This window comes from Maylandia zebra, linkage group LG8 (genome assembly GCF_041146795.1).
Source record: "Maylandia zebra isolate NMK-2024a linkage group LG8, Mzebra_GT3a, whole genome shotgun sequence".
In the NCBI taxonomy this organism is placed as follows: Eukaryota; Metazoa; Chordata; class Actinopteri; order Cichliformes; family Cichlidae; genus Maylandia; species Maylandia zebra.
The window spans coordinates 20,336,353-20,406,204 of NC_135174.1; the positions used below are offsets into that span (position 1 = coordinate 20,336,353).

Here is a 69,852-nt window from a genome sequence, read left to right on the forward strand (position 1 = left end):
TGTGTGGTTCAGTTTTGTCATGAAACCGTCAGCAGGGGTCACTATTTTAAAAGCTTTTGTAGACAAATAACACAGGTCAGTGGATTGAGATCAATGATAGAAACGGTTAATAGCTCTGACACAAACAAACTGAACAATCACTTTAATTTTTCTCAATACTTTGAAACATTGACTTCTAATTACTTATCCATCTTCTAAACCTTAAGCATACTTTTCTGCACTGAGAGACTCCAAAGTCAAGGCAGAGAGACATTTCACTGGATCAATCAGACCCTTTGCTCCTTATTGTCACCTTTGCCCTGCCTTGCACCCATTTAGCATCATAGTGCGAGCCATTTTATTTGCTGAAATCCAAATAAACCTACCTGAGACTGGAGAATTGAGACTAGAGTTTATCAGGTCAGCTTTTTGGACTTGAAATTCTGTGTAAGTAACTATTATTATTTCTGTCATTATTGTAATGTATATTTTCATGCAGTTCACAAAGGATCTTCTTTTGATTTGGCCATTGTAAATCTCAAGTCTGCTTTTAAAAGACAACCAGTTTGCAGCCAATGGTACATAGTAAAACTTTTCATGGTGACGAAACTTGAATGCTTGGTTGTCATAAATAGGTGTACCTTTGGTTGGGTGTTGTCTGGAATGCAGACTCAAAGTACACTGAAAAGGTACTTTATTAAGGTGAAGCCAAAGATCCAAAAGGCCATTATACAAACAGAATCCAGAAATTCAACCAGTGGCAGCTCAAGTAGCTAAAAGTAGTATAATGTAACAAAAATCTAAAGCAAGAAGTGGGCTTAAATACATACAAAGTGATCAATGGAAGTGGACAAAGCAGGATAATGAGAAACACCTGATTCTGATCAAAGATAATGAGGCAGGAAGGTATTTAATTACAGCTCATTTTAGCTGCACTTCTTGTCACACTGAACTTGGTAAGAATGGATTTGACCAATGAAATGAGCTACCAAAAATAAAATATTAATGAATTCATAAAAAAAATATGAAGCTAAATTCTGGTTGTTTTTTAAAAAAAAAAAAAAGGAAAAAAAAGTTATAATTACATCCATCTGCAGTTATTTTTTTTCATGCCTTCTAGTTTGTAAACGTGAATAATGTGCTTTGTCTGCCTACTTTTTGAACTTAGACTGTAAATGTCTTTTGTACACAGGTATTTCTTGGGGAAAATAAATCTTGATCTCAGTGATACAACCTGTTTAAATAAAGAACGTAATGATAATTTCTGTGTGTAGCCTATACTATGTCATCACTAGACTAATATGCTATAGTTGGTTTATCCAGAAGCTCCTCGAATTTCTGACTTCCAAATAGCCTCCGAGATCTTAACCCTGACGTAATATATATCGAAAATATCCACTCAGCAAGTATTGTTAAAAGATTGCAATCTTTATATTAACAACACAAACAAACGGAGGCGTCTCTTGGTAGAAAAGTTATTTGGGACAAAGTTGTAAGGTAGGACTGAAATATAACCTTTAACGCTTAAAAGAAAACTTCTCATATAAAAATCCTCTGACAAATCGCTTTGAATTGTCACTGCAACAAAGTCCGGTTTTCTAAGGCGCTCACCTGTCCAAAGCCACACCCATCGTTAGCCACCTGACAAGGAGCAGGAAGCAAAGACACAACGCAGGCACTCTGTGGGCCTAACGGGGACGCAATCTACAGACTTCAAAAATGATCATTAAAAATCACATCCTAATAACTGTTTTTGTTTTTTCCTTTATTTCTGGGATCGATAACAAAGGTAAGACTCCTCTGAGCTTGACTAAATGCGTAGGCTGTCGATGTTAAAGGACATACAACGAAAACTTGGAATTTTTCATTCTTAAAAAAAAAAAGGGGGGGGGGGGGGGGGAGTCCAGAAAAAAAAGCTGTGTGTGATTAATCAGGACATATTTAGCTCCTGAAAGTACAGCAAAATAAGCTTAAATGTTGTTCTGGTCATTTTAATTTGGGTGTATTCTTAAATGTCTCTTTTCCTGAAGACTAGCATTATATAATCATGGAGTGACTTCTCTATTTTTATAGTATCTTGTTGAATTTACATTGCAGATGCTTTCCAGGGGTTTACATCAAAGCTTTCCAAGTATTCCATTGTAAATCCTCAAGCGATTCATAGAGGGTCTAGGAGCATCAACAGACAACATCATTTAAAAGATGTGAGTACCTGATACCTGACTGAATTATCTTTTCAGCTGATGGTTTAATATGAACTTTTTTTTTAAATGCTCTTTACATATTAAGAAATATGGAGATGAGACAGTGTCATATGCAGTCAACATAAACAACCAAAAGCATGTCATTCATCTAAAAAAGAACAGGTATGTGAATTTGGTTGTAGTGACATTATAAGCTTATATTAATGCTGCAGACAAATATATATACATCTTTTCTTTTCAGAGACTTCTTACACCCAAATTTTGTTCAATATTCACGTGACGCTGCCGGGAACTACAACACATCGTATCCGAAAGAACATGTACGTTGAAACACACCTTAAGTTATAAGGCTGGTCTTGAGCATTAACTCTAAAACCTGTTTTCATTTTGTTGTTTTTTTCAGGTACATTGTTATTACCATGGGGAGGTGGAAGGCTATAAGGATTCAATGGTAGCGCTGAGCACGTGCTCTGGTCTCAGGTTTGACTATCCCTATTTAAAACAATTCAAATTATTTTCCAGTTATTCTGGTTATTGGGAAATGCTCTCGATAAGGGCCAATGATTTGCTTTAACCTTTTTGAGGAATAGTATCTAAGTTTCCTGAGCTCATAGTACCTGCTACAGGATTGCCATGCCAAGCCCCTGAATAGAATTAGAGCATTTGTCACTTAGAATGTCTTGAATGCTTTTCTGTAGGGGTGTGATCTTCTTTGAAAATAAGGCCTTTGGCCTGGAGCCTGTGCCACAGTCCACCACCAATGACCACCTTCTCTACCTTTTGGAGGACGTTCAGACCGAGCCCATCACCTGTGGAGTCGTTACTGAGGCTACTTCAGTGCCGAGCCACGAACCCTTTGAGCCTGGCCAATCCCTGACTTCTCTGCTGCGGGTTAAATGCTCATTTGTTACTTCAACATATATTTGCAGTGTTAAAAGGTTATGCAACATGAAAATCATTGGGGTTTTTGTTGCTTTAACAGAGAAAACGCAATTTACCACAGACCAGTTATGTGGAGTTGGTGCTGGTTGTGGATAATCTCAGGGTGAGTGTGTAAATATATATGTAGATAGATATATATGTGTCTATGAACTCACTGATATGGAAATAATGACTAGGCTTTTGTAAACTGATGCAGTAAATGAATATATTACTCCTGGTGTCACCAGGCATATAATAGTTTTTAAAATAACTTTTCCCACAAAATCTGGAGTGCTTATATTGTAAAATATAGTGCCAAAGCTATTGAGCAGCATGTTAATGTAAATGCCATTAAATACAAATTAATTGTGTTGACAGTATACTTTTAAGAAAAACAATGCAACAGCAGTGAGAGAGGAGATGGTGCAAATGGCTAATCTACTGGACGGGGTGAGATTTTAAGTAGTTTGTAAAAGAAAACGTGCCTAATTAAACTAGATTCTGTACTAAAACACTGGTATTTTTTTTCCTCTTTGCTGTAGTACTACAAGCAGCTGAACATCCGAGTTGTCCTGGTGGGCCTGGAGATTTTTAAGGATAGTAATCCTTTTAGTGTGGACGGCAGTGCAGGAAATGTGTTGGGAAATTTTGTTCAGTGGAGGAAGACTTTTCTGATACCCAAAATCAGGCATGACATTGGACAACTCATTGTGTAAGTAACACGTGGTCTTTGTCCTTTGGTTTATTTATTTATTCTGAGCAAGATGTTGTATCAATAATGCTTAATATCAGAATATCAACTGCTCTCTGACACATTTACCCCTTTTTCCATATTTGTTAGTGGTCAGTCTGGGGCATATCCAGGAGGTGTATTAGGTATGGCCTTTGTGGGCACAGTCTGCTCTGCCTCAAGTTCTGGAGGAATCAATGTGGTTAGTTCATCTCTGTTAACTTCTAACACCAGCTGACACACAGAAACTGATACCAATCATACATTATTCATAAAAACTGCAGCTTATTCTCGCAGGCTTTGAATACATTCTACTCTAGTCAAACAAGTTATACTTGAATGCACTCCACCACCGTGACAATGCATCTTTCTTTGTATTATTACAAAGTCTTTTTGGAAACTGCTTTTCTTATTAGTCCAACAACATAATGTATAACATGTATCAATTGCTATTACTATTGCAGTTGAGAAAGTGATTACATCAATAAATTGATTTCTAATATTAATAGAAATCTATATGTACTATATAATATTATATTTTTTGTAGATATATTTGATATATGCTTTTAAGTTCATTTACATTTTTTTTCTTCTGGCTATACACGAATAATGATTTATCATATCATTGATTTAAACTCTCATTTCAAATTCAGGAGCTGCAAATTGGGCATAAATTTTGTTAAAATGTCACCATTTAATGTCCTGTGTTTGTTTTTTACAGTTTAGCAACAACAATTTGGCTTTTGTCTCCACTGTGGTGGCTCATGAGATGGGTCATAACCTGGGCATGAATCATGACTCTGCGAACTGCGCCTGTAATGGAAAAAGCTGCATCATGTCAGGAGGTGCCAGGTAATACAGTTTTCACTAATGTTCAAAAAATGTTTAATTTATTGTTTTTTCCGCAGAAGTCTTTTTTTTTTAACCTTCCTTACAATTCCAATTCTGAAAATTTGGGACGATATGTCAAATTTAAGGAAACAATGAATCCAATCACTAGTAAAGGTCTAGCTGTATGCGAACGTTATCTGAAAACGCCGTCACTAGCTCATTCCAAATGAACTGAACCAAAGTGAAAAACTGTTCTGTGGTTGTACGAATCAAAATTTGAAATTCTTTTTCGGAAACCTGGGTGCTGAACTGAAGAGGAGCGTTAGTGCCTATGGAAATGGCAGCTTTAACATCTGGAATGGCACCATCAGTGCTGAAAGATATATAAAGGTTTTAGATCAGTATAGATATTTAGAATTTGACAACAGAAACCTTTCACTATAGTAGGGTTTTTAAAAACATCTATATGAGGCCTGTCCAACTGTATATTTCTATAAATGATTTATCCTGTTATTTTGCAGTGGTGCCACAAATTTTAGCCAGTGCAGTGAAGCAGATTTTGAAGCACTGATTTTAAGAGGAGGAGGCCTGTGTCTGAGAAATCAGCCCGCTGCATCAAATGTGATTAGCAATCCTGAGTGTGGCAACGGCCTACTGGAACAAGGGGAGCAGTGTGATTGTGGCAAACCACAGGTAGAGTACTACTGTCAAATATAGTACTGTGCAGAAGTCTTGAACCAACCCTCATTTCTTTATATTTTGCTTCCATTTATTTATTGAACAATAGTTTTTCAGACTTTCTAAGAGTTCATCTAAAGGTCATTTCTTTTATTATTCTTTTATTATTATATTTTTTAAGCTACTTCACTTAAATGTTTGAATATTCAGGAAATACCAAAAATAGCGTAGTTTAGCAATCATAAATTGTATTTTTGCACCATCAAGGTGATTGCCAAAGAGCCATTAGCCAAAAAACATGGCATGTTTGGTATGGTGTGCAAATCTTTGAGGAAACTGGACAGATGGGGGGGGGGGGGGGAGGGAGAAGTGACTGACCTGAAAATCTATTTGCAGCAAATGAAAAAAACAAAAACACTGTAGTTCCATGTATGTTTGCAAATTTCAGTAAATCACTGCAATTATTTTCCAGTTTCCTTGCAAACTATAATGAAATAAAGGGTTGCTTAAGTCTTTTGCTCAGTACTGTAAAGTCAAACACACTGAAAATAATACTTTATAACAAGCATTAACAATAGGTAATCATGTAAAGGTTTTTCTTACATGCCTTATAAATTTGAATTAACAGTACCATCTGTTAAATTGCATCAAGTCTTAAGAGGGAATATTAGATATCATATCATATCAGGATGTCTAAATATGGGAACGGACATTTACAAAGTAAATACAATGTGCAAAGAATTGCAACCTTTTTTGTAAATTAATTTCACTTATTGCGGCACAATTACCCAATTACACTTCTGCTTCATGCCTCTGAGAGTGAAAATGCTCTGGCGGTGTTGAAGTTTTGTATCTTTTGTTTAAATAATTAATAACTGTCTTTTTTTCATCTGTTTCATACAGGAATGTACGAATAAGTGCTGCAATGCTGCCACATGTACATTTACCCACGGATCTGCATGTGCTCACGGAGCATGTTGTGAAAACTGTCAGGTCTGAAATGTGTTGGATTTAGCTTTATGGTTGATTATTGTGCTTTTTGCACCAAGAAAAAACATTTGGAAATGTGGGTGAGTTAACTTTTTTCTCTCTTCTGTTTTTTAGCTGAAAGTTGCAGGAACGCCATGCAGAAATTCTGTCAATACCTGTGATCTTCCTGAATATTGTAATGGAAGAAATGAATCCTGTCCGAATGACTTTTATCTCATGGATGGTCTGCCCTGTGAAAACAATGCTGCGTATTGCTATGAAGGACGCTGCCAGACATATGATTATCAGTGCGGACATCTGTTTGCACCAGGTACATCTAATAATAATTCATTACTTTTTTCATGCTTTTAGTTTTCAGTAATGTGGTTACGATCACTAGGCAAGACTTCTCAGACTTTTCTTGTTCTTTTTTCTGGATATTATTTCTCTTTTTGGCAGATAATGCAATAAAAGCAGCAGATATTTGTTTCCAAGTTGCAAATATTCAGGGAGATCAGTTTGGTAACTGTGGATCCAACAGCAATGGAAACTACATCAAATGTACTTTAGCGTAAGTACTCTCTAATGATGTCATTAATTCATCATCTCATGAATTTAAGGATTTTAGATAACGTGTTGAAAAAGTACTGCGCTAGTCATGTTGAACATCGACTTTGTTTTTATAAAGTTGGTCAAATCTGAGAAGAATTCCCATCTTAATCCCATCCCCTCAGACTTTGCTCTTTTTGTACAATGATGTATAGCTATATCTAATGATATCTAATGAAAACATGGACAATTTTACTCTTATAATTTGGCACTTTCTAAGTCCTCTTATTTTCCATTTTTTGATCCCCTGTTGGAGTTCACTTTTCAAAGATGTTTGGTTGAAATAAGCACCTTCCTAACTATGGTTTGATACTTAAATCTAGCCATGATTTCTTATGGAACAACATTATTTGTGAACAAACTTGTTTTCTTTTACTTGCCAAATGTTAAATGTGAGATTATATTTACTCATTGAACAAAAACATGAGAAACCAGAAGTGTAGATTATACTTGTTTTTAAAATAAAAGTGTGGTTCTTGGGTTTTAACTTCAACCTATTGCTGATAAGTATGATGTCATGAATCTCCTCTCTCATCGTGAGCATGTGAAGCTTTGCTGGTACACTAAATTCAGCATGTATTCGATTAAGCATATGTGAATGTGTTTGAAAAAAAAGTAGCATTACTTTATCTGATGGCAGTAACTGAGTGATAAGATACAATTGTAGCATTTCAGTTAATGATTAGATTTACCTTTTTTTCATCCAGTGTTTAAGTCATTTGCAACTGTGATTCATTTTCTTAATTTAACTCTGTTACACAGAAATACCATGTGTGGAAAGGTGCAGTGCACCAACGTGAATGTGAATAACCCTCCTCCTGGTGCCACAGTCACTATCAAAATAGTTGCTGGGAAGACTTGTGTTAATGCAGACTTCAACCTTGGCACAGATGTGCTGGACCCAGCCTATGTTAACCCTGGCAGCCCCTGTGCTACAGGAAAGGTGAGCAAACTATTTTAATGACAAAGTAAAGAAATGTAACAACTAATGCAAATACGGTATCACTTTTTTTTACAAAAATACTGTCAACATCATAAGGAAAAACTGCTAATGACTCAATCTAACTGCAGCAGTAAGTAACATTACTTTTCTTTTAGACCTGTGTGAACTTTCAGTGTGTGAATGCCTCTGCTCTCCTGCCCAACTTGATCTGTGATGCAAAAACCACCTGTAATGGCCGAGGGGTAAAGTTTCTTCTTTTTTTTTTTTGTCTTTCTTTACTCAGATTCCAGCCACTTAGGACCTGCTGGATATTTACTCTTTAATGTTTATTTCAGGTTTGTAACAACCTAGGTCACTGCCACTGTGAAAATGGCTGGGGCCCACCCTACTGTGACAGGTCAGGGTGGGGTGGCAGCATAGACAGCGGCCCTGCTCAAATAGGTACGTCTTAATTCACCGGTTATGACTTATGACAAATAAGTCCCCTAATACCACATGTGTGGCAATATGACCATCTGAATTCAGCATTAGATACACAGTCATCTGTTATCCCCTCATTAGTGGAGACATTATTGCCGTAGCATTTGTTGTTGTATCATCTGTATGGGAAAATTTTCATTTTTACCAACGACATGCAGGGTATGTCTGCTGAATCAAAAACAATGTGATAGTTCACTATTAATTTTCATCTAATAAAAAGCAGAACTTTTAGAAAGTTCCCTCCTGGTGCAATTAAATTTTCACTATTGTTCCTAATTCACATCTGAACTTAATAAAGAACAAACATCTCTTTTTTGCACAAGACTACTCCCTCAGAAACGGCCTGCTGATCTTCTTCCTCTTGGTGGTTCCTCTTCTGGTTCTTCTCATTTTGGTGCTCCTTTACATCTTTAGGAGAGAGTCCTTAGAGCCTTGCCTCAAAAGGTAAACTTCAACTCAAATTAAGTGTACATACTAATAGTTTTGTTTTTCATATGGTGTTGTACATTTTGATTTTTTTTTTCTTTTTCAGGTTACGTAAGACTCAGACCAAAAACACAAATGCAGGCTCAAACAGCAATGCTCAAACGGGTGCCAGACCCATACCTCCACCTGAGCGTCCCACCAACCGGGTAAATATATTTATCCACTTATCTTCATAGTTATGGTAAAAAGAAAGTACACTCTCTGTCGATCCAAGGCTTTTACGTCTTAGGGCATGTTACAAATGTCCTTAACAGGTTCTAAAATGATTTAAATGCAAGAGGAAGAAGTTGACCAAACTTTGCAAAGCAAATTTGTAACATTCTGAAAAATAAAGGAGCCAAGTCAAAGAATGGCCCAGTCAAAGTCCAGACTTAAACCAGGACTTTAAGAGAGCTGTGCATGCAAAGCTCAATTAACAGAAGCAACATTGTCCACAGTCACGTGAGACTTATAGAGAAAATGATTACATGAAGTTATTGCTGTTTAAAGTGATTTTAGATGCTGTTGGATCACAGGGTGTAGTTCATTTTTCACACAGTTTCTGCATTTTGGCTGACATCATGCAATATGTCATATCCTTGTGCGTAAAACCTTAAAACTTAAAGAGTGTGTACTTGTGTGAAGGACGTGAAGTGCAATGTTTGTTTATTTTCTAGTGAAAATGCAAATCCCTAAACAGGAAAGGTAACTCTGTTAGATGTTTAGTGTTGCTCATTGTTGTGTTTGCCTTGTTCTTATTCTAGCCTGCATTTCCAGCAGCTGCCTCAACTCCAGTTTCTGGGTATGAACGGACTTACTTTTTTACTTAACTAAATCCATACTTCCCTCATAGATAAATGGAAACTGAAGCTGTCAGTACACAAACAAACATGTGTGATTGGTTTCTGACTTTAAACATAATCTGTCAGTTTCAAGTACGGAGAAACGAACTACTGGGATGATGAAAACAGTCATGACCCCCCTGAACAACCACCTCCTGTACAAGGCCCTGGAGTACCCAGACCAATCCAACCGAAACATCTACCAAGCTAATTGCTTTCATACAGTATCATTTAAATTATTTTCTGAAGTTATGAATTTGCTACAGATCAAAACTGTATGAAGAGACTATTTTAAAATACTAATTAAAGGCACGCTGTTTGTAAGATTGACTGTTATTATGTGGTAGTGGATGAGGCTGGTAAATGTTTACTGACTGTTTTATTAGGTCTTTTTACTATTTGGGGATACATGCAAATAAAATTCAAAAAGAGTTTTATATTTTACATCATCGTGCTTTTAAAAAAATAAATATTATTGATGTTTCTTGCAGTTAAATGCAATTGTTATAATGTGTGCGATGTAATAATGAAGGGTATCAAAAATGGACTTTGATTGTTTCGTTGTAACTGAGTAAAAAATTCTTGTGGCTTTTAAATTATTTCTACACTAAGAATAGAAACAGAAACACTGTGTGTAGAATCATAGAGTCAAAATGGCAAAAAAATAAATAAAATGTAAAACTAAATAAAGCTTCAGCATCCAGCCCATTTTGGCCACTTAAGATGTGTTGATAGAACTGCAATTTATTTATTTTGAAATTTCTGTTGCCCTCAATACTATGCCTCTTTTTTACTCTTTTGTTTTTGTTTTTTAAATAAAGGGTATATAAAAGTGGCTTTGCCAATAACAACTTCTTGAGGCTTCTACCTTGTGACAGGAATGTGACTCAAAACTAACTTGAAATCATTTCATCACATCAGATATTTTTGACATATTTTGAAAGATGATAGAATATTATTTCAAACATGCAAATATAATTGAAATAACAAGAGAGAAAAAACAAAACTTAAAAATCATCAAGTTTTCATATATATTTCTACATAATGTGTGTGCTTGAAAAGGAGTAGGATGAAGTTTACACTTTTCCTGTTCCTACCCCCTTATTTCAAATTTCATTGCTTACAAATCCATCTCCAGAATTCAACATTATTTGATCCATATATGTTTAACTATGTACAAGTCTAACACATTGAACATACACAAATAAAACCATTTTCAGCACATAAACCAAAACAACAACAAACTACATTTTTACATAAACTAATCACCCTGTGTTTAACACTTGCTTAATGTGTGAATTTTTGCATTGATTTACTTTTCTTGATTTCATCGATTTCATTGATAAAAAGTGGATTTGAAGGTTCTCTTGAAGTAGCTTCATTTGTTATCCTTATTGCTCTTTTTCTGCAGAATGTATATTGGATGGGTGTGTGTTTTGTACTTGTTTCCCCACACAACCACACAGTATGTCATGTACCGCAGTATGATAGAACAATACAGAGTATATAATGATGTTTGATTTATGAGATCCTTAACCTTGCCAGAGACTTCGATATTTTGCCTTTGATATAAGTAATGTCTGGAATCCAGGATAGTTTGTGATGTATTATCACACCAAGGAATTTTATTTCAGGTACTGTTATTTATTGTCAGTTTACTATTAGTAGAATATGTGCATTTCCCAAATATTATGAATTTTGCTTTACTCAGGTTCAATGTTAATTTATTATGGTCAAACCAGGTCTTCAGATTATTTAATTCATATTCTAGTTCATTCAGAAGTTGTTCCAAGTTACTTCCACAGCACAGTAAGTTTGTATTATATTATATAATATTATTTTCAAAGATGTTGAAATTGCACATATCTCATTAATGTACAATATGAAAAGCAGCAGCCCCAAAACTGATCCCCAAGGATCAGTTTTGGAGCACAACGGATTTCAATTCTGACTTTATGGCATTTATTTGGGTAAATTGTTTACGGTTTTTAAGGTAACTGTTAGCCCATGATAATGCCACCCCTCTGACCCCATATGTAGTTTGTTATGTAAAAGGTTGCGATGAACTGTATCAAATGCTTTCTTTAAATCTAAAAAAAACTCAGACAGCATATTCTTTGTTTTCAATAGCAGTTGTTACTGTATCTATAAACTCCATTAAGGCATGCATTGTGGTCATTTTAGGTCTAAATCCATACTTGCTTTATATATAGTACATTGTTTTTTTTGTGATAAAGTCATATAATCTATTGTAAAATATTTTTTCAGTATCTTAGAGAACTGCAGTTGTAGAGAGATGGGCCGATAGTTTGCTATCTCCAGCTTTATACATTGGATCTAACTTTGCGATTTTCATCTTATCTGAAAATAATCCACTTTGTAATGACAGATTACAAATGTAGGTAAATGGTTTCACAATACATCCAATAATATCTTTAATTAAGTCCATATCAATGCCATCACAGTCATTTGGTTTCTTGGAGTTAAAGGATGTAACTACATCCATAATTTCCTCTTCATCTACTCCCCTCATAAACATTGAGTTTGCTACATTGATAGTTTTAGGAGGGTGCCCAGATTTTACAATTTCTTTAGCCAAGCTAGGACCAACATCAAGAAAAAAGTCATTAAAACAATTTGCGATTCGTTTTATGTCACTAGTCGTTGTATTTTGTATTTGAAAGTTATTTGGATATTCCAATCCTTTAGATCCTTTATTTACAATATTATTTAGTACTGTACAACACAAGGTTGGTCAAGACGTTTACAATATTATGTGCTTTTATTTTGAAGGACGTCGGTAGGAAATGGCACGCGGAAGAATATGAGGAAGTTAATATCCAACATGGCTGCAAACAGAGTACAATTGTACGTAGTAGAGGCTAGGTTGCGAAGCTGCTCTTTCGTAGCCCATGGCAACTGAGGAGGCCGTGAGTGTCAGCAGGGCTTCGGCCTGTCTGTGTGTCCTCTGCGGGCTACCCGCTGCTGGGAAGTCCACCCTGGCCCGCCGGATTCTCAGTACCGCCGCACAGCATGGATGGAGAGCCACTGTGGTGCCATACGATGACCTGATCCCAGAGCAAGCTTTTCGAACCAAAGTGGTCGAGGATGGTGTTAACCTGCAAGAAATGGTAAGGACATGATTCAAATGTAATGTGAACCAACCATCCTGCGTAATATTATCTATAGTAGGGCATTATGACTATTAGAGAACGCAATCAAAATAGTACAGCTTTACATTAAATAACATAGTTTGGTGCTAATTAACAGAAAAGGTAAAAAATAAAAATAAAAAATTTAGCTCTTTGACAGCACTAAGTTAGGTCAATGTACCCATCCATGTAAGTAAATTGCATGTGTTCAGTGCTTGAAGATTAGAGGTTAGATTTGTTTTGGGGTCTTTTGGCTAATTCAGGTAACTCTCACTACACTTTTCCATCAAATGTTTTACCCTTTCCCAGTTTAGGAAAGGGTAAAACATTGACATAGATAAAACATCAGATAGTTTAGGCCATGGTAAATTTTAGCACTTGCATCATAGGATATTTGAGGATAAGTATTTTGTCCAAGGACACTTCATCATATACAGTCCAGGAGCTGGGGATTGACCCAACATTAGTAAACAACCTGCTGTAAGTCTTGAGCCAACATAAACAACAAGCTTCTTAATTTCCCTGTAATGTTACCTTCTGCTACACGATATGTGACTGTATTAATTATTCAAAGTACTTTTATTCTGCAGCAGATTGTTTTTAAAATCCATATTGTCTCCATACATCATAAGTAGCTTGAGTATGTCCTAGTAATTTTAGAACTGATTCTCCTCTCTAGCACACTGAATGGAAGTCACACAGACAAGCTGTGTTGTACTGTATTGAGCAGTTCTTGCAGAAGTCAGAAATACTGCCAGAGGCACCAAGCAGCTCTGGGATCAGTGTTGCTGCCTGGGAACAGTGCACTCAAGGTCTGATGGGGCCTAAAGGTCTGAAGCCACCTCTCGTCTTCCTACTGGACGACAACTTCTACTATCCAAGTATGAGATATGAAGTTTGTCAGCTTGCAAGGAAGTGTAAGACCCCTCTTATCAACTGAATATGCCACTTAACGTATGCGGCTCTTCAAATATTAGGTTAACGTCTTCTGATGTTGCAGATTCGCTGGGTTTCTGCCAGGTCTACCTACAGTGTGATTTAGAATCATGCATCAGCAGAAACCAGAGCAGGTCTCAGCCCGTTCCCACTGAGGTGATACTGGAGATGGTGAAGCGGTTGGAGTCTCCGAATCCTCAGAAGAACTCATGGGAGATTAACAGCATTACACTTAACAGCACAGGAACTGTGTCCAAATCTGACATGTAAGGCAGCAGAAAGAGCAGCCATAAAGATTAATTACCAAAGTCAATTCATAAGTCAGGCTTTAATTTGTTGCCTCTGTGTTCTCCTATGTGGCTTATCCTCAGCCAGAGGGTGATGGAGTTGATCTCCTCTGCACTAAATAACCCACTAAGCCTGGGAGAAGACAACAAAGAACAAAAGGTGCGTCACTGTAGAGTAAACTTGAGACACATGCTAGTGATGTAGCTACAGAAGCAGATCATTTCTATCATTTCTAAAGGTTTAACGTATGAAATAACGCATCGTCAAGAGTCCTCAAATCAACAGTACCTAATCAGAGGGGGCCAACCTCAAGCATGACCCCCCCTTTAAAACAGCCCACAGACCCTAAGGAGTGAGACTGTTTATAAGTGGGTTGTCAGTTGAGTAAAATAGATTTTTGTCTATCTCAGTGGTAAAGAAAGTGACCCAGAGCCTCTTCCATGTAACTCTGAAAGTTTTAACCGTCAGCTATCTTGGAACATCATTACACCAAGCTACCGTTAAGGGGATGGATGAGGGATGGGAAAGGAGACAGAGAAGGAAAAAAATGAAGGGGAGGGGTTAAGATATAACAATTATTACCATCATCATCAACATGCAATAATAATAACAATGACTCATTATTAACACATACTGTTTAAAAAAAAAAAAACTCACTCATGATCATAAACAACAGTACTAGCAGGTAGTCTTGTCTTGATATTACATAGTAATAACAGGTCCCTTAATACTACATATTATAAGTGGAAAATTAGAAATATATTAAAAGGACGGTTTTGCACTGAGATAAGAATGCATCATTAGTAGTGGAAATACAAGAAGCCAGAGAAATACCATCATGCATAACTGATTTTTTTTTTAATCTATGTTGCTGTTTTCATATATACATTGGTATTGGCTTAAGACATGCACCTGCACATATATCATCATCTATTTTGCAGGATGCTGATCGTCTGAAATGTGCCAATAGTGTTGTCCACCAGGCTGACCAGGCCTGTCGACGCCTCATCTCTGAAGCCATGAAGACTGCCAGAGGTCAGCTTTGGATAATATTTATTATTTCAAGTTTACCAGAGCATGCTGCCACTTGAAGCCTAGCTAAATGATCAACTCGTCTTTCCCTAATTTTAGAGAATAAAGTACGTCCTGAACGCATGAGGTCTTTGGCTGCTCAGCTGAGTGAATCCAAAGCAACGTTTCTTCATAACCTGGGGAAACATTTCCTCCATGAAGTGCCATTTATCCAAGGAGAAGAAATCAACGTAGAGCATGCAGCGAAGAGAGCAGCTGAAATTTTTAATGATGACTTGAAAGAAATCTTGTCTAGAATCATGAATGACAAATAAGCTTGACTGAATAGCCAATGTACTGTATTTTATTAAATGTAAGAATTTAAAAATGCTTTTTTAAAATTATTTTTCTGCTACTAAGTGAAACACTCGTAAATGGTTGTAATGTAATAACTTGGTTATTACAACTGTGAATGAAATGTTTATTTTTAAAAATAAATTCTCCTCAACTGATTTCAGATGTCTACGTGACTTCTCTCCTGATATGGTACAGTGGTGTAATTAAGAGTATCATTATTACATTTTCTCCCCATACTAACATTATCATGTACAAACAAGTTAATGTGTCCAAGATTTGCACAAACGAAAAGCCACTAACATTAGTTCACATTACATGTAACATAATGAGGGTTATATGGGATCTATAGAGCTTAGAAAGAAAAGCGTCTGGACTTCTTTAAGTTTCTTGAAGATGTTTCACCTCTCATCCAAGAAGCTTCTTCAGTTCTAGGGTCAAATGGTGGAGAGTCCCAGATTTTAAGCCCTGTGGGAGTGTCCCTCCAAGAGGGACAATGGACCCCCTTTTGATCCTCTACCTAATCATACGAGCCAAGGTGTGAAAACGGGTGTAGGTCACAATCAGCCATGGTTTCATGTAAGCTCATTGTGAAACCCTATCATGTGATTTCCTGAGGTCAGATGGCCCAGAATGTGAATGGGCGTTGCGGCGTCTGGGAAGGGAACTCAAACTGGATTATAGATGGCAGACAGCTGGCATCATAAACCACCCCAGGTTATATGGGATCTTTAATATGGCTCAGCATTGGCTAATATACAGACAGTAAGTGGCTACAATTAATTTTAAAGTTGTATGTACACAAAGTTACTTGAGACAGTATATAAATATTTTTTAAAAAGGGATATAATACAACTGTAAAAAACAAAACAAAAAAAAACCTACTAATTGTAGTCTCTGAGGTTACATATAAATAAATATTAGAACTACAACTCCCACTGAGGAATGTGTCTGGCTAATTTAACCATGATTGAGACTTTGGTGTATAATTATTAGGCATACAAGCAATTTACAAATGGTGGTGAGAATGGCACCTCCACTGTGAATACAAAGCTGGTTGAGCTTGAAATGTTTGGTGCTTAATACTGCTTTGGTGTTGTATTTTTTTTTAAAAAGCCCCACACCCAACAGCCACAACATTAAAACCACCCTCATAATATTGAATTGGGCCCCACCTTCCTGCTGGAAAACAGAGATCTAAGCATTCACAGTGTGGACACAGCACCTTTGGGATGTTGGAAGCAGGGTGATTCACTGTGGGGCTTGTTATGGGTGTGCTAATATGTGCCACGTGAGTGCTACACATTGTGCCACATGCAAAATCTTCCCATCTGAACACTGGCAAATGAACTGGTACTTGTATAGCTGCAAGACTTCATTCACCCAATCACACCACACATTCACACAGCACTTTGTAACATTCTCACGTACACTCCAACTGATACTTTGGGGGCAGTTTGAGGGTTCAGTAGCTTACCCAAGGATACTTTGAGGATCAACCAACCAACCTTCCAGTTAGTAGACAGGCCACAGAAGCCCATTTCATTGCACTGTAACTAGATAATCACTGTTATTCATTTTGCCTGTCAGTGGTTTCAATGTTCTGGCTGATCAGTGTATATAGCTGCCTTTATAAATGTGATTACTCATCAGGCTGAATGAAATCCTAATGACTCACTCCAAAGTGATGAAACACTGCAAATCCCATCCCAGTCTAATGCCAAACCCAACAAGTTGCATGAGCAAAGGAGTACAGATATCACAAGGCATTAACTAACTCTCACAACAAACTATGATGTGTTGTAAAGTGTCATTTGTGGTTTTGTACGTTCACAACTAATACGACAAGCCCAAAGTAGGGATCAAGGTAGAAAAGCAGTAAGGCAACAGTATAGTGCAGATGTAGAAGTGTAAAATGAAAAAACAACTTAAAACATGAAATGTTAAACAGTCTCACTATGTTTAGTTGCTAAATATAACCAATATAATAAAAACAAGGGCTCCATATAAGTCTGTGCTGTCAGGAATCACTTTTTATGTTGGCCACGGGCAAAATGGCAGGCAAAATCGTATTTGTCTGCGCATTTATGCCCACAGCTGTTGCACTGGAATGGATGTTCATAGCCGTGGCAGCCCATGTGAATAGTGTAGAGGATATTGTCAGAAAAGTGAATATCACAATGTTGGCAATTATACACGACCTGCTGGTCCGGTATAGTCAGGGCAGGGGCGGGTGTGCCCGACTGGCTGTTGCTAACACACGCAGTCAGAGCGTTCATGTTGTTCTCAAAGCCAAGGCTCAGAGCAGGACTACAGTTCTCGTGGCGTGAGGTGGGAGATTCTTTTTTAAGTGATGATATCTGCACTCCATTTGAGCACATTGCAACCTGTTCACTGGAGACATTATGTATTAGGATGGGCTTCTCATCTTTTATTGACTCCCTGTCTGGGGACACGGGAGTCTGAGACTCAGGGTGGAGCTCAGCCAACTGACCGGCTAGTGTAGACACCTGGTCGAGTGGGTTTTTAAAAGTCAAACCATTAGCACTCCTGTTGCGACTTTCCTTCTCATCTACCCTGGGAGCGTTCTTATACTCGCTGCTGTTTAAATGGTGGATTTTGTGAGACAAGTCAGTCAGAAAATCCGATTTTGGCATCATCACAGAGGCCGGGTTGAGATTGATCAGGAGGCGCCGCCCGAACCCCAGCGAAGCTGTCCTCTTCTGCAAAGCGCTCAGCATTCTCTTGTTGGAGAAAGGAGAGCGTGCCACCCTGGTGGGCAAAAGCTTGTGGCGGCGTCGCCGATGGTGTGACAGGTTGCTGCGGTCACTGCATCGGAAGGCGCAGAGGTCACACTTGTAGGGCTTCTCTCCTGTGTGTGAGCGCATGTGGGCTTCCAAGTGACGCTCATACGCAGATGCAAATGGGCACAGCTGACAGCGGTGAGGCTTTTCTCCTGGGCAAGGAAATAATTGCAGTTATAACTCTGATATTAACCAGCATATTTTACTGTGATGTCTATTAGACAAGGTTTAGACAAGGTGAAGCTTTTCAGTATTTCACTTTATCAGCTGTATATTGGGAATATTTACATGGTGGGAACGCTGACCTGTGTGGATGCGGATATGCTCTATTAAGCGAGCCATGCCCTTGTTTGCATAGCTGCAGTAGCTGCATTTATACTTTCCATCGCAGGTCCTCTCCAGGCCATCCATCTGCACATCTGACCCATCCTCCACAGACAGTCTCACCTCCACAGACGGGGGGTCCAGACCATTTTGCTCGCACCTTGGGGCAACTACAAACAAACACAGCATGACTTCAACATATGATTTTTCTTAGAAAACACGTAAATCAGTTGTTTGTATATTAGTGTGCTTCCTTCTCACCGGCTTGAAACGACTCCGCTGTCTCTTTTTCACCACACACGGAGCCTGAAATCATGTTGACATGCTGGGTTTGCTGGGTCAGGTATTCTTGAAATTCCTTTACAAAATCCACGGGCTCGGTCTTTATCTCCTCCATGTTCCTTCTCGTGTGCTGAGCCTGAAGAAAAAGATTCAAATGTGATGGCGATGTACTACAAGTCTGCTTTGGTATTCTGACAGCAGCTAACCTACTGCTGCTAGCGTTCTTAATGACTAGCCTACTGCTTTTAGCAGCAGCGCTAACATTACCTAGATTTAAGCTCTTGTATTTTAAATTTTAACACCCAAATTAAGCACAATCGTTACTGTGGTCCATATTTTGCCGTAACAACTCTAACAAACGCTTTTTCTTCGAGCTAACAGCAGAGTTGGGACAGTTTATCATCTCATGCTGTTACCTGGCGAACATGCGATCGCTTCCGTTTTTTCTGATATGTTAGCGGCCACCCAAACGCAACTGTTGCCTTCTCTATTATCGGAAAAACATAGCCTATGTTTATTTTCGTATGGGGCTGTCGTTCTCTTTCTCCCTCTCACTCTATCTATAATATATAACTGGTTGTCATTAATATATATTTATATATATATATATTTATTATATTTTTTAATATGTATAAATCTGACTGCGTGAACCACACGGATCACACACAGAGATCTGAATACGCGCACATGGGTTTCAGTACGCACAAACAGATGGAAACACACGCACATTCTCACAAGTCTTCAACAATGGCCCTATATTTTTGCACAGGACACATATATGACACTGACATAAGTTTGTATATTTCGTTTGATTTCTTAATTTAATAAGTACATACAAAAAGTTAAAAATTCACAACATTAACAGGACAGACAGTGAAGCACTTGCCATTTATGTTTTTTTTCTCCACTCCTGCTCATAACGATAATCCCACAAGGACATGTTAATGATTAATGTATTGCCATTAAAGTCTCCTACATAGTGTAACTTCTCGTGTCTGACTCTTACAGGAGGTCACTGAAGGCAGAAATAGAAATGAGCCCTCTGGTGGACGTACGCTGCTGAACGTTTCATAACAAACATCATGGCTATCCCGTTGGTCAGGATTTTCTCAAAGGTTATACAGAATATTTAGGTCATTATTATTTGCATTTGAAGAGTTTCTGCGCTCATTTGAATATCTTTTCTACGGTATAACCCTTTTTTATCATTGAATTTTGTAACCTCTCTGGCTCTTGCCTACGTGACGTTTTTAGCTAACTGATGCTAATATTTGCTAAAGCTCAAACTAGTTTCATCCCAAAATAGTTTCAACACTCAATCCTCAAACAGTGGTCAACCGTGCCCGAGATTACTGCGTAATGCTCAGTCACACTGTGTGTTCATTACTAATTATTTTCTAAGCGATGTTACATATTTCTACTGCTGTTTGTTTTTCAGTCTTTCAAACAACTCTCTCGTCCATGGGGGGCATGCCAGGCAGGATGGAGGAGCACTTCCTCCAGATCTGTCCCAGATGTGGCTTCACACCATCCCGCCGAGGTGGTCTCCTCTTTCCCTCCACTTCAGACATACACAGAGGAGGAAGGCATGATGAGGGAAGCAGGTAAGCAGGACCTCTTGTTTCATGTTGTAGTGCACAGCTGGAGACAGGGTTTCTTAAAACGCTAAATATCTGCATTGCTGCTTGACAGTGAAAAAATATGCACAGGAGCGCATCTTCCCACTTGTGTCACAAATGGATGAGAATTCGCAGATGGATAAGGAAGTGATCAAATCCCTCTTTGAACAAGGTGTACGTAACTAATTTAATCGTGAATTAACGTATATGTCATTAAAAGTACGCCAGTGTGTCATTTTTTTCCCTTCTAGTGACTCATTTGATTTTTGCAGCTCATGGGCATTGAGATCGACCCCGAATATGGCGGGACTGGCTCCTCGTTTTTCTCCTCTATTCTGGTCATCGAGGAGCTGGCGAAGGTGGATCCCTCTGTGGCTGTACTATGTGACATCCAGAACACTCTGATCAACACGCTGTTTGTCAAACTCGGTACCCCAGCTCAGAAAGAGAAGTACCTCAATCGACTGTCAACAGACATGGTAAGCAGCTTGATAATCTGGAAGAAATAAAAACAGTGTACATCAATTCAATGTTAATGTTGTCAAGTGCAACTGATTAATGTTTTCTGATCATGCTTTCAATTCTGTTTAGTTTTATTTATTTATTTAGTGCTCACAGCAGCAGTTGAGTAAAGGAGTGGACATGGTCAGCAACAAGACTATTTAATTGAAGTGTTTAAATGATGCTTAATTGCTACTAAGGGGCCTAAAGGGTAATATGAAAATATCTCAGACAGTGATTTTACATTTTAATATTGCCAAGTTTATGTGAGCCCTTATAAATTGTGGTCTCAGTTTTCTGTTCTTAGTTTATACAAGAGAAACCTGGTGTGGTCTTCTGCTGCTCCAGCTCATCTGCTTCAAGAGCACTGAAAGATGCTCTTCTCCAGGACTTGGCCATAACCAATAGTGATTAATTGCCTTTTATCATGAAATAAGCATGGCCTTCCACTGAATAAGACACCTTCGATATGCATTTATGTGTCCCTTTACTGTCACGAATTCTGGCTTTTGAGCTTGTACACTGTTGGTCTTTCTCCTCATTAGTCCAAAGATTTGCTATTTGATTCCAAAAATCATCAAAAAAAAGGAAACATTCTTTGTTTTATCATTCATCATGTGATTTGTGTTCTTTGTACTGGTTTAATCTGCTGTTAAGTCAAAGAGCTTTATTTATATATATACATATATATATGCCGTTCTTTTTTGGAAACCGTATGTGTAATTTCTCTATATTTGTTCCTTGTTTATTTGTATTTTATATTAGTATTTTTGTATTATTTATACCAGATTGGAAGCTTCTGTCTCTCTGAAGCAGAGTCGGGAAGCGATGCTTTTGCTCTGAAGACGCGTGCTGAAAAGCACAAGGACTATTATGTAATCAATGGATCCAAGATGTGGATCAGTAATGCAGAGCATGCTGGTGTTTTCCTGGTAATGGCCAATGTGGATCTCTCTGCTGTGAGTAACTGCTGATGTTTCTATTCTCAGAGTGTGCAGTATTTCTTTTTGAGCCTAGATTTTTAAGGCCCCTCTCAACAGTCGCTTCTGAGCTTATAAGCTAATAACAATATATTGATTGCGTTTTTTTCTTTATCTTGGAAATTACCAAGACATGCTGGATTTTTTTTTATCAAATTCATTTAACAAAAACATCAAGTGAAACTATACTTTATAATACCCACCCTCTATAGGTTCTATTGATGCTTTGTGGTGATTAAATGCGTTCCCCTGTGACAGAAAGGTAAATATAAAGTCATCTTTGTTTGGCAGGGATACAGAGGCATCACCTGCTTCATCGTGGACCGGGACACCGAGGGGCTAGAAATTGGCAAGAAGGAGAACAAGCTTGGACTGCGGGCCTCCTCCACCTGCCCGCTCAACTTTGACAATGTCAAGGTGCGACCATACATCATGTACGTTACCAGAGAAATGCCTGGCAAGTGCGTTAGATAGATTTTTTTTAAACTCTGCTCTCTGTTCTAGGTGCCAGAGAAGAACATTTTAGGAGAGATCGGTCATGGCTATAAGTATGCCATCGGGATGTTGAATGAGGGTAGGATTGGAATAGCAGCACAGGTAAATTAAAACACAAAATCTGCTCTGTTAAAATTTCAAATTCAGCAGGGCGGTGTTCTAACTCTGTGTGTGTTTCAGATGCTTGGATTGGCACAGGGTTGCTTTGATCACACTGTTCCTTACACCAGACAGAGGGTGCAGTTTGGAAAACGTATCTTTGACTTCCAGGTCACGATCCATATTTGGACTTTGGATTTTTTACAACACCTTGTGGTGATAAGGCTTGGTTCAATAAATTCTGATGCTGCTTTTGGTGCTCCTTATATTCCAGGGGATGCAGCACCAAATTGCCCATGTAGCAACACAGATTGAAGCCGCTCGGCTGTTGACGTACAACGCTGCTCGTCTGAAAGAAGCCGGAAGAACTTTCATTAAAGAGGCCTGCATGGCTAAATACTTCAGCGCAGAGGTGAGCTTACTGTTTTTGTGGTAGTACACTATAGGACAGAATAAGGATATTTTTGGACCTGTTTAGGTATGTTGCCATAACGTTATTTGTGTCATGATTTCATACAACCAATGGTAGAAGAAGTAAAAGTTGTTGCTGAGACTCTCCTGAAGCCATGGCAGTTTTTAGGTTCTGTTACATCCTATCATTTCTGTGATATCTCTGCTGCTGTCTCAGCTAGTAATTATTTTTACAAGTTCAACTCAAAAAGTCTTTTTATTTTCTCTGTCTCTTTTTATAATTTACTTTCTTCAGGTTGCCACCCTTACCACATCAAAGTGCATCGAGTGGATGGGAGGAGTAGGCTTCACTAAAGACTACCCTATTGAAAAATACTACAGAGACTGTAAAATTGGTGAGCCTAACTCGACAAACGTGCTTGGACTCTGGATCACTCTGCAAATATTGGCTTGTGTTTGTATGCTGTTAGTGAGATTGCTGCTTAAATAAGGTGTACTTAGTGTAACTGTGGCTGGAGTCCTACTGTGAAAAGAACGAAACTTGTGAGTGCTACAGGAGGGTCAGGTGTAGATGTTCGTGATTGGAGCAGAGTGGGGCGGAGAGAGAAGGCCCGATAGCAGTGGCTGTAATCGGACTCTGCTGGAATTCTCCAGTCTGACCCCTCAGAGTGCCATTATACCAGCACACAGCCAAGGAAGCTGCCATTTCAAAATGTTACTTTTCCTTTCATCACTGCCACTTTGGCTCCCGAGCTCTCTGGCTGGAGCACCGGCAGACCTAGCTCCACGCTAAGCCTCCTTGTCTCCTGCTAGTGAAAGCGGCGGATGCATGTAGTGTGCAGAGGAGTTTGACAAAATGGACTTTGTTGTGTATGGCAGGAATCTGTGCTAATGCTTTGTTTTCTCTCTTTGTGCAGGTACCATTTATGAGGGCACGACGAATATCCAGCTGTCCACTATGGCCAAGTTCATTGATAAGGAGTACAATGTTTGAAACTCTATGAGCAAAGCCTAAACGATTGTACTCTGCGATGTTACACTCCGCATTTTTCCCCCCAGTGATTATAATGGGATTGATCCAGACCATACTACTATAGATTAGTTCTCGTGCAGCAGCTCATAGTTACTGGTGTTTTGGTTACGTTTCTTCAGGTTTAGAGATAAAGCTGCTCTGGTTTAATGATGTTTATTTTGCTTTTTGTATTCAGTGAGCTTTCCATCGATTCAAATACAATGAGTAACAAACTGTATATCATTTTAAGACCTTTACAACCTTCACCCCACATTTGTTCTAGGATTATTATTAATGTAACAGTAACATAAATGATCCATACATTTGCAATGTGGGAGTTAGTTGTTGAAAGCTGATGATTAGGATTATGTTTTGGTGCCTTCGGAAGATTTGCGATTACTGAGATCAGTGATGTAAAGGTGTGTGTTCTCTCTGTATGATTCTACATCCTTTTAGGAAGTCATCTGTAAAGAATGATCTGTCAGTACTATTAAATGTGAAGTATGCTGTAGTGCAGTGTATGGTTGTTTGTATTTGCTGAGGAGTCCAGGTTAATACCAAGTTCTCTCACTAGATGGCAGCATTTTCCCGAGTGACAGCCGCTCACAGAAGCGGCAGTCAATTATCATGTCTTTTAACAGCTTGTCACCTCTAATGATATTTTATATCAATTTAATTATGCCGGTGCTTCAGATGAAAAGAGCTCGCCTTGCATAATTGACTCATTGATAATTTTGTGGGTGTGACTGATTAAATTTGCACAGGCTACATGTGCTGTGCAAAATAAGGTCTATTGTTTGAACAGCTTTTAAACTTTTAGCCAAGACTTCTTACAAATAATTATGTGGTGATATTTTTTATTACTTTTAAATAATGGAGAGGGAAAAATTAAAACAGACACGGATACTATTTGATGATTTTCATTAGTCACACCGTTTCCTAATACAGAAACTTAATGTTTTTGTAGCAGATAATTTTATATTAAAATTTGCTTTTGCTTCTTATTTCATGTATTTGTATAATACATTTGAAGAGTGAAAGGGACTGAAATGTATTTGCCCTCATAAAAAATTTAGGATTATGTGTGTGTTTCTAAACGATCAGTATAATTCTTGACACCACCACTGTATCTGTAACAAAAGCTTTGAATTTAAATATGAATTGAGTGTTATTTACTGCTGGGACTTTGCTGATAGAAGTTAGAATCAAACGTGCTAGGCTGCAGTGTAATTGCATACAAACACCTGTTCTTTAAACCTAAATTTCTGTCTTTTTTTAATCACATAAAGATAGAACAGAAAATCAAGCCTGCATTTACATCACTGATTGAGTGTACTTTGTTTGCCCCTCTGATCCACTCTGACTCGTGGACCCTCCCCCCCTCTCTTTAATGAACATAATCTGATGAAAACACAGCTATTTGCTTTTCACTTTGCATCGGCAAAATGCTGCTCAGCTAGCCTCTTTCTCCGCCCCCATCTTTAACACAGCTATGAGACCTCTAATTATGCAAGGATTCAAGTAGCTTTTCACAAAACACAGTGTTGTCCTCTAGAGCTGGAGAGCGCTCCACGAGCTAAAAGGACAGGCTGCATATTTGCAGGTTGAGCAAATTCAATTTGTTTGATTAGTTCTCTGCATTTGCTTCAACTTTGGTTTAAATGGTGCATCTTAAATGTTTTTAGTGTCTCTTTTTTTCTTTGCGTATGCCTATACCAAATAGACACGCAAAATGTTGATATCTCTTCCGTTTTTGGAGATATATGCTCTTAGTCTAAATAGAGATCAGAAAAGCAGTGTACTTATAAATTCATTTTCTTTCCTGGTCTTTCTTTCGTTCATCATACGCACAAATAAAATGTGACCAAACAGCTCTTATACATGTCTCTTCAGGTACACAATTGAAATTTGCTTAATTCAAGTACTAGCACTGTTGTATGTGTGACAGAAACAGGCCTATTGTCATCCTCGCGCATTAGATCACCTGCTGCCCCTGTGGGTTTGTCTGCTTTGGTACTAAGCTGATGTGAAAAGACTTTATCACGATGGTTAAACATTCAATTTGATGTCTGCCTGTAGCGCTTCCTGGCTAATAAAATTACACCGAAGTCAATGCGCTCCGGTGCAGGTGAAACGAACAGCTTTCCTGCCGAACACACGCGCGTCAGGACGCAACAGAATAGTGGCACGCCGAAATCGTGCGTCATAGTGTTCAGCGTCCGCGTTTAATGACAAAAATCATTAAATGACTAAATATTTAACAATTTTCTGAATCTTTTTGTGCGTTAAGAACAATACTTCGCCATTTTGTTATTGTATATCGTAGCTTACATTCGTGCGTAAACCCTATGCGTAATTTGTTTAATAAGGCTAAGTTGCTTGATTTCGCTGGACCATTTAATCAATGGACCATTTATTCAATTTACTGACAGGTAATTGTGGCTCGCGCACACCCCTCATAACCCTGATACATTTTCCTCTTTTATCTAATTGGTTGACAAGTGGGTGCGTACTGCTGAGCCCGAAGCCAAAACTCTCGCGCGGCCTTTTTCTTTGGAGTCCATTCTTGTCAGACCCCCACGCGGTTTCATCTCAAATCCCATTTGCTATTGTACCTGTCCAATAGCAGCGACCGAGCACGCTTTAACTCGGATGGCATTTTTATTTCATCACTACGGTCGGGAGCAAGTCTGACTCAGTGATCTCTGCGCTGTCACGCTGATCATTCTCGTGGGGGGGAAGCTGGGCACAGCTTTACGCGACTTTCTGAGTTTTCCCTCCATCTTATGCGAACTATTTTAGCTCGGACTTTAACGCCAGAGAATCCTTTAGATCTGTTTAATATCTTTTTTCAGCTTTTGATGGTGATCCCTGTCGGACAGTAAACGGTGATGGCAGACTCTGATACTCAAGAGGCTCGCCAACCTGCAAAAGACTCGCCGTTCTCCATAAAGAACCTGCTGAATATTGAAGACAAACCCACGAAGCCAAAAAGCATCCTCAGCTCGCACAAGGGGGTTTTGGAAGGCAGTTTCTTTTCTCGGCTCGGTGATTTGTCTGTTCCTCGATTTGAGCTGCCAGCACAGAGAATTGGACTATCCGCGCAATATCTGGAAAGAGCATCTACCTGGTGGTACCCCTACACGCTTGGAGCACATTTTAGGACTGGAGGTAAATTATTGTTTTGCTTTAGACGAGGGACGTATAGTGTTTTAATATTAATTCACGTTCTTCTATCGGGAAAAGCTGTGGTGTATTCAACATCGTGAATGGATACGTAAATATTAATAAAAACGTTTTAAATACTTTAAACTCTAAATTAAACTTAATGTATCCCAACAATAAACCAATTACATAAAGGGGAAAATAGAATAGAGGTAGGATAGCTTTCACTGCAGAATTGTTTGTCGTTGAAGAATAGGTTTTAACAAAATAAAATGTTTTTCAACAGGGTCTGAGAAGGTCAGCTTAAGAGAAGCATCACAGGCACCGGACAGGCGCTCTCCGGATCTCCAGAAAAGTGATCAAGATGCCAAAGATGAAAGCGCCGACGATGACATCGCCCTGGATGAAAGTGACTCGGAGGAGCCAAAGAAAGAAACAGACCAGGAGGACGACTGGAGGAGAAAAAACGACGAGCTGGACTCCGAGAAGAAGCCCTGTCGGAAGAAGAAGACGCGCACCGTGTTTTCCAGAAGTCAGGTCTTTCAGCTGGAGTCCACTTTCGACATTAAGCGCTACCTGAGCAGCTCAGAGAGGGCAGGCCTAGCCGCGTCTCTGCACTTAACCGAGACACAGGTGAAAATCTGGTTCCAGAACCGGAGGAATAAGTGGAAAAGGCAGTTGGCCGCCGAGCTGGAGGCGGCCAACCTGAGCCATGCGGCGGCACAGAGGATTGTGCGGGTTCCCATACTCTACCACGAGAATGGAGCCCCAGAAACGAGCGGGGGCCCTGCTACAAACTCACCGGGCGGCCAGGCACTCCTGGCTTTCCCCCACCACATGTACTATTCTCACCCAGTCCCACTGCTGAGACCCGTTTAACATTTGTGTCATAAAGCATTGTACATTTGTTTTTAAATGAGAGTGATTAACTGAAAAAAAATTGTTTTGTATATTTTGTAGATTGAACGGACACAGTTATTATTATTATTATTATTATTATTATTATTATTATTATTATTATTATTATTATTATTATTATTATTTGTAATCATGCTTTCTTCTACTAAAGTGTCCTTGAGCAAGACAGGGTCCCTTTTACAGCTCCCACGCGTGTGGGGAACAAAAGTAATGGATTTTCTGGTTATTTTCTTTTTTCTTTTTAATTATTATGATCCATTTTGGGTGCATATATTTGAACGTATTAAGTTGAACAGGGTTGGCTGTCTATATGTAATTTACAGAGATTTGTGTCAGTGTTTGAATGTGGAATTAAATATTTTAATATTTTTCAATATTGTGCAATACTGTTGGCTTTAAATTAGGCTGCCAGCCTTTGTCTCCCATAGGCCTATAGCTCACTTGGTAATAGTCAGGACAATCATGTCATTCTTAAAAGACCCCCCCCCCCCCCCCCCCCCCCCCCCCCCACCACCACCAAAAAAACAACTGCAGATGATACAGGCATTTGTCTTTTTGACGCAGTGGTTGGCGTAATTTTACAGCCATGAAAAAGCCAAAAAAGCCTCTGTTTTTTGTGTATGGTTTTCTTCTGATGTTGTTATTGAAATTCTGTATATTATATGGTCTCGCACTCAGTAAAAATTAATTCAAGCAAGAAATGTTTCCTTTTATATAGCCTTGGTGTGTGCAACACGAATGTTTATTCATGTCATGTCGTTCTTGGTTTCTAACATTTGTGAGGGGTATGTTCTTAAGGGTTCTTAAGCTTCCTCTAATGCTGATCCGTGTTTTATTTTCGAGCCTATCGAAAATAAAACACGGATCAGCATTAGAGTGGCAACAATATTTATACCGATCACTTAGAAAAATAAACAACTGCATTCTAAATAATAGGAACGTTGGATGAACCAAATGTTGGGTTTCTGTGAAGCATTTAGGCCTCAGCGTCAGCTCTTTTCATCATATAATTTTTGCTTTATATAATTAAGAAAAAGTATTGCGGAAAACATGTCCTATAATTAGAAGAAGAAAACTGTCACATATCCACACAAATTAGAATGTACTAGCCTAAATTACAAAATGAATCTGAAAGATTGAGAGCCGGCCTTCTTAATTTTTCATAAAGTCATCACGTTACTATATGCTTTATTTTATTATTCTTTTTTATTATTTTCCTTATTGAATAGCGCTTGAGAGCAGCTTAAACTAAAATATACCATTACATGTGCCTCAATATGGTTGATTTATGGTGGTTAATTTATGTGGTAAACTCCTAGTCAAACTTCAAAAAGCAAAAGCAAAAAGCCAAAAACAAAAAAATGGACAACAAAAAAAGGCGCATTGTACAGGTGCCTGTTTCAAAATGTGCTCACTTTTCTCTCAGCTTTTCTGATACCTGTTTATTTAACATATGAGCTATACAACTTCATGATTTTAGAGTAAAACCACAGATAAATGCTTGCATAGATAGATAGATAGATAGATAGATAGATAGATAGATAGATAGATAGATAGATAGATAGATAGATAGATAGATAGATAGATAGATAGATAGATAGATAGATAGATAGATATCAGGCCTATTCATCTTAGAAAGTAGGCTCTAGGAAGAAATACGGCGTAAGACAGAAAAGGGACCCATGTCACGTGTTCTGTATTGAGACAACGGAAATAACCATAGAAATCAGCTCAGCCAATGAAATCGCAGGCGCGAACTTGAACATTTCTTTCAACCAATCAGCGCCTTGTGGACCGTCGGTAGCGAGCTATCCTCACGCAGCCACATTGTGTTCTCGTATATTCATATATTTTTATAGTTAACTAAAAAGGTATAATAATCGCTCTTGGCAAATAAACCAACTGATCACGTCCGAACGACATCTGACTGAAGCGGTAAGTGAAGTGAAACTACTAACATTTGTGCTCGTTGCTTTTGCCCTTTCGAGCTAGCATTAGCTAACACCAGTGGCAAGAGTAGTAGTGGGCTTGGTGTAATTCCTGGATTTAACTGAACAATGAGTCCAGTCAGTGTGGAACAAAAAGTAATGCGGTTATAAAGTCACAAGTAGCGCAGTCATTCAACTGACAGAAAGGCATATAAACATGTATTTTAGTTTATATGGTTGCTAGCTACTATTTGGGGCGGGTATTCTGTCGGTGGGCTGCATTGAAAACAAGCAACAAAGCCTTTAACCAACTGCTGTTAGGCTGTGTTTGCGACCAGGGAATTTATGTAGCTTTATAATGTGTATGAAAACGCATGTTTGGTTTTCACTGAAGCCACTAATAACTTCTAAGTAATAGTAACCCTTTATAAGGGAGTCACTGAAAGACGTGGAAATTCAAAATTTCAAATCTGAAGTGTCATTGGAGCACGTTGTGTTGCAAATCACAATCAGTATAATGACTTCTCCCCATCTTAGGTAAACATGTTTCCAAAAAGTGTGTCTATAAAATAAAGTACTGGAAAAACTTAGAGATTTTAGGGAAACATTTTTATCTTGAATAATACTGGCATTTGTCACAACGATAACAGCAGTCCTGTTCTGTCACAGGCCTTATGATACTTGAAGCTTCTGTAAGGTGACATAATTTCCAATAAGACATTGTAACTAAATATTTATCATTTTCAGCAACAATTTAAGTTTTTTCGCTGCATGTGTATCCACCTGGATCTAGGGTTTATATACGGCATGGTACTTAAAAAAAAGTTCCAACTACACAAATGCAAAATAAAAGAGAGAACATAAATATCCAGCCATCTTTGAAGGTGCGCATTAACAGTGAAGCCTAAAATGAATCTAAAACGGTGATGCAGAAATTGTAAAAAATGGTATAACTAGTGGTGGTACCACTTATTTTCTCTTACATGTAATTCAGTCCAAAATAAATTAATCGCATATATTGAAATACTAAGTCAATTTTAGCAGTAACAAGACTCACGGTAAAAAATACATGGATGTATGCTTATAAAATGAACTAAATATAGCATCTGTGGTTCTGTTTATAGCCTGAAAATGTCAAGTGGAATACATTTGTCACTGAATCACTTTATGTTATTACACAAACTTGTGGCAAGGTTCAATATACAATTGACATCTGCTGTCCTACGTTTATAATAGTTTTTTATTTTGTTTGTTTTTCATAACACAAGTATGGCTTGCTAGATACATCCGGTGTATGTCTAAAATGGACTTGACATCCCTTGTACCAGTTTCAGGTGAACAGGTCATATATATATATATATATATATATATATATATATATATATATATATATATATATATATATATATATATATATATATATATATATATATATGACCTGATCTTTGCTGACTCACTGGGAGGAATCCATGGCTCTACAATTTCAATATGAAGCATTGGGGTGCTAATTTTGGCTATTAAGTTACCAAATATAGCTCCTTGCCCAATAAAGTGTTAAAAATTTCTGTACAGACATTTTTTTCCAAATGAATGAGGAAATGAATAAAATATGTGTTTTGACAGTGTCATAGATGTTCATAGTGGAGCAGTATTTAAAACTGGGCAGTTAGATCGAAATTAACAGCCCAGTTTATAATGTTTGACCTCTGTTGTGTCCTGTTGTGATTCCAGTCTAAATGTCAGTTAGGTTGCATTAAAACACCTTGCAGGGTTGATTACTATTAAAGTTGAAATCGCCTGCTCATTTTTCTCTGCTGCAGATGACAGGCTCAAACGAGTACAAGCTCAATCAGGGACCAGAGGATGGCATCTCTGCTGTCAAGTTCAGTCCCAGCACAGCCCAGTTTCTCCTGGTTTCCTCTTGGGACTGCACTGTCCGTCTCTATGACGTGGGAGGCAACACCATGCGAATGAAGTACCAGCACACGGCTCCAGTTCTGGATTGTGCATTTTATGTAGGTCACATATTTTCTGCTTAGGTTTCTTCTTGTTATGTTATAGCCTTGAAGTCTGGTGTGCTCAAATGATAAACCTTTAACTTTCAGGATCCAACACATTCTTGGAGTGGAGGTTTAGATGCACAGTTAAAAATGCATGATTTGAACACAGACCAAGGTATGTTACTAATCTGGTAGGTGGATTAAAAACTTCCAGTAGTAAAACATATTTGTTGGAATGCTTTCATCTATATTCTGCTGGTTTCTTCTCTTTAAACAGACACAATTGTTGGAACACATGATGCTGCCATTCGTTGTGTAGAGTACTGCCCAGAAGTTAATGTCATGGTAACAGGTAGCTGGGATAGATCAGTTCGACTGTGGGACCCACGAACGCCCTGCAACGCTGGCACCTTTACTCAGCCAGACAAGGTAAAGCAGTAGAGCCACCACTGAGCTTAACCATATTGTTTATAAGATTGTTATATACATGTTTTCAGATCTAAATCACTAGAATTGCTATTAAAGTTTAAAAAAGAAAACATGACATTTTTGGAGATTCATCCTTTTTCAAAGCAACAAAGTATTTTGGATTCTCAGGAGGGCATTACAGGTTTAGCAGTTGTTATTGAGAATGAGTTGATAAGACTATTAATGAAAACAGGAAAATTTTTTGATGGATTTTATTTACATTTTATTTTGGCTTTACTCCTAATACTGGTACACAGTGATGTAGCTATTAATATATTTTCTAGAAAGCTCCCTACATTAGACATTGTAATTGTATTCATTTACTTTCCCATAATGGTTAACAAAGAAAAAGATGTTAAGTTTAATATGTTTGCATGTGGTTAAGTAATGTTGTATGCATATACATTTCATATGATTTTTGGCACTGCTAGTGATGTCGCCATCTTGTCTCATAACTTGTCTTTGTCAAAGGTGTATACCCTCTCTGTGGCTGGAGATAGGCTGATTGTTGGCACAGCAGGACGACGAGTACTGGTGTGGGATTTGAGAAACATGGGATATGTGCAGCAAAGAAGAGAGTCCAGTCTGAAGTATCAGACGCGCTGCATTAGAGCCTTCCCCAACAAACAGGTAGACTATAAAATATGAAGACTGTTAAAACCTGGCTGATAATTTGTTCTTAATAGAACCTGATAATATAGAGTCAAATTTTAACCTCATATTTTCTGTCTTGGCTCCAGGGGTATGTCTTGAGTTCAATTGAGGGACGTGTAGCTGTAGAGTACCTGGACCCAAGCCAGGAAGTTCAGAAGAAGAAATACGCTTTCAAGTGCCACAGGCTGAAGGAAGAAGGAATCGAGCATGTTTATCCTGTCAATGCCATCTCATTTCACAGTGTTCATAACACCTTTGCCACAGGTAAGATTGGCTAGTTAGTACTTGACAAAAGCAGGTATTTGTTTATTCTTAGATCTGTCTTAGCTTATATATGTATATACAAAAAGAGTCAGCTACAGAAAATATCTTAGATTTTTCTCTGACCTTCACCTCTTAACTGCCAAGGTTGCATCCAGAACTCTTGTTAATATAGATCCATATCTCAGCAATAACAAGGCCGAAAACTTTTTGAGGTTGACCTTGAACCTCTCCTTTTACCAGGTGGCTCAGATGGCTTTGTGAACATCTGGGATCCATTCAACAAGAAGCGTTTGTGTCAGTTCCATCGGTATCCAACCAGTATTGCATCACTGGCCTTTAATAATGATGGCACCATGCTTGCAATCGCCGCTTCCTACATGTTTGAGAAAGGAGACATCAGCCACCCAGAGGATGCCATCTTTATCCGCCAGGTCACAGATGCCGAGACAAAGCCCAAGTGAGTCTTCCTCTTGTCTGCTGTGCAAAGTACTGCTCAGAATGGCAGTTTCATACCGCTGAATCTCTGAGCAGTGCTGTTTACAATGTGCAGGTCGAGCTGCAGCATATGCTGATCTTTATCTCTGTCCATCCACTTTTCAATATCCGATAGTGAAAGATAGATGAGAACTTGAAGTCCTCCTTTCACTTTGTACATCTGTGGCTGTTATAAATATCTACTCAGTGACCAAATAAACATAAACCTTCTATATAGCATGAGGCAGTCCATTAAAGTGGGCCTGTTATAAATACTACCCCTGTTTTGTCAAAGTCAAAAGAATTGAGGTGTTCTTTTGACTTGTTTTTCAATCCAGACCTAAAGTATTTTAAAAGGAATTCTTAATATTTCCCTCTATATCTAATTTGAAATAAATCATAGATTTTATTAGAGTTCATTTTCAGCTTTATTTGAGTAAGCTGAATAGGTACTGGCAGGTAAACATCCATAATAGTCTATAAACATCACAACATACTTTTCAAATACCAGATTGTCTCTTTCACCGTCAGCCATACTTGTCCCTAGAACCTGGTTGCAGAGCTCAACAGTTTCTTGTCGTGTGTTTGGTAACCACGACCTGGCATTTTGAGGCTTATCTTTGTGGTGTATATCATAGCCATGACTATACTGGGACTCTGGCCAAAAATCCAAATCTCTTTAAGGTTATCTTTTCCTTCACCTCAGGATGCCTTAAATGTGCTTTTTTTTTCATTGGAGCTTTTAGATGTAGAAAGACTGATTGTAATCTCAATAAGCAGATGTTAAAAGTAATTTTAAAGTACCGACTTAATTAAAAGGTGAGTGGCTTTTGTCGAGAACTTCGAAAAGAAGCAATGATACAAAACTGTAGTTACCAAATGGGATATGACTTGTCTCCATGTATCAATTCAGTGATTGCTCAAGTTAATTGAATCTCTTCTTGTGTTTTTTGGTTTACAGGTCAACCTAAGTGCACAGAGGAAGACTTCCCTCTGCCTTTGAAGCCTTTATCACATTGGATTTATCTGCTGGCATCCAGTGTACCATTACTATATCGTTTCCTGTCATTTCTTTCCATTCCCAAACCGCATTTGTAATTTAAGTAACAGTTGTTACATTTTCTGCTCGTTTCTGGTCTGTGTTAAATATTTCATTCTTTTATGTATTTGTCTTGTTCTTTCTCGACTAAAATCATTTTTGTATATACTGTACCTTTTTGACTTTTCTTTCCCCTTGGTCTTTTTGGTATTTTGACATTTTAACAAGGCACAGTTGCAGCTGTTCGTGGATCAGTCTTTCAGTGCTCACAGTTTGATACTTGGAATTTAATAAATGTTCAAATATGACCATCATGAAGTTAATTTATACTTTGTCACATACTACCTGCATGAACAACAGCTGGAGAAATGCTAGGAATGTGTCAAGGCAATAAGGATTGTTCTCTTGATGATGTGTTGAGGGAAAGTGATGATCCACTCATCTTGCTGTGGGCTCCACTTGCCCCCAGACAGTGACCTCTGCTGATAGACATCAGAGGTCTTTGGCCTAAACAAGATCCAGGTTTATTACTGGGGAAAATTGGGAGAAAAAAACAACTAAACTTGATGACCCAGCCTATTTAATCATCCTTTTTTTCATCATCCATTTTTAAGTGTGTGTGTATATACATCTCTCTCCCTCTCTGTCTCTCTCTCTCTCCCCAGATATAGATATATCCCTTAGTAGTGGATTTATGGTAACTTCCAACCTATAAACAATGAGCTAATTCTGCTGTTTTAGCAGATGACAGCAGTGATGTTTCAGAGGGCTAAAACTTTTTAAAAGTGTATTATTATCACTGAATTTATCTATAGACTGTGCCAGTTGTTACACTGATGACAGAATTAGATGCAACACAGGCTTTTGTAATGCAGTATTTGGTAATATACGACTGGCACAGTGCAGCTCTGGAAAAATATAAGCGATGTCTTTTTCCCGCAGATTTTCAATGGCATCTAATGCAGTTTCTGAAACCTTTCAGCCTAAGCATGAGAGAAGATATAGATGTCAGTTATTCTATTTAAGAGATCCTATTTTTTCCCAAATGGTTTTTATCTGCTTCTGCAGTATCCTGGAAATGATTAGTCCACTTTGGTGAAATGATGTAACTAATTCCTGTGATTGTCGATAATGAGTCTGTCTTTGACGTTAGATTAGGACTGCAGCTTAATATGAAATGGCATTCATGGAAATAGAGGGAGAATGGGCAGGGGTTTGTTATTGTGGGTGTAGTGAATTACCTTGTTTCCTGCCATTTTTGGCTTCTACTAAATTGCGAAATTTAGTGTGTTCATTAAACCCATATTGGATAGGTGTTACACAGGAAAAAGTAATTTAGCAGTCTATTTGAAAGGTGCATTAAGGCAGTTAGTATTTTTCCAACCCTTTTATTAAAAGATGTATTAAGCTCTATAATTTAACAAATTGTTGCAGATAGCTGGATTATCTATCAGCATGTTCTTCCAAATGTCTTTTTTTTTTTTTATTTCCTCTAGCAAATGTTCAGATAACCACATCTGTGGTTGTGTGGCTGGGCTCTGATTTCCAACCACTGAAGTGTTGCAGACACTTTGGCTCTACATGAAACCGTTACATGACAATTAAAATGGGTGATTGTCCTCCAACAGCCTGTCAGGTGCATTTAACCCAACCACAAAGGGCTCTTATGTTCACTCAAGAGGGCGCAGATGACCTTCAGCAGACACCTTATCTCTCAAGACTGGTTTCTAATATTATATCAAGCTGATGATAGCCCTGCGTCGTTCGTGAGCTGGGGAAAAATGGGGAAATCACATGATGCATCAGGAAAATATTGACCACATTCTGGTTTGTCTTACGTTTCATTGTTACTTACTGTAGACCACAAAGACACAAAGTGACACCATGCTATAATGCAGTTTCTTCAAGCTTTTAATTGTGAAATCACAATTTTAAATGATAAAAATTAAACTATGGTAATTTTTAATGAGCATAAATTATATTTCATGCTGGAAGAAAACTGATTACAAGATTTCATAACCATATCAGCACACCTACTATGGTTCAGTGTTCGAGGTTTTACTGACACCCTAACAAAGCCTCCTTTAATACTTTACAGTGCTATGAAAAATGTTTGCCCTCTTCCTGGGCAAACATTTTTTCAGTTATTTTTGCATATTTGTTACACAAATTATCAAACAAATTTTAAAATTACAATAGAGTGATAGTCTGGAGCTGCTTTGATCCTGAAGGAGAATGTCTGGTCATCAGTTTGTGCCCTAAAGCGCAAGCACACCTGGGTTTATGCAGCAGGACAAAGATCCAAAACACACCGGTAAACTCACCTCTGCTCAAAAAACCAAAATGAAGGTTTTGGAGTGGCCTAGTCAAAGTCTAGCCCTAAAACTGAGATGCTTTGGTGTGACCTTAAACAGAAGGTTCACGCTCGAAAACCCTTCAATGGGCTGAATCAAAAAAAAATTGTCAGTAGGTCAGAATTCTTCCACAGTGATGTGAAAGGCTCATTGTCAGTTATCACAAATGCTTGATTGCAGTTTTTGCTGCCAAGAGAGGCACAAGCAGTTATTAGTTTTATGGGGCAATTACTTTTTGGCATGGGTGAGGTAGCTTTGGATAGGTCTTTCCCCTTAATAAATGAAACCATCATTTCAAAATAGCATTTTGCATTCACTCTAGTTATCTTTGTCTAATATTACAATTTATTTGATGATCTCAAACATGTGAAAAACATGCAAAAAAAAAATATGGATGGGGAAAGTACTTTTTCATAGCACTATGCCACCAGTGAGGTTAAAAAGTATTTTATTTTGTAATTTTTCTAAAATATCATTCATACATTTAATTTAATAAAGAAATGTAATCCAATTTTATAATTTTAAAGACCTTATTTTTATAAGGTCTCTAAATATTTTTAAATGATTTAAATAAAGATTTGGACTGCACTGTATTTAACCTAATCTCCAGCGCAAAGCTTATGAGCCAAAATGGAATGTCAAACCAAATATCTGTGACCCCCCCTTGTCATGCCCAGAGATTTTTAATTTACTATAGTCCAGCTCCCAGAGGAGTGCCCCTGTCCCCTGTCAGCCCTGTAAAAGAGATGGATAGCTGTGAGTGTGACACCTAGCAGTGGGTTACATGGCCTTAAGCTTTATCGCCTAATTACGCTCTAATGTAACTACAATGCTCTTGAGAAGATGTTGTCTCGCCCACCAAAGTTCCTTTAAAAGCCTCCCTGGGGCAGGGGCAGATAGGAGCGAGGCAGGCCACAGCCATGCCCGAGTGAAAGGGTTGGGTTTCGTTCCCCCGAAGTTTGGATGAAGTGGACACAGCATGCTAAATCTGGGGAGGACAAGACCATGATCTTTACTTTGGAGACTGTAGAAACTGAAAGAAATTATACCAGTGTAACAAACTTGTATAAAAACTCAATTGATGCTGTTTTAAATTACTGAGCCACTAATGTGTTAATCACACTACCACATCTTATTAGGTTTTACATTTAGACTAACTTCACTATAAAGGGCATCGCATAATAAATGTATTTCTGTGTTTTACACAAACAGCGTAAACAAACTTAAGCATTAATATGTGGAACGTTCGGCTACCAGGTTATCAGTTACACTTGTGTGTATCTTCCATCAATGTAAACTGTCCAAGGCCTCATAAATGGACCATTTGACCACTTATTCTTTAGAAGAGTGGTTAGCAGATGCAGATGGCACATTCAGTGGTAGAAAGTAGCTGTGACTTTTTCATAAAGTAATAAAATGCAGATTTTTTTATAGTTACCTTTGTCAAATATGAACATTTATTTGAAGATTTAAAACATTTAAGTGTGAGAAATATGGAAAAAACTAAGAAATCATGAAAGGGACAAATACTTTATCAAATGTCAAATATAAATCTGGTTTGTCCGGCATCTGGTTTTGAGCAAACACATTTACGTTTGGTGCTAATTAGCAAACGTTAGCATGCAATCAATGTAAATTGGGATACTGTTGTGCATAATAGCATTCCTGGTAATGTTTTATCACTAGCATGGTTTTGTATTTTGTCTGGCGTGTTTTTAGCAATCTATGCCTAAATGAAAGTTCAATCTAAATAATTAAGGTTGGTGATTCAGTGGCAATGCTTTATTGCTCCTGATCATAAAGAACACCTTTTCCATGTACAGGGTGTCATATGTTACCATGACTGGGTTGTTACCCTCCAGGGCGTGAAACCACAAGCACTTAGACATAACTGATCTGTCCTGTAGAGAGACACCCAAGTTCTCTGTCTCACACAACAGACTCCAGAACCTTTTGCATTGTACAGATGATTTGCGGTCAGTTCTGGAGTGACAAGCAGTCTTACTTTAAATACAGGGAGGGCACATCCCCGGGGAACCTTTGAAAAACAGTAAGTAGGTATCCCCATTTAAACTGAAATCAGATTGCAGGTCTTTTCAGGCAAACCTCTTTGTGCACTCTCCATACCTATGAACTCTCTGTGCTGTTTAATGGGTTCATGGCCACAGGGCAGGGGTTACAGTTTGTCCTTCCTGCAATTAGCATTCACGGTTAGCTTAGCAGAACTAATGCACCAAATCTTTGAGGCTCAAGTTTCCTCTGTGCCTCTGGGTGAGTGTGGCCAAGATTTAACTTACTCCTTGTATCCATTTCAACCTGCTTTATTAGAGGTTATTGGCAAAATCCCTTGCAGAATACAATTTCAAGACAGCCATTATCAGACAATTAAGTGTTAGTGTCAAATAGAAGAAGGCACAGCTAAACTTGGGCTTACCATGCAATCATACAGCATAGCTTAAGGTTAAATACTTGCATTTATATTAACACTCAGGTCACAATGGGTGAAAGGAAAAGCCACAGTAGCCAGTGGCCTTCATTTTCAGTTCAAATCAATATAGTCCATTTCCTTTTCACTATCAATCTATATTTGCTTCTTATTTATTTGTCTAAATCCTGCATTATAAGAAAATGAAAACCCTTAGGACTATTATTGCTTTTTGTGTTTGTATATGCCCTGTGACATTTGGGTCAAGACACTGATCACAGGAACATGTATACCAATGCTATTGTCATTGTGGGCCATGAGGATCTCATGGGTCTAGAGTAACATAACTACTTAAATGAAGCTGCTTGGAGCTGTTTTCTGGTATTAGCTTTCTTTGTATTCAGTAATATTGACTAGTTTATACAAGGACCTGTGGACGTTTATGTAGGTTGACCATAGTATTGTTTAAAAACTACAAGTTATACTACGATATTTGGCAGTACTGATGCTAAATAATATGCACTCAAATGCCACTTTGTTAGTTACACCTGTTCAATTGTTCAACTGCTCATTATGTCAAAAATCTAATCAGCCAATCCCATGGCAATGACTCAGTGCATTAGGCATGTGAACATGGCCAAACAACCTGCTGAAGTTGAAAACAAGCATCATTAGGGAAAAACTATGATTTAAGAAACTTTGAACATGGCATGGTTGTTGGTGCCAGATGGCCTGGTCTGAGTATTTCAGAAACAGTTGATCTACTGAGATCTTTCCCCTAAACCATCTCCAGGGAATGCCTTGTTGATGCCATAGGTTAGAGGTATGAAGTATGAAGAAGTATGCAGAAGAGCATCTCTGAACCCAAAGCATGTTATACCTTGAAGCAGCAACCAAATGGAAACCGAGGCTAAAATACACACGGGTTCACCAAATTGGACAACATAACATTAGAAAAAAGTTCTGGTTGAATCATCTCAGAGTTATTTCTTAAACATGAAGAGAGAGCACCGGGATGTGGTGGAACGAAAGATTCGCATCACAGATGTGCAGCCAACAAACCTGCAGCAACTGTTGATGTGATCATACTGCAACATCCCAGATCCCAAGCAGTTCAGTGACAAAAACTGAAGGGAATTTGAACTGTTACTACATCTTTGTTTAAACACAACGACCTATTTTAAACATGTTCTTTGTCCAAAGTTAGCGTCGGTAATTGTTATAGAGAAATACATTTGATTGCCCCTCTGTTTAAGCTCCAACCTGTTACCTAAGCAAGGGGGGAAAAATCGATGTTATTGAATATAAAATACATTTGTCATTTTCTAAGTGCATTTTGTCTGAGTGATTAGTGATTGTGGTGCATTATGCTGCCTAATCAATGAGACTGTTAAGGTTCAAAATATTGGGGATGGAGACAAGAGAAAAAACCACAATAACAACACTGGTCCGGCCGGGTTGAGTCAAACGATGATTTTAATGAACACACGCGTGGGAGATGGACACTGATGCAGACAGCCTCAAAATCTCAAAATGGTGGAGCATTGCTCAAACTTTTATAGCCTCTGGTGCCTCCACCTTATCATACAAAGCCTAAACATTCACATGCTTTCTCTCACACAGCGCCTAAGCTACGACCTTGGCTCCCTGTTTATCTGCTCCTGCTGAAATAGGGCAGAAAACTCCAGCACACTCTGTTCTCTTCTACTCAGACAAATTAGATTTCTTATAACTCAGCAGTATAATGCATCATAAAACAATATCATTCATTCACAACAAGTCAGCAGTTTAATGTAATGCAAATCAGTTTAACTAATGCAATAGTTATCAGCTTCTTCTGATTCAGGAGAATAATGCAAACTAAAACTACATAATAATTCACAATCTTTAATTAGGGGTATAACATGGCATAAAATAATATTATAATCTAACAATTCCCCCTGATGAGGTCATTAGAATAATGACCTCACAAACACCCTGTAGCCCAGTGTGGCCGGGTTCATCTCTTCTCACTCCTGAGGTCCTTTGTCCCCCTGACGGGCAAACCATATGTAAGATGACCTCTGTGTTTGCGCAAGTCAGGTGCAAGACAAACTATTACTACAAGGATAGCAGGTCCAGATGACACTCCCCTGTTCTCCCACAGCTTTATTTGGTGTTCCCTTATACCATTCAGACGTAGACTAGAACCTCTGTCCGAAGAGCTCTTAACCTTTATTTTATTGCTGCAGCTACCAGTGTCGTCCAGTTGCGTGATCCTCTGTTCTTCTTACTTCAACCTCAGGGGTTAGACAACCCTTCAGTCGTGACACAGATCAGGGGATTATTCTGCCCCTATTTCAAACAACGATCTGTGTATCCTCGGGTCCTGTGTCTCCCGTGTATCCTCCAGAAAAGAACAGGAAGGCGTCCCCCTTTTGCCCAAGAGCCTCTCGAACCTCGTTGGTCTGGTGTTTCCGGATTTCCATCAACCCCTTCATGGTTATTGCTGTATTTATGGGATTCATCCTTTTGAAGTGGCTAGCTGGAGCCCAAACGCCATGACCCTTGGACCCAGTTGGTGTCTCGGCAGTCACTGTATCTGTCTCTGCTGCGAAGGACCCTCGTATCTCTGTGGCCTCGTCTGGTGTCTGTTCCTTTCTCTGTAAGAGACAGAAAACCAAAACACCTCTCTTCCTAACCCTAATAATCTAATGTTGTTATCTACTGACCTTCTAGTGATTCAAAATTGGTCTAAAACATTCAGAATGTCCCAGGGACTTATTCTAATCATATCTTATGTGTGTGTAAGCGTGTTTGCATTTAGCCCTCTGCACTCAAGGCGTTTCCTACACTTTATCAGTCCGGACAGTCACGCCGAACGAAGCTTCTGACCTTCAAAAGGCCGAGTGCCAACTCGTTATAAGCACATTTGCAAGGTGTGTCTGAAAATTATTGAAACCCCTCTTTTTAACAAAAGACAAAGAAATTAACAAATCTTCTAAGCGCTATTCAGTTCATTTCAATGAGTTATGATTAAACATGAAAGTGATAGTTTATGCTTTTTCACTGATTCTCTAAAAGGTCCGTCTTCTCGGACCGCTATTAGCTTAAGCTTTACCATTCCTAAATTATTAAAGACACAAATGAAGTTATAAATTGTTCAAATAATCCTTGTTTGATGTTAAAGCTCAACCTTCCCCCCCTTTTTTGACACATTCCAATGTGTCAAATCAACGGAGCTAGAACATTAAAAAAAAGTTAGGCAGCTACAAAGTTTCCCAGACTCTTAAGGTGATCCGCGTGTAACGTTCTGACTCAGGTATTTAATATTTTAATAAATGTCGTTTAATTAACTGCCACTATTTAAACTAACCTTAAAGACATAATTGAAGAAAAGATCACAAAGAATAACATGATATCAATGTTATGTAAGCGCGTGCGGCCTTCTATGCTCGAAGCCTTTCCCCTCAATAGATCAGTCAGACATTCGCGCTGACTGTAGCTTTTAACCCTTATTAACTTGAGCACAACTCTACAATGAGCAACAAATCGCGATATGTATAAAAATGATCATGGTTACACCTGCAATGAAAAATTATATCATTATCCTAACACCTGTAAATAGAAGATTCATCAGAGGTTATAACAATCACAGGAACACAGATGTTAGTATAAGGTCAAAAGCTTCAATAAATGATCATCGATGCAATGCTTGTTGCATGATTCTCATACAATAATAATGCTGACATTAAAATAACAGTAAAACACCCCCTTTTGTCTCGTTTCACTTGACACCTAAACGTTTATAAATGCCTCTTTTATTCTTGATTTTATTTCCCCCTTTTCTCCCCTTACTGACCACAGCAGGGGGATCTTAGTTTTGAATCAGCCATGAATCCAGCTCACCTGATTCATCAGTGAGCTCCACCATCACTGGCGTCTGACAGGGTGGTGCTGCATACTCTTCCTTTAATGTCACTATTTTCAACCTGTTAATGAGAGTGTTTAAACCTGAAGTCGACTACGTCCACAACAAGTCAATACAGCTGTAAATGTGGCCAATTATCAATCTATTACCAATCAATAACAACAGATAACTTCTATTTTATGCATGCTTTTAATCAACCACTCACCCAGAGGATCTCCAATCCCAGGAAATGCCTTCTCCTCCTTTAATGAGTCTGTCCTCCTTCCATGCCCTGGTAACTGGTCCATCCAGAGCCATATGATCTCAAATATACATACAACAAGCCAAACCACACCTTGGTCACACCAACCCTCCTCCGCCCCGAAGATGTCCAATGCCATCCTAGTATGGACTGTCAAATGTGGCTTTAACGCTGACTGTTCTGACAATCCATTTTATAACGTTCCTGGTCAGATTTGCCAATCTCTGCACCAGGGTTTTAAACGTTTCGCCATTTTCATTAGGTTTTATTTTTTATTTAGTTTCGACTCCAGATTTTCAATTTTTTGCCAGTTGTAATTAGTTTTTACCAATTCTTTGCTAGTTTAGTCTAGTTTTTATTTTCTGAAAATCCTTAGTTTCAATTTAGTTTTATTTGTGTTTTGCAAAAGTTAAGTGTAACAAACTCTCAGTTCCATCATATCAATCATGCTCTTCTGCTTATCCTTGGGTGTTGAGACTAATAACTATTAATTCTTGCCGCACCGAGTGTTCCTAATTTTGGTTGAAGTCAATTGATAACCTTTTCCATGCGATTGTTTCACACCTTTATTTAGATGTCCCAGTCCTGTTATCTCGGGATACATCACGCTGCCTTATCTGGGGTTAGCTATTTTCTTGGGATGCGAGTTAAGTGGGTGAGCTCTTCAAAGAGGGGGAGTGTGCTAAATAATATGCACTCAAATGCCACTTTGTTAGTTACACCTGTTCAATTGTTCAACTGCTCATTATGTCAAAAATCTAATCAGCCAATCCCATGGCAATGACTCAGTGCATTAGGCATGTGAACATGGCCAAACAACCTGCTGAAGTTGAAAACAAGCATCATTAGGGAAAAACTATGATTTAAGAAACTTTGAACATGGCATGGTTGTTGGTGCCAGATGGCCTGGTCTGAGTATTTCAGAAACAGTTGATCTACTGAGATCTTTCCCCTAAACCATCTCCAGGGAATGCCTTGTTGATGCCATAGGTTAGAGGTATGAAGTATGAAGAAGTATGCAGAAGAGCATCTCTGAACCCAAAGCATGTTATACCTTGAAGCAGCAACCAAATGGAAACCGAGGCTAAAATACACACGGGTTCACCAAATTGGACAACATAACATTAGAAAAAAGTTCTGGTCGAATCATCTCAGAGTTATTTCTTAAACATGAAGAGAGAGCACCGGGATGTGGTGGAACGAAAGATTCGCATCACAGATGTGCAGCCAACAAACCTGCAGCAACTGTTGATGTGATCATACTGCAACATCCCAGATCCCAAGCAGTTCAGTGACAAAAACTGAAGGGAATTTGAACTGTTACTACATCTTTGTTTAAACACAACGACCTATTTTAAACATGTTCTTTGTCCAAAGTTAGCGTCGGTAATTGTTATAGAGAAATACATTTGATTGCCCCTCTGTTTAAGCTCCAACCTGTTACCTATATATAAAATACATTTGTCATTTTCTAAGTGCATTTTGTCTGAGTGATTAGTGATTGCGGTGCATTATGCTGCCTAATCAATGAGACAAAAAAGGAGATGCTTTCATAAACAGCTTTTGATTATTGGACATGATAAACTTTTCTGAATTCGGTGAAGTGAAACAGTATGTTGTCCCATCGACTCAAATACAGATTAAGCAAACTAATGTGAACACAGAGATCAATTCATTCATCCAATAATGTTTCTGTGTGTAGAACAGCAATGCACTGAGAAGTCTGGCTCTAATTCATCATTGTCCACACATTATATTATTATTGATGGCTCTTGCCGTGGGCAAGTGCATTTGTTTTTCAGATTTGTGACAGGCGGCAGAATGCTGGATGAAGGTTTATTCTGCAGCCGGGCCAGAAACATCGCACGCGTCTCTCTTATTTCTGTATTGATCGTCATGCCTCCCCATAATCTGGCACCTGACACATTTCACAACATTATGTGGAAGGGGTCAGAGGACAGTGCTAATGAAACTGCATGATGGATGCTGTTATCCGCAGCATTAACCCAGCATTTACTCACACATAACTGTGACTCTGAAGAGCCTGCTGGAATTGTCATAAATAATAAAGAGCTGAGGTGGTCCAGAGGTATGATTGCGACAAAATAAATAAATAAAATAAAGCATATTCAGCATAATAAAGCATATCAGTGTCAAAGTGGTTTACTTGTTTAGGTTACAGTTTTTCAGCAACGTTTAAATGTCCGTGTTTTAATGAAGTAGACTGACTTCCAAGACTAAAATCTCTTTTGTACCCAAATGTTTAAGATAAAAGAGCACAGTGAGCAGATTTGTGTGGAAGTCTTAGGAAGCAGAAAAAAACTTGGAAAAATCACATCGTGTGCGAGCACTGTGAGTGAAATCATAAGAGATCTGTAATACCGGGCGTGAAGTGAGCTGTATGACTGCGAATTCTCTGCTCTGCTCCTCTCCACCACATCCATCCTGCCAGGCTAATGTATCCCTCTCAATAGCCGGGGATAAGGGGAGAAAAGACTGCTTGTGTGAAGCACAAAAAGCCCCACCGTGGCCGCATTCGCAACAGTAATTGGCAAGGAAGCTTTATTTTATTCACTCCTGTATGTCTTTTGTTGTCCTGTAGGTTCGTTCAAGTGTGGTGCTTTTGAAAGTTGTTTCAAAACTGGCTAATTTCTGCAGCCTCCTGTCTCTTCCTGCCTGCGTTATTTATTTATTCATAAATACACAACTGTTTGATTATTTCCTCTTTTCTTTTCTTTTTTTTTTCCGGACACTGAAATGTGTTAAAAACTAAACATTAAATTGAACATTTAATAGAATTTCGATGACACTTAATTTCGAACATCCGCAAGAGGCGGGAAAATGTTTAATCTCTTACGAGTCCTGCTGCTTTCACACTCTGAAAGCTTTATTGCTGTTCAGCAAAGTAGTGGTGACAGAATAGGGGTTGGTGGGCATTAGAGGGGCGGCTCGTCTCCTTTTATCATCACATTGTAGTAGTTGTATAAAAGCCTGTAAAATGTAGCTTGCAGTTGTATTTTCACCAAAATTACACTTTATGCTGCAGTAAAATGCATTCAAAGATTTTTCGCTGTGTTACACCAGTACATTATTCTCTTAAGCACTCTTAACCCTCTCATACATCAGTTTTATAAAAATACAGATGCCAAGAAAGTTCTCAGGGGGAATATCTACTATTTGCTTTTGCTGATATTTTTCAGGATTATTCCCAGCTCATGATTTTTTGATTTCCTCATGGATACTGTGCTATACGTGAGTATTTTAAGCATTTACTATTCACACATGCAATAAAATTACATCACAACACTTTAAAGTATAGCAGTGGTTTGCTTGTAAGCCTTTTTCAACCCTCTTGTCACCCACATCTCTGAGCTGTCAGTTCAATCAATGATTCATAACTGATTTACCTCTTTCGATTGTTTCTTTTTTAGTTTTGGGAAGCAGAATTTTGTTCCTTATTCATTTTTCTACATCTTCACAAATCCTGGCCCCATTATTTCTTTAGTATAAAGATTGAAATATGTTTACTGGAGATTAAAATGTGTATCCATTGATTTTTAGCTGCGTGAGTTTATGGATGGATGTAAGCTTTTTGGTCTGTAAGATCCATGACCAAAAAAATCTGGAATTTCGTACCAACAGTGCGTTTTTCCTTCCCACTTTCACTTTTAAGTACTTCATCATAGAGCGCTGTCTAATGGTTTCTAATTTTGGAGGGTCTTTCAATGTGCGACTGTTGTCACAACTTGGTGCTACACAAATAAAATTTAATTGAACTAAACTGGTACAAGGTTTTACTTATCTACTATGATATCTTAGTACTAGCACACAGTACTCTGTAATGTTTGTCCATTTCACACATTGGTAATGCTTTTGCAATAATTCGATTAATATTTGTAGGGTTTCTGATCAGTTTTGTTTTTGTGAAATTTCTCAAAATATATGGATTTATTCCCCCACCCCACCCATTGTCATAACACCTTTCCATGAACAGATTGAATTAGCTTTTACACTAATTACACTGAATTTAGCCAAATCCCATGTGGTTGATAACTCAAAAATGGACACATGCCAGATTTAAGTAAGAAAAACAGCATTTTCAAATTTGGGTGACCTGACCTGTTCTGGTGATTGTGTAAGATTTTGCCAGTTTTTTTGAGTTCAGGATACATTAAAGTGTCAAAACCGGGACCAAAATTGCCGCTGTAATTACAGGCAGATAAGAGATGCAGAGTAAAGTCGAGAATTGTTAACTGCTGAATACAAATTCACTGGCAATTTCAGGCATTTTGATGTTCAGAGTGTTTATGTTAGGGCACAACCAGAGCCAGGAGTTATTCCTACCCATTTCCCCACTTACAGTAAACCACAAGGTTATCACGTAGGGTTAGGCTCTGAGTACAACACAATTTCATCTCTAGGGCCCTCTACAGATGAAACAGGCTTGCATCTCAGAAAATATTACAGTTAAAAAGAGTGCATTGACCTGGGTCTGATCAGAACCTTTGAGCTAGTCGAGCTGAAGCAGCAACATCACAGAAGATGTGCCGCTCACATAATGGGGTCAAACTGTTTGTTGGATTTGCGCAGTGCTGACATTCTAGTGGGAAACTGCAGGTGAAAGGGAGTGCAGCAAACATTTTGGAGAGGAAAAACAGTTAAGTCCTCAAGTACTGACTGACCTATGTGAGTACAGTTACTGTGGTGTAGAAACACAATGGTTGTGGCTGAGACAGCGGCTTGTTCGCTGTTATTTGAGAGGGATTAGGCCTTCATCTCTAAGTTGCAAGAGTTCCATGTCTTGTACAAAGAAAATGTCAAACCAGCTACCTGACCTAGCCACCCTTGGGACCATATTGAATGACGAGAGGTCAAAGTTGGACACCTGTAGGTTCAAACGATAGGTTCAATTCATGAATGTTCTGGTTCAATGAGATGTTCAGAACACCCATCCGCAGGTTACCAGACATATTCGTACAGCTACAGCAAGGGACAGCTGTAAATTTACAGCTGATTATGTACTTCCAGATTCACCTAAACTCGATATCCTGGAGAATTTCCATTTTAACAGAACCCTCATTGATTCAGTTTTTTAGAGGAATTACAGCCTGGATCAGTTTACCTTGTTACATTGTCACACTATGTTCTGGTCTGATCTCCATGTCCATTTCCGCTCAGCCTCCCCTCCCAGTCACCACAGCGCTGTCCAACAGACTTTTCTTTGTCCCTGTGGCCAGCCATCCATTCCTAATCTCCAGTCTTTTACTGTGCTGGAGACATGCTGCATGCTTTCAAAGAGCAGGGTAAGCTGTTGATGGATGCCCTCCATCTCACTAATAAGGCTTTGAAGAAACCTTGTGGCCCAGTAGTGACAAATGACTTTGTATATGGGGTTCACTATTACAGATACCTTATAGCTTTAGGGAAGCAATTAGGTACAATATTAAATATAAGTAAAAACATCTACCTAAAAACCCTACTTTTTTTCCAAGTCTTTCAGCAAACCTCACTTTTACTTCTTAAATATTTGAAAAACAGTTTCAAATTATTTATGTCACGACTCCGTCATAGCAAAGTAACAACAGTGGTGACCAACAATCATGAAATAGGTTTAGACGACTGACTCAACCTCACATTTGTCTTCCTATCTTAATCCTGCCTATGACACCCATTTATCACACAATTATATACAGACAGTGAAACATATTGTCGTTAAAGGAAACAGAACATGAATATAATATGAACAAAAATATAAAAACCCAAATTTTCACTATACAAATGTGATCCTTAATCAATGTTATTAAAAAACACTGTGTTTTTTATGTTTATCCGAGTCCTGATCAAATGTCACACCTCAAAGGTATCTTGAGCCCACAAAGGTCTGAACAAGCTATGATTCTAAATTCAGACATAATTGAAGTAATTGTATCTGGAGCATTTGGTTTAAGAGATCAGGTAACTGTCATCTGAGAACAGTGAATTCATCATCATCTTCAAGAAACCCCTTTGAAATATTTTGAGCTTTATGATATGGTAAGGCTGTTCGATATAACGATATATATCGGATGACGATATAAAAACGTCTATCGTTTCATTTTACGCTATCGTTTGTTTCGTGGTGTCGCAAAATAAACTGTTTACGGCAATATTTTTTCATCGTTTTGATGGTCACTGTAGTGGCTATATTAATTTCTTAAAGTTCTCTCTTTCTCTTATATTTTATATAACCACACTACAGACGGACAAGCGCCTGTTTTTATGCGTTGTGGTTAGCAACAACGACGGTAACAGCATCACGTGTCCGCTTGTCTATGTTCCACATAAACCTTTCACAATAAAGCTGTTGAGACTTTTCAAAATAAACTGAATCACGTGAAAGAGCAGATTATTTAGGGATAAGAAGCAAAAAAGAGCCGCCAGGTGCTAAAAAATAAACCTTAGACTCAAACGTTAGAACAGGCTTTCCCCCGCAGCACGCCGTGTAATAAATACTCACAAAGAAAACGGCGGCCTTTGCAACTTATGTATAAAAATGTATAGTTTCATGCATCGGTTAAAACACTCGACTCCAGCTACATGACGCGCAGCAGGAAACACTTCCCGCAAGACGAGCTGCCCGAGATTCACAGAATTTACAGAAAATGTTACATTTTTGTGATTTATATCGTTATCAGGACGATAGAATTCTTATATCGGGATATGAGATTTTGGTCATATCGCACAGCCCTATGATATGGTGCATTAATCTTCTGGAAGCAACAATTAGAAGATAAGTATGCTGTAGCATTTAAAAAATGCACAATTTGTACTAAAGGAGCCAAAGTGGGCCAAGAAGACTTCATTAAACCATTACACGAGCAATGGTGTATGAGCAGCAGCATAACTTCGATACAAGGCAGGATGGATCCGTGAGCCATCCGTGTTTATGCCAAAGCAAAAATCCAATTTTGGTGAGCAATTGTGATTTGTAGCTTCGGTTTCCTGTTTTTAGCTGACAAAAGTAGCACCTGGTGTGCTCTGGTAGCTCATCTGATACAAAGTTCAGTGTGTTTTGTGTTCAGAGTGCCTCCTCTGCATGCCTTGTTGTTGTAATGAGTGGTTATTTGAGTTGACTGTTGCCTTCCTATTAGCTCGAAGTAGTCCATTCTCTGACGTCTGGCATGAACAAAACTTTTTCCAATGCTCGATTGAACTTCAGCAGGTTGTCCTAGTTACATGAATAGAGTGGTTGCCATGTGATTGGCTTATTAGATTTGGCACCATGCTTCTTAGTATACTCAAAGCATTTTCCACTAAAAATTAATGCAGGAGTTGTACCTATGCGTAAGTACATTCTAGCATTCACATGCACATACAGTGAATAAATACACTGGGGGCAACTTGGGGTTCAGTATCTTGCCCAAGGACACTTTGGCATGCAGACTAGAGCTGTCAGTGATCGATACACTGACATTCAAATTGGTGGACAACTCTTAGCCAAGTTGATCAGATACCCCCAAAAAAGTGGCTGTGGAGTGTATAATTGTTATGAGACACTAATATGCATTTGTTACGTTTGGATGATTAAGAACATTACGATAGTTTGGATTCTAAAACACCAGAATTTAAACCAAAATGCTGCAGCATAACATCTAAGAACTACAGAGATAGAGCTGCATCGGCTGATTCCAAACCATTCCTGTTATTCTGCTGTATCCTAAGATGATTCAATAACGACACTACAGAAATAAAACAAACAAACAACAACAAAAATAGGACAGAGATGGTTGAGGCCACTTCAGTCCAAAATGGTAAAAATAACTAACTGAACCAACCAATAATCACATCTCTTTATTACAACAACACGTGGTACAAACATTTGATAACACTTGATAACTCAATGACCTAAAAACCCCACACACCAATGAATCAAGCAAGCATGCCTGAATAAATCAACTGAGAAGCATGGTTCAATGTATAATGAAATTACAGTAAAACGTGCATGCACCCACCACTTATCAGATATTTCCTTGAAGTCCTTCCCATACCAGACCATCTGATATTGCAAATATTGTTTGTCAAGTGCTTTGGAGAAAACAGTTCCTGAGGACTATGTAGGTTTAAATATGTATAGGCAATAAATTCATGAAAACACCTATAATTTCAAGCAATGTTGACTCAAACCACAAAACAACCAGTCTCAAAAATGTGCAGCAACCAATGTAAACAACTGAGTGATGGCTTTAAAACTACAGATGATCTACCCCTCAGGTAAACCAGTAAACAGACATTTGAAAAAGCGAGTAGCTTGAGTACAGTGTAATGATGTTTCAGGTAGACATGCCATACAGAAAGATACCATCAACAGAGAGAGCTGTTAGCTAAAGGCACTGATATCCTGTTGGGAATAACTTCATTATGACCACTGCCAGGCCCAGTAAATGCAATTGCTAGCTGTTAGCGCAGCTGTGGAAGCCTGGGCAACTGATGGAAAGTGACTCAGACACAGTTATGAATGGTGCTGGTTGCTGTGCCTGTGTGCTCTTGAATAGTTATCATCTCCTCCGTGCGGTGGAGCATATTAATAAAGCACCTTACAGTTCCACTGTCTAAACAGACCGTAAATAACTTCCGATTAAACCCACAGAGGCAGTTACATCCTCGGCCCTCGACGTGCCAGAGGCCACCGGTTTTTAACCACCACAATTAACACATTAAACACTTCAGTCCTAAATCGGTGTGACACAATCAGCTTGCATAATGATTAATTAATGGCTAGTGTAAAGTGTGGGCCAGCTCTAGAAATTCAAAACAAGAGAAAGCTAATCGTGCTAATTGTCTGAAACCATCTACATTAACATAATATTGTCACTAAGGAGAATCAGGGAAATTGGCAAATGGGACCTTTTTTCTTTTTCCTTTTTTCCCCGATAAATGCGCACATAAAAACATCTGGAAGTCCTACAATATTGCAAAGTACAATCACTGCATGTTAAAATGCACTCAGTTTTTAAAAAATGCTATACACAAGTAAGCAATTTTTCTTCCCCTTGCTTCTTCAGTGCCATGTTGCGATGGCGATCCTGTTTGTATTATCTCCACACAGTCATATGCTGAGCGTGATGCTGTGAATGGCGTTTGCTGGGATTTTAGCATCTGATTCTTCGCCGCTGATCCTGAAGATCACAGAGGTGTTGGAGGGGATGGTGGTGGTGGCATTCAGGGACTTCCCCAGCCAGCTGTTAGATCCACGCTTATACATTTTAACGGTTACCTGCAAAGTGCCAAAGAGAGAAATAATTAGAAATTTTGTTGGATATTTCTTGGTTTTAGGACCGTGTATACAACCTACGTGGTGGTGGTGGGGTGGGGGGGAGAAAGTCATTCTGCCCGGTGGAAAAAATGACTTATTTTATTGGTGTAGAAAGTAAACATCTTTGTTTACCTTGAGGTCAACTTTCCCCAGAAGTCTAGATTTGGCAATCTATTATACTTCGTGGGTATTCTAAGGAATAATAGGATAAAAATAAACTATACTTGGGAGGTTTTTTTTAGACATCAAGATGATCTACATGATAACTATATGAATTTGTATAGAGCCGAATCATAAAGTCACTTCCAGATTAATTTAATTTCCAATACCATCTACAACATATAACTCAGAAAGAAAGTCTGTTCCACTGTTGGATTTTAAGTTACTGATGCAGTGAATTGCATTTTGAATGAGGTTTTTCAGCTGTTGTCTTTTAAGCTCTCTATAAAACTGAAGTAGAAGGTACTGGTATATATTTAGATGCATCACACCTGCAACGTACTAAAGTAGTACTTCAGGTAATGATGTTTTTCATGGCTGGAAAATCTACAGTTTCTTTTGTTATCACTGTATCAGTTTATAACAATGTTGAATGAAGGTACTTTCACCTGCTCCTTGTTACAATGGGTGTCTCTGCATATGAGTTTTAACGGCAGATGCCACGACCCAAAAAGGGATTTATGTCTTGCGCTAGAATAAAACCAGCGACTTGGCAATTGAATGTGTAAACCACAACACTATAGAATCAATTTATAATATGTAAACCTTACTAAAATAATTGTAGCGTATGCATATATATCTGTATGCACCCCATCTCCTCCCATCCTTAACTGCTGGGCCAATCTTGAATGAAACCTTGCGCCAACACTGACACGCATACAGCGATTATTACCATCTATGTTTTGTTTTTTTAAAGATGTATTATAATACCGAAATCTGTATCTGACTTACCTCTAAATATGGAATGTGGAATTAGAAATAAAGTTCTTGGATATCACAGACATATAGCTCAACAGATGATGATTAATTATGGTAAAGTAGAAGGCGTTCCTGACGACCACCAAGACTGCATGACCCCATGTAAATTTTAAAATGTTATAAATTGTAAAACTGTATTTTTAATTTGACATTTTTTGTAGTTGTTAATTTTTCATGTATTATATACAGAACAGATTTAAATATAGACGTTCAGTTATTTACCATGAAGTCAGCAGTTTGAGGTTAACTGATCAGTGGGCAGGTACATTTCAGGTAAGATGTGTACAATGTGTATTACAACTGGGATCTTAAATTATTGACCAAACAAAATAATACATGCACTATATTACTATCTTTTTTTAAATTACAGGGTAAAGGCACATGTTTTTCTTTTTTTAGATTATCACAGACAACACCAACATTAAGGCATTTACTTAAACATCAAACTCAAGGTTTACAGGTTGGGTTTTGTGTGTCTTATAACTGAATATATAAATAATACATAATATCAAAGAAATTATAAATTATATAAGAAAAGGTAAAACTAGTAAAATATTTGCCAGTCTGCTAGTTTTGTTCATCAATATAATGCCCGTCTGCATGGCCTAGTCTAGTCTGAATTAGGTCAACTGTTTTACACAGTAAAACAAACCAGATTCTGCTTCTATTGGATGCTAATCCTTCAATACTCCTTAAAACATATTTAGAAACGTTCTTTTCAAGCTTGTTCGAATATTGAGCTCGAACTCTGTTAGAACAGTGATCCAAACGGTAGCCCGAAACAGACTAAATAATAAATTAACCTCGGTCTCACTGTGAATTTTAATTCCCTCCGCATCTTGAATGGAGTCATACCTCTCTTGATTCTATGTAGGTTGTAGGGCATAATACGCTTTAACACTACAAAAACTGCCTGTTATGTTTCGAGCCCGACAATGGAAGCCTTAACTAGATTTAGACATGCAGGTAATTGAACCACATCCATTTCAAAAAGAATGCCTTGCTGCATCTCTTGTTTGGCTGCATTTACCGGGGATAACAGAATATTACAGTGCCTTTTCACAGTTCCATTTTCTTTCACTTTAGCATTAGGCAATTTTTCAATTATTATTATTTTTTCCATGTACTTTCATCCCCGGCTCTCCATAATGTCTGGGCCTTTTAGTTAATGGTAGCGACAGTCAGAGCCCAGTATATCGGCCCTTGTCCATTTTGCAGGTCATTGTGAAAGCCCAATAGGCCTTTTATTACGCCGACATCAAAAGGCAGATAAGCATTAGAGGTGGGGAAAATACCCTGCACTAGATATGTTCCCTCTTTCCTTTGTCTGCTATTGAAAGTGATCATTTTAATAGTGAAGAGGTTGGTGAGCTTTGGGGCTGATGGAAAGTGCGACACCCCTGACAGCCTACGAATATGAGCAAGTCGATAACACAACATGAGCACACAGTACACCCTCAACACCTGCACACTCTTGCTGCTAACCTAATTATCTACAACAAAGGCCACTGCGATTTCAGACACACATCTTTCCAGCATTTACTTACTTATTACTGTGCATTAAAACAGGGATAAAGATGAAAAAAAGCTAAACAATTGCATCTTATATTGCAGCCTTGGCCAAATGCCATGTGGCTTCTGCTACAATAGCATCAGACACTTCAGAGTGAGTGAGTGTCTATTAATTTGGGATACATGAAAAAATAGCTTAATGACAGCTGGTGGCAGAGAGGCACACAAACCGAGACAAAGACATCAGAAAGGAATTATTCTAACAAATCACAGCGCAGCGCAATAGTTCATAATCAGCAATTAGCTGATTTAATGGAGCCAAAGTTGAGTACTTCCATACTTGTAGTGCACAAGAGGCAGACAATATAAAACCCACACTGAAGCAGGGAAGCTATAAAACCCGCCGCAGAACAATCCTGCAAATTATATTAAGAAACATATTTACAGTAACAACCATGCTAATTTGCTGCCCGTGGTTGCTTTGGAGTATACATAAATCCTGTCTGAGAATGTTAGCGTAGAGATGAATTGTGTCAAATTTAATTTACAGCCATTTAAATTCATCATCGTCCATTTCTGCGGCATCATCCGCCAAACAATAGTTACCAAGTAGGTAAGCTACAGATTTCAAATACAAAAGAGCAAAACAAGTTTCTGTGTGGTCTAGACAAGCTGCCTGCCAGATGTTGCTCAGCACGGACCACGTGCCAGGTACAGGAACTGTCACTGCATGTTATCCCTCAAGTGAATGAGAGGGTGTGTTAAAGAGTAAAAGATCATGCTGTATCTGACTTGCAGCAGAAGGAAAAAAAAGTAAAGTAGCTGCTGATAGAAACCAAAATGTCATTTAAAGTGCAATCTCTATCCGACACTTAAGATGTATTGCAACGTGTCACGGCGACACACTCTCCAATAAGCCAAAACGAACACTTTAAAGTCACTAAAATTAGGTATTAGGTTTTTCTGTGATTTGTTCACAATTGTAAGGGAACCATCGCTACTTCAAGCACCAGCAGGCCAAAATGGTGCATTTCATGGAAAGAACAAGACCCTTGGGGCTAAGGCTGGGTGTCACACAAAGGGCTGAGAGCTCACCTAACGGTGTCTACCCTGATCTCCCTCTCACTTTCAGTGTCGCAGAAGCCATGTGAATGACATCACTCCTCACATTTCAACAAGACAAACTCATTCTTCTTATTTACCGTCTGCTACTAGTCATAAATCCTATGTCTGGTTCACTGTTCACCTTTTAACCTCTTATACTCAACAAGACAACTCATTCTCTGAAAACTTCTCCATGCAAATTGCTGATAGACATCTCCAGTGGTTTCCTTATCTCCCATCTGCAGGGATCTCCACGGTACAGATTCAGAGCTAGTTCTTTTAAAGACCGTTCAGGCATCCTAAATCACTTCTGCTAATAAAACCAACATGAATCAATGATGTTTAATTGTGACTACAGAATTATTTCTGTATAAATGTATTTACTGGTCATTAAGGTCTGACAGGTATGACAAATCCGAGGAACTGTGTAATTGGGTAGGGACATGTCACCACCTGCATGTATTGCCATTCACAAAGTTCAGATTCTTCCCCTGATAAAGTCAAAGAATCCCAGCGGTGTATCAGTCAGCAGAGGCTGTTACCTGGAGCCATGGTGCAGTGTTTCAGGTGAACTCTGAGTGAGCGTAAAGCCACACCAGCTTCAGACGACGGGCTCTTTGTTCCACTTCGTGTCTCACTAGACACGGACAGAGGGGGGGGGGGACACTGAGTAACACACCTTTGGTGCACCAAACCTCTTTGTCGATGGGCCAAATGTCATGGAAATGGACCAAAAATGGTTTGCAAGGCAATTAGGTAAGCACTGTGTGGTTTGGCTCAGAAGGTGAATATATTAACAATCTGTTGAGTGAGTGACTACCAGCGGTAATTTGATTCAACTCAAGTCATGATCTTGATGATCTGACTCAATGATTTTCCATTAAGACACAAAACAGAATCTGATTAACAATCAGCCAAAAGTGTCGTCCCCCCCCCATAGAAGCGGCTAAATTAAATAAGCCAGCTTTATTCTAATTTAATACATAATAGATTTTGTTTTTACCTGCTAATTTTTTGAGGTTACAAGATATTAAAAAAAAGAAAAAAGAAAAGAAATGTAAACAGCATCCCATATTCTGAGTCCAATCTCTATCTCTACAATACATTCACCCACTGAGTTAAATTCACCTGTTAAACTGCTTATTAATGCAAACAGCTAATCAGCCAGTCACACTACAGCAATGCATTTAAGCGTGTAGACATGGTCAAGATGACCTGCAAATGGTCAAAACGGGCATCAGGAATGGCTGTGTTGATACCAGACATCAGGGGAGAATGGCCAGACTGCCATATAACCACTTGTTACAATCAAAGCACATAGAAGAACATCTCTGATGACACAACATTTAAAACCTCAAAGCTAATGGGTAAGAGTAGCAGAAGACCACAACCTGGTGTCACTCCTATCAGTTAAGGACAGGAAACTGAGGCTACCGTTTGCACAGGCTCACCAAAACTGGGCAGTAGAAGATTGGAAAAATGTTAGTGATGAATGAGTGAACGAAGACGTCAAGAAACGATGGGAAGTGGCAATCACGGACAAGATGCGAGAGTCGAGGCTCCGATGGTACGGCCACGTAGTCCCTAGCGATGAGAACTCCATCGCTAAAACAGCCCAACGATTAGACCGGTAACAGGCCAAGAGGAAGACCAAAAAAAAAGCTCTGGATGGACCGAATCAAAAATGATATGAAGGCTGCGAATGTCACACCAGAAGACGCTCTGGATAGGAAGAAGTGGAGGAAGGCGTGCAAAACACCAGATCCTTCATGAGCGGGACATGAACCGCTAGGAAAGAGAGCTTTGAATAGAGGGCTAGAATTTGGCAAAATGAAAGCATTAGTCCATCTACAATTCAGGCTGACAGTGGCAGTATAATGGGTTGGGGGATATTCTTTTGAGAATACCTTTTTGAGCCCATAGTATCAACTGAGCATCATTTAAATGGCACATCTTACTCGAGTACTGTTGCTGACCCATCTTCTGATGGTTACTTCTTCCATAATGATGATGCACCATGTCACAAACCTCTCCCAAACTAGTTTCTTGAACATTACAGTGAGTTCACTGAAGGGCCTGCACAGTCACCAGACCTTTGTCCAATAGAGCACCTTTGGGATATGGTGGAACAGAAGATTTGCATCATAGTTGTGCAAGCAGAAAAATCTGCAGCTACTGTGTGCTGCTATCATTTCAATATGGATCAAAACATCTGAGGAATGTTTCCAGCACCTTGTTGAATCTATACCATGAAACGTATCAGAGCAAATCAGAGAGCTAGAGACATAAAGTGAATATCAATTCATTTAAACATTTAAATTCTGTATTTTGTTGTTTTTTTTCCTTTCATTTATATGAATCTTGGAATGGCTGTACTGTGATACCAATGTTATCTTGGGTAACGTACTGAATCATATCACGAGTTTCTATTTGACTCCCAACCCTATCCATTAAGATAGAGGTGGTGACATTACTGTCCATGTTAATCACTGTGCTCGTCTGAGGCCACAAAAAGAAATAAATAAATTATATATATTTTTAAAAAATGCCCGGTTAAGTTCCGATTAGATATGACTCCCCTTCCAACCTGCCTCAGCTAACAGGAAGCCATTAGGGCTGGGCAATAACCATTTGCATGCAGTCACCCAGCTCTGACTGTATTTCCATCCACATAAGTGCATTTTCTGCGAGAGGTTAAAATATGAATCCCCCTCCTTTTTCTCCTCAATAGGTCTGGTTGTCTGGCTGACTTGAGAGGGCACAATCTATGACTGATTTAATTTGCTCTTTACGAACATCTCTAACAGCATTACCCCCAGAGCATACACTGACTGCCCCCATCTGACTCCATTAACTCCCAAATCAGGTTTAAAGACCATATTGATGCCGTCCGTTATTAAGGGTGATTATCAAAACAACAGACAATGGGCCAAAGTGTCTGTTAACTAGTTTATCCATAATTTCACATAACTGTAACAGATGGCAGGGCTGTCAATTATATACTGTATCTGCAGTGCACAGCAGTCACACACTGTCTGGATATGCAGCATATTAGCATTTACATTAAAAGAATGAGAGTCTGCTCACAAATGGTCAAAGAAAGCCTGAGAACAAAAATAAACTAAATATAAAATACAAATGTATCTATTTGAAAACAAAGGTGAGAACTTGGATCCATCTGGCTTTCAGGTAGAGGCTTGCTGTAATTTAAAAAAAGAAACGTGACAAAAAAATTTTTTTTAATAATTTAAAAAAATTACAGTTTTTGCCGTTTAAGCCACTTCAGCACCTTTATTCTCCTCAATTAACGAGAATGGCTTTCGAAGCTGTAATTAAGTGCCTCTGCTCCACTCGGCCTCTTCATTATTCATGAATCCCTATTGATCATATCTTAGCACCTATGCTGCGGGGATCACTCTAATATCCTGAATCCATAAAACAAATAACTGAGCCTACAGAGATAAAAATGAACATGTTGGCCAATGACCGCAGAAAAGTTTCTTTTAAATACTAAAACCAGCATTTAATGCCAAATTAGATAATGTCACAGAACTGGGGGAAAAAAAGATATCTATGAAGCTTACATGGTCTTATTAAATGTGCTATGACAAAGGATTGTGCAACAATTCAATAATGGTTTCACAGGTGATCACAGAATCATATAGTAAGGGACATAGCTAATGATTTTCATTTCAAAATACTTTATTTTTGTTGTTGTTTAATTGTAAAACTGCACAAAAAAGGGAAAAAAATTCGTTCTAATTCTTTATTTATCTTGCAAAAGAATCAAAGACAGAGTTTTGATCTTCTAATTTTTTAAAATGTACCTATGCAATATTTATTATGCTTTCAATTCAACATTTGAATGTTGAAAATGTTCAAGTGAATATTTTACATAGCTGAACATTCGGATATTTGAACTGAGTGAAGAATCGCCCTGAAATACAGTTCACTGCATGGAACTTCATATTAATGGTGCTAACATATTTAAAAAGAAAATCCTGTTACTGCAACCATATTACAAAACCCTATTAATGCACGCGCTGTATTTTCTAGACAAAGTATACAAATTAACAATATTCTATATATATGCATGCAGTAGAGCAGATATTATTACCCACAGTGCCCTGCAAACCCGGGCTCATTCCACATTCACGGAAATTATTTGCTAATGAATAATAATGGCTTGGAGCTTAATCTTAAACATGTATTCAAATTTAGTGAAACTCAAACTCCACCTGTGTTAAGTAGGAATGTGTAAAACATGAACTCTAACGTTTCATGTTTAACTAAATTAACAAAAGAGCACTTGAAGAGCCCTCTAAAATGACTGGAACTGCATGCTGGGTGATGAATTTGGAGGAAACACATTGAGTCATCTTCAAATTGACAGATGCAGAATCTCTCCACGGGACTCTTCACTGCGGTTCAGTGCTCGAGTGAAAAAATAGATTTTTTTTTCTTTTTTTTTACTAAGTTTAATCACATGCTATTACAAGGCAGCTTTTATCATTGCCTTCCACTGTATAAGTGCCGGTGTCTTCACTAGTTCATTACAGACACTTGTGATTCTGCAGCACTCTTCTCATGCGTAATTGCATGGTTATTTTTCCTCCGTAGCTTCCTACACGCTCTTTGGCGCGAATTATTTCCAATTCCAGTTTCCTTTCGAGAGCGATCCTCCAATTACAGAAATCTGAACATCATGGTAGTGTCCACATAATTTTCATCTCTGCTGGGGAAATGCAATGCAACCAATAGATCTTTCTTTCTAGAAAAAAAATCAATCTAAAAACTTTTCTTTGAAAACTTTTCCACAATGGAGATATCATCCTACGCACTGCGTCCCTACAGGCTTGTTGGGTACGCAATGAAATAAGTGAGCTATGAATCTGAAATTAGCGCCTAAATTGTAGTCTCAGTGACACAACTTTAAAGTGTGCTTTGTTTAATTTTGCATAACTGAAAAAAAAACTACAGTTGTCTTCTTTCTTTTTTTTTTCTTTTAGTGAAACAGATCCTTTGATAAGTGGAGTTATAGCCATGCTCACACAGAACACATAGAATATGGTTTCTAATGATTATCATAAATATTTGAAAGTAAGAGTAATGGGGAAGGCATATATTTACCTCAAAGGGGTGAATGCTGTTTTTTTCACTACAGTAAAAGAAACCCCAAAAGACACAGTGGCTGACAATATTATCTATTTAGACAGCAGAATTTGCAGGCTTTGTAAATGGCCTGCTCCTGGCCTTTTGTGTGCCTCCATTCATTATCACACAAAGCAGTTGATGTCTACCCTCTCTGCCTTTTCTGTGCTAAGCACCAAGTGCACCAGCTGTCCATTACAGGCCCGTGACGCGTGCAGCCTGGGAGATGGCCAAATGGAGAGGAATGTCATGGTGGAGTTAAATTAACAAGCTACATTTGTGTGGAATCTGTAGCTCGTCAGGGAGACGAGATGTATCTCCGGCAACCGAGATCTGATTATTTGTACCATTCTCCGTTAGCCAAGATGTTGTCTGTGAATTTGCAGATTTTCACCTACCGGCTTTGCCTCTATTAATCAGCTAGGAGGGGCTGTGTAGTCAAGTTACGCTCAAAAGAACTTAATTGTTGCTTCACAGCTCTGCAATTAATAGATGCTCTGTATAGGCTGACTGCAAGTCAGAAACTTTTTTTTTTTTTTTTAAATCAGGGTCTTCTCTTGAATAAACTGCATTATATGAACTGGCCTTATTAGAAGAGGGGACAATATGAAGATGAATATCACAAGTAACCTGCACTTTAAATTATGACATGAATAGATCTTCAGCTCTTTCTTTCTCCTTAACACACACAGACACACACACACACACCGTAATTACCCCTCAATCCATACAAATTGAATGAAGCCAGAACCGTGGTCTAAGAATATAGACCATAATTAATAAATTACAGCCACTCCACTCAATCATTCTCCACTTTGGTGCATGTAGACATCCCATTCTCTGCAGAGTAATTGCCTGCGCTCACAGAATACACACCTACTGCCTCCATGGCAGCTTTCTGAATGCATCTGGTGCCACTTCATGCAACCTAACAGATGCCCGAGAGAAATCGTAGGTCATGTTGGAGATCTTCTAGCCTGTGTTTACAAGTTAAAAAAAAAAAAAAATCAAAAGCATGCATTATTTGTAGGCTCTGAAAATGGGGGTAGCTATCAGGTTTCTTTGCTGCCCCCCCAAACTTCCCCTGGCAGCTGCTGCACATGAGCAGAGAGCATTTTTTTCTCTCCTAAAGACAAAGTAGGTGACACAGTGAATTAAAAAGGCAAAACCTCCAAATATTAAAGTCGATTTCCCCCGGTGCGGACTGCATCAACACACCTAGAAACCGATCAGAGAAATAAAACCAATTTCACAAAAGCATATTAACCATCTATTCTCCAATTTCCTTTTTTTTTGTTTTTAATATGAGGATGAGGTTTGCATCACTGTGCCTCCATTTGCAAATATCTCTTTGAAAATAATATATTTTCTTGTCATGTTTTGTGTCCCCCTGGGCAAGGAAAGAGCCCACTGGAGACTGTCTAATGACTGCTGGGTCATGTATCAAATACACAGCAGCTGGAGGCGAGGGGGGAGAGTACATACAGTCTGGGGTGCTGGGTGGTGGTGGGGGCAAACTAATGCCTGAGCAGGCTTGCATGGACATCGCAGGCTGAGTGTCTGGGTGTTCGAGGGTGGGTGTGAATCTGTAATGGATGCTGAGCTGGGTCGCACTCGCTGGTCTTTAAAGAGGTAACATTTAGTTAACTGACAAGCAGAAAAGAGGCACCACTGCCAAGTGAAAATAATTAAAGGTTCGATCCTGCTTTTTGGAAGAAAAGAAAATGTAACGAAATGACATTTTTTGTGTGTGAATCTAACGTTCTATCATCATTGCAATTTAACTTCTATATAAACCACCTTTTTCGGTCATTGCTCTAGTGACTGCTAAGATTTGCCAATCGCATCCCGAGAGGCAACATTTACCGAGTCTGAATGAAATCTGCTTATTAACCCAAAACATAAAATCAATTTTAATCAGCTCAAATTACTGTGATGCAAACAAAATACCTGCCCTAACGCTTCAATAACACCCAGGGTGTCCATTAAAATGATCTGAGAGAGAAAGAGTGTAGGTGGTCGAACTGGTTTAAAAAAAAAAAAAAAGAACCAAATTTACATTTTGTGAAAAAAGCATTTGTTTGGAAAATTGGTCAGTACAATTTAAATTAATTTATATCTAAATGCTGAACACTGTACTCAGTTAGACCGCTCTCTGTGGTGTGGTGAAAAAAAACAAAAAAAAAAAACGGTTCACTTTCTTATCTTAATTGCTAAACTGTATCACTTCATCTGTGTTTATACAGTAATTTTCTCATACTTCTAAACAGAAATTATCCTAATTGCATTCAAATAACTGTGAAATTGGTGTCATGTTTTGGGGGTCTTCAGCACAAATCAAACCTGTGTTTTTCCAGTTACCAGAACAACAGAGGATAATTGATGGAGGCAGTCATAAAGTGCTACTGCCACCTGCTGGTTCATGATGAGCGTGATGCTTCACATTATCATTTGGACAAAGCATTCGATCCCAAGTTACAAATGGCGTTTATGTTTGTGACTGGTTCATCAGAACCACAGTAGTGGACTGACCTGAGGAACGTGTCCCAGCAGGGCCCAAAGCGAGTCAGCAGAAAGGGTCTTGACACTGGAAAACTCGAGGGTGTCCGTCTCCTGGCGGTTGAGAGCGATATACGGGCAGCTCTGGAAGTCTCCTTTTAGCTGCTCGCCACAGTGCAGCCGCACCAAATCCCACGTTCCCACCCTCCTCAGGACGTCTCGCACTGATTCCATCTGCCTGTACGACAGATGACCTGCAGGTCAAGAAAAACACAAGTTTAACTGGCTTTTTATGAGCCTTTGCCAATTTAGTCATAATTATTGCTAAATTTAAGTCAGAAGTTTACAAAACCCCATGAATGTCATGGTAATTTGGGTCGTAAATGATTTCTTTGAACTGTTCTGTTTACAGGTTGGAATAATTGCACAGCATAGATCTTCATAAAACAAGGGGTTCACAATTGTGAATTGATTTTGGATTGCCTCTAATCCACACACGGTCAAAAGTATAAATAAAGGCTAAAATCTATACATACATTTACTTCAACATTTTAATAAGTAGTGCTAAAAATTATACGATGTCTTTTAACTTGACAAGGCCAAGGCCAACTAAGTTTCTCTTTCTCATAAAAAGGATATGTTTGACAGCTCTCGTTGGATTGATCAACACGTAGAACAATGGAGAAGGAACTCAGTGAAGATCTAAGGAGCACTATAAAGTTACAGAAGTTGAGATGGTCTCTTGGAGGGATTGGTAAACTGCAGATTCCAAGACCATCAGCTCAAACAACTGTATGAAAGTACAAGTTATTCAAATGTATGACATCTTTGCCAAATGAGAAGAAAATGGTTACCATGCTCAGGACCAACTCAGGAACCACCAAGCCTGCCATGAATTAGAAATTGCTAGAATGCTAGCATCACTATCCTGTTGGTGGTAGCATCACTCTCTAGGGCTGTTTTGCTGCCAGCGGTAGTCGTGTATTGCACAAAGTGGATGATAGGGCTGTTCGATATAACGATATATATCGGATGACGATATAAAAACGTCTATCTTTAATTTTACGCTATCATTTGTTTCGTGGCGTCTCAAAATAAACTGTTTACGGCAATATTTTTTCTCCGTTTTGATGGTCACTGTAGTGGCTATATTAATTTCTTAAAGTTCTCTCTTTCTCTTATATTTAATATAACCACACTAAGGACAGATTGCGTGTCTGCTTGTTTATGTTCCACATAAACCTTTCACAATAAAGCTCAAGATCCTGTTGAGACTTTTCAAAATAAACTGAATCACGTGAAAGAGCAGATTATTTAGGGATGAGAAGCAAAAAAGAGCCGCCAGGTGCTAAAAAATAAACCTTAGACTCAAACGTAAGAACAGGCTTTTCCCCGCAGCGCGCCGTGTAATAAATACTCACAAAGAAAACGGCGGCCGTTACAACTTATGTCCAAAAATGTATCGTTTCATGCATCGGTTAAAACACTCGACTCCAGGTACCTGACGGGCAGCTGGAAACACTTCCCGCAAGTCGAGCTGCCCGAGATTCACAGAATTTACAGAAAATGTTTTTGTGATTTATATCGTTATCGGGACGATAGAATTTAAACATATATCCAGGCAGAATTATGCAAGACACTTGTTGATGGCAATCAAAGGTGTGGAACTTACTAAGGAACAGTTAACCAAATATTAGTGGGGGTATATGTTTATATTAGGCCTGTATTGATACTTTGGCCATGTATGGATTAGAGAAAATCCTAAATAAATTAAAAATTGATAAATGTATGCTGTACAAATTACCAAGACATTCATGCCCATGATGAGTGTCTGTAAATTTTTGATTGATTCCACCAGAACTTTAGGCAGCAGTGGATATTTTCACAAGTTTTAGGACATAATAACAGACATATATCGTGTTATTATAGATCAGTTCTTTTTGCAATGTGTTGGAACACTGAGCGAAGTGTTAATGCATATTCACCAGAGATCCAGGAAGGCGTCACCGCATCTGATATCCAGGCAATATAGCCCTCCTTGAAAGATTTGAGGAAGTCCTCTATTTGGCTGTGGGAGACCAGCTCCCTCTTCTTCCTCAGCTCCTTATCCAGTTCACAATCTGGTGAGAGGAAGATGATTCTGGGGAAGAAGAGACTTTGGCGCACAGACACTCCACTCCTCTTCAAATGACTGCATAAGTTTGCTGTTTTAGTCTAAGAGACAGACATTAGGTAGATACTTATTATTTCATTTTCTTTATTAGTATCTAAGTAATAAAAACCTTTTCAGACGCCTGGATCGTTTTGGTTAAAAAGATGATTTGTTTCATCCAACACTGATATCCACTTTGCATAAAACACCTGGAGAAAAGTAGCAAAATGTTCAGCAGTTATCGAATTTAAAGGCCAGCCGATTAACTTATTAAATGTTCCAGTATTTACGTGAACAATGCTGAGACTCATCAAGTTTAGCATGCGCTCACATTCACAGGATGTCTCAACATTCCTCCTGCAATGACCTGAATCACACACTGTACTTTTAAATTTCAAAGAGGGCCCATTTAGAGAAATTATGTAACCTCAAATTTGTCGTGTTTTGTGTAGATTAATGAAGTTAATAGATCCAATTCACGCAGAACACGTTTCAATATTGCAGTGTGTGTTTGCCATTGAACTGTTCTGTCAAGCTTCAAGTCCAATTTGAGCATCTATAGAAATGGAAATGAATGACTCCTAACAGACCCAGCCACATAAGGTGACAGCTGTGTTTAGGCACCTGCCTGCTTTCATTCCCACCCCCCACCCCCACCCTCCTCAAACCGTGAATACAATTATGGCCTTTCAAATGAAGAGTGCCCACTTAGGAAGTTTAGGAAGCACTTCTGTATTTAAAATTTCCATATAAATTGTTATAGTGACTCAGAATCTCTTAACCCGACCACAGTTTGGATGAAAACAGTGTATTGGACAATTGGTTGGACCTTGGACTCAAGTGTGCCAGACAGTTTGACATTTAGGTTTTCATGGAGCCATTGCAACATTTCAGATAAAACTTGTCTTTTTTAAAAAAATTTTTACCATGATAGCTTTGAGTGGATCTTCAATCTGCTCAATGCACGTATTGGTAAAGTTCTGGTCCTCTTCTTTCACTTGCACATGCCAGTTTTGGTTGTGAGCAGACACTGTGCCTCTCCAGGGTTTAACATCTATGCAGAAGATCCCATGACCTTAGCAAAGAGATCAAGAAACATTAATCCTTGTCACTAGTCTTATAATATTAGTGTTATTGTTAGAATATAACTTATCCTTCCTAAAGCCATTTAATTCGTAGCATGCAGCAAAATAGACGATTACAAAAACTGTTGTCCGCTTAAATAATCTTAAACATTTAGATGGAGATGCTAAATCTTACATCCCTATGTCATATGCATATTATTTTCACATATTATTCCATGCATTTCTTCAGCAGATACCCACCTGAAAGGATAACAAGGTTGATGTCATCTTTGGTTGTCTGAAGCTGGTCGGGGATACGCAGATTACAGAAAACATATTCCTTTTTCAGCCCGGTGAGTTTCCTACAGAGGAAGTAAATGGTAAAAATATATATTTTTGTTATTCCACTTGAGCACAGTGGTACAAGCTGCAAGCAGAATAGTGATAAATTATCATTTTGCCTTTAAACTCCACCAATGCTACCCCCATAGAGGTTATATTAGATCACCATAAGCTGCTCCATCTCCACTATTATGCTGTTGGGTGCTGTCACAGGTTGTGGACACCAGTGTTAGGGTTGCAGGTTGTAGGCGATGGACAAGAACAATGAGGTGAAAGACACTGCAATGCTCAGAGTGAAGTGCATGGGCAGAGGATGGATTTCAGTGATGGGTAGGGGAACAGTAATTACAGGCAAAGATTGTTATAAGGGACAACTCTACCCAACTTAACCAAAAAAACAAAACAAAGATTATGGGCTTTATTGCCCACAATACTGCTAGCTGGGGGTTTGGTTGATGCATTACCTGTAATGGTAGGCAGGACCACAGCCACTTTTTCTCAGATGTTACAGAATTATTCTGTCTCTTAAATTTAAAGTATCTTATTTTATTTTATTTCATTGTTTTATGAACACAAATCTTCTATATTGCTACAAAAAAAGGGAAACTATACAAAATAAAATTCCTTTACAGTTTTTAGAATTTCTGATTTGGACTGTATTGCAACTCACTTCACTTTACTGCCTCAATAAAGCACTCTGTGCTGAAATAAAGTAGAAAAGCACCTCTCCACCACACTCTTACCTAATGGGACCAAGATCTAGTTTAAGGGTAGACTCTTCCGCTGCTCCTTAGAGTACAGGTGCTACACCTTTAATATGATGCATCAAGAAAAAGACAGATCTGGACTTCAATCATTTCTAAGCCCCATTTAGGGCCCAGTGACCCCCCCCCAAATAAACTGTGCCCCTGGGGGTTTACCACTGCCAGTGTATCCCTGTACTTTACTTGACACACACTAACTGTACGACTAAGGTTAGTGCAGGTTTAAGTTGACCTAATACTTACATCACGCTTTGTAAAAAGTCAGGTACTGTCGGTGTCTGCTTTGGGATTTGGCCATGGGCAGCTTCTGACGCTTTGGAGGTTAGATGGAGCTGACTCAGCAGACTTCCAAGCTGAAACATTCTAGTCTTCATTATAAGCACATAAACAAAATGAGAATAAAGAAAAGCATAAGCATTCCAGTTGTTGGGGTATTTTTACAGAAACAACGCCATTGTAAGGAAATGTAAATGATTTGTCTATATGTAACGGGAGATGTTTCCCTTAACTCGTAAACTGGAGACCGAAACCCTTGTTGTCGTAAAAACAGAATGTTTGTGTACACTTTTGTCCCCCTTTCTTTTCTCTTTTTTCAGTCCAATCAAACTTTTATCACTCCAGCATTTGCACTGTTTGCGTTTAACGGCGTGCTCACAGCTACACTCGGTTTAACCGCATTGTTGACGGTCTTTGGACGCTTGAACTTTAACGAACCTCAGAGAGGAGAACAAAGAGCGAGAGCAAAGCGGCATGCTGACGCCAAACAAATACGTACAGTTCAGGTATCGCGCTGTTTACGGAGCCTCTGAAGATGGAAACATCAGAGAATTCAGTTCGACATTTTCCCGACGTTAACGTCAGCCTGCGCGTCTTTTCCCCCCTCTCCACGGTAACCCTATCCAGGACAGCTATTTCAAAATTTTACCGACTCCCCCTCCTCCCCCTGTCTGGCTGCACTTCCACTGTTCCTGGAAGAAGTAAACAACAGACCACGTGCAAGACCTGCAGCATCAGATTTCTCCCACGGAGGAGTGACGTCACTCAGCCATCACTGCAGCGTTTGCATGATGATGCATTCAGGGAACCATTACTGTTGCTTTCATCCGCTGTGTAAATCGCAATAACACTGTGCAAAAGTACAAAGTCGGTACATGAAAAAGCCACACAATGATATGTGTGTGTAAATGTAAACAAGTGTAGGTGCATTTGGAGACTGACGTAGTGAAAAATGAACA

At 38.6% G+C, this 69,852-nt stretch overlaps 7 protein-coding genes across 10 annotated transcripts; 5 read left to right on the plus strand and 2 right to left on the minus strand.

Moving 5' to 3' along the window:
• Positions 1-1,602: 1,602 nt before the first annotated feature.
• adam9b (ADAM metallopeptidase domain 9b) lies at positions 1,603-10,487 on the plus strand. The gene is made up of 22 exons (XM_004561207.5): positions 1,603-1,768; positions 2,077-2,183; positions 2,269-2,345; positions 2,425-2,503; positions 2,587-2,663; positions 2,882-3,074; positions 3,166-3,228; positions 3,483-3,554; positions 3,647-3,816; positions 3,946-4,036; positions 4,556-4,686; positions 5,187-5,358; positions 6,247-6,336; positions 6,448-6,643; positions 6,772-6,883; positions 7,684-7,864; positions 8,020-8,106; positions 8,200-8,305; positions 8,668-8,788; positions 8,877-8,976; positions 9,574-9,611; positions 9,739-10,487. The coding sequence occupies exons 1-22, from the start codon at positions 1,699-1,701 to the stop codon at positions 9,860-9,862; spliced, it is 2,457 nt and encodes an 818-aa protein (XP_004561264.1). The 5' UTR covers positions 1,603-1,698; the 3' UTR covers positions 9,863-10,487.
• Positions 10,488-12,450: 1,963 nt separating this feature from the next.
• On the plus strand, positions 12,451-15,550 carry pstk (phosphoseryl-tRNA kinase). The gene is made up of 6 exons (XM_004561205.4): positions 12,451-12,782; positions 13,483-13,720; positions 13,804-14,005; positions 14,111-14,186; positions 14,969-15,062; positions 15,159-15,550. Exons 1-6 carry the CDS (start codon positions 12,564-12,566, stop codon positions 15,371-15,373), a joined length of 1,044 nt encoding a protein of 347 aa, XP_004561262.3. The 5' UTR covers positions 12,451-12,563; the 3' UTR covers positions 15,374-15,550.
• A 555-nt stretch (positions 15,551-16,105) lies between these two features.
• On the minus strand, positions 16,106-19,295 carry LOC101472473 (zinc finger protein Pegasus). Of its 2 annotated transcripts, none has more exons than XM_004561203.3 (4): positions 19,219-19,295; positions 18,782-18,938; positions 18,502-18,690; positions 16,106-18,348 (listed from the first exon to the last, which is right to left on the minus strand). In XM_004561203.3, the coding sequence occupies exons 2-4, from the start codon at positions 18,915-18,917 to the stop codon at positions 17,420-17,422; spliced, it is 1,254 nt and encodes a 417-aa protein (XP_004561260.1). In that variant the 5' UTR covers positions 18,918-18,938; positions 19,219-19,295; the 3' UTR covers positions 16,106-17,419. The 2 variants fall into 2 exon arrangements, with proteins under 2 accessions (XP_004561260.1, XP_004561261.1); XM_004561204.4 differs by having other exon boundaries at positions 19,070-19,248.
• acadsb (acyl-CoA dehydrogenase short/branched chain) lies at positions 17,653-24,430 on the plus strand. 2 transcript variants are annotated; one of them, XM_004561201.3, is made up of 12 exons: positions 17,653-17,723; positions 19,811-19,917; positions 20,241-20,406; positions 20,495-20,595; positions 20,694-20,900; positions 21,711-21,881; positions 22,194-22,319; positions 22,407-22,499; positions 22,578-22,667; positions 22,771-22,908; positions 23,203-23,302; positions 23,825-24,430. In XM_004561201.3, the coding sequence occupies exons 2-12, from the start codon at positions 19,885-19,887 to the stop codon at positions 23,899-23,901; spliced, it is 1,302 nt and encodes a 433-aa protein (XP_004561258.1). In that variant the 5' UTR covers positions 17,653-17,723; positions 19,811-19,884; the 3' UTR covers positions 23,902-24,430. The 2 variants fall into 2 exon arrangements, with proteins under 2 accessions (XP_004561258.1, XP_076743696.1); XM_076887581.1 differs by lacking the exon at positions 17,653-17,723 and having other exon boundaries at positions 19,895-19,991.
• Positions 24,431-26,492: 2,062 nt separating this feature from the next.
• Positions 26,493-28,466, plus strand: hmx3b (H6 family homeobox 3b). The gene is made up of 2 exons (XM_004561202.2): positions 26,493-27,090; positions 27,371-28,466. The coding sequence occupies exons 1-2, from the start codon at positions 26,811-26,813 to the stop codon at positions 27,961-27,963; spliced, it is 873 nt and encodes a 290-aa protein (XP_004561259.1). The 5' UTR covers positions 26,493-26,810; the 3' UTR covers positions 27,964-28,466.
• Positions 28,467-29,761: 1,295 nt separating this feature from the next.
• On the plus strand, positions 29,762-35,137 carry bub3 (BUB3 mitotic checkpoint protein). Its single transcript, XM_004561199.6, has 8 exons — positions 29,762-29,937; positions 31,751-31,945; positions 32,036-32,105; positions 32,208-32,359; positions 32,870-33,028; positions 33,139-33,316; positions 33,557-33,773; positions 34,752-35,137. The coding sequence occupies exons 2-8, from the start codon at positions 31,751-31,753 to the stop codon at positions 34,759-34,761; spliced, it is 981 nt and encodes a 326-aa protein (XP_004561256.1). The 5' UTR covers positions 29,762-29,937; the 3' UTR covers positions 34,762-35,137.
• Positions 35,138-51,576: 16,439 nt separating this feature from the next.
• Positions 51,577-69,622, minus strand: si:zfos-911d5.4 (uncharacterized). Of its 2 annotated transcripts, none has more exons than XM_004561198.2 (7): positions 69,393-69,622; positions 68,861-68,980; positions 67,773-67,873; positions 67,374-67,522; positions 66,281-66,509; positions 64,329-64,549; positions 51,577-53,012 (listed from the first exon to the last, which is right to left on the minus strand). In XM_004561198.2, exons 2-7 carry the CDS (start codon positions 68,977-68,979, stop codon positions 52,845-52,847), a joined length of 987 nt encoding a protein of 328 aa, XP_004561255.1. In that variant the 5' UTR covers position 68,980; positions 69,393-69,622; the 3' UTR covers positions 51,577-52,844. The 2 variants fall into 2 exon arrangements, with proteins under 2 accessions (XP_004561255.1, XP_004561254.1); XM_004561197.3 differs by having other exon boundaries at positions 68,861-68,985; positions 69,393-69,620.
• Between the last annotated feature and the right edge of the window lie 230 nt (positions 69,623-69,852).

Coding starts and splice junctions, on each gene's coding strand:
- adam9b (XM_004561207.5), top strand. CDS start 1,699: ATGATCATTAAAAATCACATCCTAATAACTGTTTTTGTTTTTTCCTTT. Junction 7,865..8,019: donor GCCCCTGTGCTACAGGAAAG/GTGAGCAAACTA, acceptor CTTTTCTTTTAG/ACCTGTGTGAACTTTCAGTG. Junction 8,789..8,876: donor TTAGAGCCTTGCCTCAAAAG/GTAAACTTCAAC, acceptor TTTCTTTTTCAG/GTTACGTAAGACTCAGACCA.
- acadsb (XM_004561201.3), top strand. CDS start 19,885: ATGGCTATCCCGTTGGTCAGGATTTTCTCAAAG. Junction 19,918..20,240: donor TGGTCAGGATTTTCTCAAAG/GTTATACAGAAT, acceptor TTTGTTTTTCAG/TCTTTCAAACAACTCTCTCG. Junction 20,407..20,494: donor AGGCATGATGAGGGAAGCAG/GTAAGCAGGACC, acceptor GCTGCTTGACAG/TGAAAAAATATGCACAGGAG.
- bub3 (XM_004561199.6), top strand. CDS start 31,751: ATGACAGGCTCAAACGAGTACAAGCTCAATCAGGGACCAGAGGATGGC. Junction 32,106..32,207: donor TGATTTGAACACAGACCAAG/GTATGTTACTAA, acceptor CTCTTTAAACAG/ACACAATTGTTGGAACACAT. Junction 32,360..32,869: donor CCTTTACTCAGCCAGACAAG/GTAAAGCAGTAG, acceptor TCTTTGTCAAAG/GTGTATACCCTCTCTGTGGC.
- pstk (XM_004561205.4), top strand. CDS start 12,564: ATGGCAACTGAGGAGGCCGTGAGTGTCAGCAGGGCTTCGGCCTGTCTG. Junction 12,783..13,482: donor GTGTTAACCTGCAAGAAATG/GTAAGGACATGA, acceptor TCTCCTCTCTAG/CACACTGAATGGAAGTCACA. Junction 14,187..14,968: donor AAGACAACAAAGAACAAAAG/GTGCGTCACTGT, acceptor TCTATTTTGCAG/GATGCTGATCGTCTGAAATG.
- hmx3b (XM_004561202.2), top strand. CDS start 26,811: ATGGCAGACTCTGATACTCAAGAGGCTCGCCAACCTGCAAAAGACTCG. Junction 27,091..27,370: donor AGCACATTTTAGGACTGGAG/GTAAATTATTGT, acceptor GTTTTTCAACAG/GGTCTGAGAAGGTCAGCTTA.
- LOC101472473 (XM_004561203.3), bottom strand. CDS start 18,917: ATGGAGGAGATAAAGACCGAGCCCGTGGATTTTGTAAAGGAATTTCAA. Junction 18,691..18,781: donor AGCGGAGTCGTTTCAAGCCG/GTGAGAAGGAAG, acceptor GTTTGTTTGTAG/TTGCCCCAAGGTGCGAGCAA. Junction 18,349..18,501: donor GCATATCCGCATCCACACAG/GTCAGCGTTCCC, acceptor TTCCTTGCCCAG/GAGAAAAGCCTCACCGCTGT.
- si:zfos-911d5.4 (XM_004561198.2), bottom strand. CDS start 68,979: ATGTTTCAGCTTGGAAGTCTGCTGAGTCAGCTCCATCTAACCTCCAAA. Junction 67,523..67,772: donor CAACCTTGTTATCCTTTCAG/GTGGGTATCTGC, acceptor CTCTTTGCTAAG/GTCATGGGATCTTCTGCATA. Junction 66,510..67,373: donor ATCCACTCAAAGCTATCATG/GTAAAAATTTTT, acceptor TCTGTCTCTTAG/ACTAAAACAGCAAACTTATG.